The sequence below is a fragment of the Chiloscyllium plagiosum genome, unplaced genomic scaffold (assembly GCF_037043375.1).
Source record: "Chiloscyllium plagiosum isolate Xiang-an unplaced genomic scaffold, Cpla_swu_hap1 HiC_scaffold_33, whole genome shotgun sequence".
NCBI classification, from domain to species: Eukaryota; Metazoa; Chordata; class Chondrichthyes; order Orectolobiformes; family Hemiscylliidae; genus Chiloscyllium; species Chiloscyllium plagiosum.
In genome coordinates, this window is record NW_028270171.1 from 23816439 (window position 1) to 23888527 (window position 72089).

At 43.8% G+C, this 72089-nt stretch overlaps 1 protein-coding gene across 1 annotated transcript; it reads right to left on the minus strand.

Annotated features, from left to right (window-relative positions):
• Positions 1-6100: 6100 nt before the first annotated feature.
• gcat (glycine C-acetyltransferase) lies at positions 6101-37711 on the minus strand. The gene is made up of 9 exons (XM_043679921.2): positions 37481-37711; positions 32193-32323; positions 31483-31584; positions 27190-27336; positions 26134-26288; positions 25621-25703; positions 22484-22655; positions 9797-9918; positions 6101-8387 (listed from the first exon to the last, which is right to left on the minus strand). Exons 1-9 carry the CDS (start codon positions 37680-37682, stop codon positions 8236-8238), a joined length of 1266 nt encoding a protein of 421 aa, XP_043535856.1. The 5' UTR covers positions 37683-37711; the 3' UTR covers positions 6101-8235.
• Between the last annotated feature and the right edge of the window lie 34378 nt (positions 37712-72089).

A 72089-nucleotide genomic window follows, 5' to 3' on the forward strand; every position in this document is an offset into this window, starting at 1 on the left:
GACAGAGGGTGGTGGTAGAATGGTGTTTTTCAGAATGGAGACCAGTAACCAGTAGCGTTCCACAAAGATCAGTCTTAGGTCCTCTGTTGTTTGTATATAAATGATCTGGAGGAAAATGTGGGCGGTCTGATTAATAAGTTTGCAGATGACATGAATATTGGTGGAGTTGCTAATAGTGGCCAATGACTGTGAAAGGATACAACAGGTTATAGATAGATTGGCAACTTGGGCACAAAAATGGCAGATGGAGTTTAATTCAGAAAAATGCAAGGTGATGCATTTTGGAGGATCAAATTTAGGTGTGAATTATACTATAAGTGGCAGAACGCTAAGGAACATTAATATACAGACAGATCTGGGCGTGCAGGTCCACAGTTCCCTAAAAATGGCAACACAGGTGGCCAAGATGATTAAGAAGGTATATGGTATGCTTACCTTCATCACACAGGGCATGGAGTACAAGAGTTGGCAAACCATATTGCAGTTATATAAAACCTTTGTTAGGCTGCATTTGGAGTATTGTGTGTAGTTTTGGTCACCACATTACCAGAAGAATGTGGAAGCTTTGGACAGAGTGCAGAGGAAGTTCATCAGGATGTTGCCTGGTCTTGAGGGAATTGACTATGAAGAAGGGTTAAAAAGACTAGGATTGTTTTCATTGGAAAGATGGTGGCTGAGAGGAGACATGATAGAGGTCTACAAAATTATGAAAGGCATAGATAGGGTGGATAGTCAGAGGCTTTTTCCCAGGGTTGAAATTTCAATTACAAGGGGGCACAAGTTAAAGGTGAAAGGGGGAAGTTTAAGGCAGATGTGTGAGGGAAGGTTTTCACACAGAGAGTGGTAGGAGCCTGGATCGCACTGCCAGAAGAGGTGGAAGCAGGCACATGGGTGACATTTAAGAGGCATCTGGATGGTTACACGAGTAGGGAGAAATAGAGGAATATTGACCAAACAAGGTCAGAAGGTTTGTTTATTAGTTTAGTTAGGGCATGATGATTGGCGCAGGTTTGGAGGGCTGAAGGGCCTGTTCCTGTATTGTACTTCCCTTTCTCTCTCTTTGTTCTTTTGACTGATCTACAAGATGCACAATCAGTCCAACTCTTCTTTCCTGGTGCTTTGCACATTCTTCTTCTTGACAGTATGTATCCAATGCCTGTTTGAAAGGTAATAGTGAAATGCCTTGTATTGTCCTTTCAGGCACCAGATTATAACTCGCTGAGTGAAGAAATCATAATCTCACCCACTGGTTTTAGTACCAAATATTTTAAATCTACTCTGTAATTATAATTGAGTCATAGAGGTTTATAGCACAGAAAAAGGCCTTTGGGCACATTGAGTCTGCATTGGTCTAAAACAAACATTTATTCTAATCAAACCCCATTTTTTAGCAGTTGGCCCACAGCCTTGTATGCCTTGGCATTGCAAGTGCATATCTAAGTACTCCTTAAATGTTATGGAAATTTCTGCCTCTATCATCCTTACACACAGCGAGTTCCAGATTCCCAGCACCCATTATGTGAAAAATATCTTGCCTCACATCCTCTCTAATCTTCCTGCCCCTTACCTTCAATCTGTCCCCAGTCATTTGATCCCCCTACCAAGGGATAAAGTTCCTTCCTGGCTATCCTATGTTCTTAATAAACGTATACATCTCAATCATGTCTCCTCTCAATCTCCTCTGCTTTAAGGAAACAGCCCGACTGTCTTCATAAAGAAAATCTCTCTTCATAAAGAAAATTCTCTCCAGCTTAGGCAACATCCTGATAAATCTCCTCTGCACCCTATCCAGCACAATCACAGCTCTCCAATAATGTTGATTCCAGAACTGCACATAATATTTTAGCTGTGGCCTAACCAATGCTTTATACTGCATAATCTCCCTAAACCTGACATGGTGGCTCAGTGGTCAACCCTGCTGCCTGACAGCACCAGGGACTCGGGTTTGATTCTGGCCTCAGGCGCCTATCTTGTTGAGTTTGCACATTCTCCTGTGTCTACATGCGTTCCCTCCAGGTGTTCCAGTTTACTCCCACTGTCCAAAGATGTGCAAGTTAGGTGGATCATTCATGGGATGGGAGGTGAGAGCGGTGGGATGCTCTTCAGAGGAACAGTGTGGACTCAACTGCCTACCTCCAAGGGATTCGATGCCTTGACTAATAAAGGCAAGTATCCCATTTGCCTTCTTAAAACACTACCTACCTGTCCTGATACATTTAGGGACCAGTGTACATGCACACCAAGGTCCCACTGATCCTCAATACTACACAGGGTTCTATTTTCATCATATATTCTCTTGCCTTGTTTGTCCTACCAAGATACATCACCTCACACTTATTCAGATTGAATTCCATTTGCCACTGATCAATCCATTTGACTAGCCCATCTATATCTTCCTGTAATCCAAGGCTATCCTACTCACCATTTAACATCCCACCAATTTTCATATCATCGGCAAACTCACTGTTCAACCTTCCTCTGTTCAAGTCTACATCACTTACAATTAGCACAAATAGAAAAAAGCCCGAACACTGATCCCTTGTAACCCCATTACTCACAGGCTTCCAATCCAAAAATACCCCTCAAATAACACCCTCTGTTTTTTGCTACTCAGCCAATTCTGGATCCAATCCACCAAATTTTCTTGGATCCCATGGACTTAGTTATCAACTTCCCAAGTAGGACCTTTTCAAGTGCAGATTAATTCTGTTCCTCAGAATTGCATCAAATAGTTTCCCACCACTGAGGTCAGTATAACCTCAGTTTCTATATTTTATACAGTCTAGTTTCCTGGTTTATCCCTTGCTCCCTTCTTGAATAATAGTACCACATTGGCTGTCCTCCAGTCCTCTGGCACCTTTCCTGTGGCCAAAGAGGAATTGAAAATTATTGCCAACATCTCTGCTATTTCCTCCCTAGCTCACTCAACAGCTTGAGATAATTTTCATCCGGCCCTGAAGGTTTATCAACCTTTAAGCCTTCCAGACCACACAGAACCTCCTTACTGTCTATGTTAATTTCTTTTAATTATATCACAGGCCTCCTTCCTGTTTTCTATATCCACACTATTCCTTCCCACTCGTGAAGACTACACAAAATTTAATTTACACCCCTTCTACATTTACTTATTCAACACAAATTTACCACTGAGGTCCTTAAACAAGAACAAATTTCTAGATGAACTCAGCATTATGGAGAGAAAACAGAGTTAATGCTTAGAGACAAGTGACCCTTCTTCAGAACCTAAAATAGCTAGCAAAAGGTGTTTTTTATACAGTTGAAGGAGAGTGGAAGAGGGAAGTGATGGAGGACTGAGTGGATGGTGAAGGCAGGGCCAGGGAGTGGGAGAAAGTTTGACAGACAAAGAGACGATTGATAGTAAGGGAAGAAAAAAAGCATAATTATACAAAGAAAATAAGTTTGTTGTGCTGCAAGCAACCATATCATAGCAGGGCCTGGGGTTTAGGGCTGGATACAGGATACGGAAAGAGGTGTTCAGGCTCTAAAAGTATTGAATTCGATCAATTGCTGAAGGATACAGCGTGCCCAAGTGGAAAATGAGATGCTATTCTTCCAGCTTGGACTGGGGAATTGCAATAGGACCAAAACAGAAATGTTGGCCAGGAAACATGAGGATGTGTTGAAGTGGCAGTCAACTGAGAGCTCAGTGTTATTTTCACAAACAGAACATCTGTGTAATGACTCAGAAAACCCAACTTGAAAGGAACATTGTTTATATTGAACACTGAAGTAGAGCCACTACCATTCTGGGACAAACAATTCTGTAAACCCATCCTTGGGTCTGCTTTTTAAAAGGGCTAAGGTGATGAATTCCAGCTCGGCAATGATCTCCACAAGGAGATTAACGAGTGTTGTCCTTGGGCCTTGTAAAGGTGATCACAGTTCTGCAAAGTGGTCACCCAGTCTGCACATCATCTTGCCGACAGAGTGGACCACATTTTGAGCAGCAAATACAGTAGACCAGATTGAGTGAAGTGTAGGTAAGTTGCTGCTTCACCAGGAAGATGTGTTTGGAGCCTTGGATAGTGAGGGGGGAGTACGTCAGCAAGTGTTGCACCTTCTGCAATTGCAGGGGAAGGTGCCATGGAAAGGTGTTGGGAGTTAAGAAAGAGTGGACCAGATTGACCAGCTGGAACAGTCCCTTGGAAATGCTGACGGGGTGGGTGGTTGGGAAGTATCTAGTGGTGGAGGTAGGAGAAGCAGCAGTTTATGGTTCTTTGGATGTGGATGCTTGTGGCATAAAAAGTGAGGTCCAGAAGGGATCCTACTGGCGATGTGGGAGGAAAGAGAAGGGGGTGAGGGCAGAAGTGTGGGAAATGGATCAAACATGGCTTTGGCTCTGTGAACCAGTAGCAGGGAATCCTTGGTTAAAGAAAAAAAATGAACATTTCTGAGGCCCCCTGCAAAAGGTGGCATCATCAGAACAGCGGTCCGTAATGGGCCCTGGTCTTTGCCTAATTATCCAAGTTTTCTTCTTCCATATTCTTATTAAAACCTCTTGTCATTTTGAACACCTCTTACCCTTCTAGGGCTCAGTGGGCAGTGTCCCTATCTGAGCTAGAAGCTTTAGGTTCAAATCCCACCTCAGAACCTGTAAGCTAAGGAAGGTGTTTACAGCACTGTCAAACAGGTTGAGCATCACCCTGAAAATCCTTCTGATACACACCAAAGGCTGACAGCTAGAGGGTGAGGAGTTCCAGGTCAATCATGGGATCATAGAAACCCTATGGGTGGAAGCAGGCTATTCAGCCCATTGAGTTTTCACCAATTCTCCTAAGAGCACCGCCCCATCTCTGTAACCTTACATTTACCCTGGCTAATCCACTTAGCCTGCACATCCCTGGACACTGGGACAACTTACTATTGCCAAACCACCTAACCAGCACATCTTTGGACTGTGGGAGAAAACTGGAGCACCCAGAGGAAACCTATATAGACAAAGGAAGAATGTGCAATCTTCACACAGACAGTCACCCTCATGGATGGACTTGAACCCAGGCCCCTGACACTGAGGCAGCAGTACTAACTCCTGAGCCACTGTGCCACCCTACAGATGGAAACAATATTGGAGCCTCTCCCATCAATATGCATAAAGCCCAGCTACAGCATGCTTGCAAAAATGTATGTTACCACAACAAACTGGACTCCCAGTGTGAACTGTAACGTATCCATCACTACGTTATTTATCACAGAATCCCTATAGTGTGGAAACAGGCCCTTTGGCCCAAGAAGTCCACACTGACCCTTCAAAGAATATTCCCAACCAAATCCATTCCCCTACCCTATTATCCTATATTTACCACTGACTAATGCACCTAACCTACATATCCCTGAACATATGGGCAATTTAGCATGGCCAAGTCACCTGACCTGCACAGCTTTGGACTGTGGGAGGAAATCCACATAGACACGAGAAGAATGTGCAAACTCCACACAGACAGTCACCCGAGGGTGGAATCGAACCCAGGTCCCTGACACTGAGGCAGCAGTGCTAACCATTGAGCCACGTGCTCCCTGTCAAGTGTGTTTGAAAACTCATTTCTTTTTTAATCCAACACCAGTTCGCACATGCACATTTAGATACCAATTTATCAATGGAGATGCAGAGTTAGCAGTGAACGTAGGTATTTGAGAAGGCAATTTGTTATTTAAAGTATTATTTTTCAGACATACTTCATTTTACTAGAGCACATTTAACCTGAGGACAAAGTATTGCTCAAACACAGCTCCACCCTAACCTTGAGGGGATAGTGATGTTGCTTAATCCCAACAGTCGGTGCCTCAGTAAATCCCTCACTTTAAGGAGCGCCTGTGCAGAGAATGGAGATTCACTGAACACAATTCTCTGGGTTGGTAGCTCACCATGTCTTATCAGCAACCTGGAGATTCCAATACAAACAGTATGACTGAAAATATTGAGGTCAATTTAGAGTAATTTGGCAGCACAGTCACTTCTCCTGTACTAAGTAACCTGCTTGCCCTCAAATATTTCCTGCATTCCATACACACTGACTATTCGTCAACATGCTCAAGTTATTTTACTGGATTTCAAAACTGATACAAAGTGCACACACTGCAATTTCTTTCATAGCCTGTAACTGTTTATTCACCTGCAGAGAAAAATAAGCATCAAAACTCTTTCTTTCAAGAAGCCAGCAGAGATTACAGAGGATATAAAGCACAGAAACAGGCCATTCAGCCTAACCAGTCTATGATGGCTCTTATGCTCCATTCAACCCAGCTCCATCATAGCCCTCTACTATGTTCCCCCTCAATTTTCTTCAACCACTTGCTATGGTAGTTACTTCCACATTCTTTGGGCAAAGAAGCTTTTCAAACTTTTCAATTTGACGCCTTGTGACTATCGTATATTGATGGCCTGTAGTAAAGTTCATCCTCAAGAGGAAACATTCTTTCTGTATCCACTCAATCAAACTTCGTTTTTATGCGAGATTCCACACGCTACTTCAGATTATACAAAGAAAAACTTCATTTGATGTAAAACAAATATTTTGCTCCTAATGCTCTAATACTCCTAAGATTCAATACTCATATTTCACCTGATTATAAATTCAGCCATGATTTGACATTTCAGTGCTGAAAACACTCACATTGTATAGTAACATATAACAGAACACAAGAGGCAGGCCATTCAGCCTAACTAGTCATGCCAGCATTTACCCTCAACAAGCAGCATTCTTTTATTCATTCATGGAACTTGGGAATAAGTGGTAATGGATCATTTGTTCCCCATCCCTAACTGTCTTGGTGCTGACTAGTATGGTTTATGTCATTTCAAACATATTGTGTATACGTCTGGAATCACAACAGTCAGACTGGCTACAGTCAGAACTCCTTCCCCAAGGTCATTAGCGAACCAGATTACCTCATGCTAAAAAGAAAAGGAGGACAAAGATCTGAAAGGTAGTGGTAGGAGTTCCAATAATAACTTTCAAAAGGAAGGGGCAGTGGAAAAGGTTTTCAGATCTGTGCGGGAACAGCAGGTAAAAAAAAAAGGAGCTGAACTGGACAGTTCTTTGAAAGGATTGACAAGTATTGTGGTCTGTTTTTGTGCTTCTTCCCCATTGAGCTGAGTAATGTGGATCCATAACAAAATTTATCGGAATGGCTCCAGGGATGAAGAGGTTTTAGTGATACATTAGGTCAGAGAAGCTGGAGTCATTCTTCTTGCAGAAAAGGAGACTGGCAGGAAATCTAACAGGACAACAAGATTATGATAGATGTAAAATAAAGCTGCTCCCAATGGCTAAAGGCACAGGACTTTGGGAAACAGATTTAAGGTTTTGGGTAAGAGTTATATAGACAATGTGAGAAGCAGCATTTTTTTTTAGAAACAGAGTGAGTGTGACTTAGACCTTTCTGTTTACAAAGGTGGTGTACGTGGAGACAGTGAATATTTCAAAAGGAGACTGGTTGGGGACTAAATAAACAAACTTTCAGCTCGAGGAATATAGCAGGAGGGGAAATATGATTGACTGGACTGCTGTCCAGACAGCCAGCATGCACTAGACAGGTTGGATGACCTTAATTTAATGTGTCTGCCAATTTATAGAACCACCCTTCATACCAGCCAGTTCACTGACTGAACCATGACACTGCACACCCAGAGATAGAGCTATATCTATCTGTGAGAGATTAACAAACAACCTTACTCATTGATTCACCCAGAAGGATCAATATTTGGGAAGTTATGTCCACAGATGAAGTATGAGGCTTGTGTGGGCACAAACGTCGAAACAGATTGATTAGTAGCCTGTTTCCATGTTGTTAATTCAATGTAATACAGCAACAACAGGTCTCTGTCAAAGAAAAAACCTCCAACAGGCAGAGACATATCTGCACGGGACTAACCTCTCACACACGTTTCAGCTTAATACATATGTCATACAGAGGAATCCCAGATGCTCAATATGCTGAGATTTGTTTCAATGTAACATATTTGAATCGGAAGATCAAGTGGCCTCAGTATTTTGGTTTTAGAAATAAAAGATAGGCAATGATTTCATACAAGTCTGGTACATCTTTTAGAAAACAGGCACTCGTTAAATCAAACCTCCTCACAATCGTTGGTTAAGTATTCTATGCAGAATTTGTGTTTTTGAGAGAGATGGCAAGTCCAAATCATTAGCGACATCCTTAATGGTTCGTATAAGCTGGTTTGCAAAGTGTATGCTGCAAGACTTCAGATGTCTTTCAGGAAATCACGCCGTGCTTGCGCCCAACGTCCACGAAGGCCTCCACACATTGGTCAATATCCTGGTCACTATGGGCAGCAGAGATCTGCACCCGGATTCGTGCCTTGCCCTTGGGGACCACAGGGTAACTGAATCCAATCACATATATTCCTGAGTTAAAGAAAGAACACCGATCAGAAAAGAACTCCTGATGGATTAGAAATGCTTGAAAAAAAAATCTGCCAAGCAACTGAACTCAAGGTTCAAGTAAATGAGGAACTAATCTATTTAAAAGCATACCGATAGAATACATTACCAGTTCATAAGGTCCCAATGCTTAGCTAAACAATGTTATCCAGCACTTGATTATCCGGATTTTGATTAACCAGACGAAATACTCCATGCCTGGGTCATTCGGATAATTGAGGTTCCTCTGTATATTGAATTCCATCCCCACCCACCCTCACTGAGTGGCTGCTCAATTACCCAGCATAGGGGGGAACCTGCAGGTGGTGGTGTTTCTATACACCTGTTGTCCTAATTTTTCTCAACAGACATTGTCATGGATTTGGGAAGTGCTATCAGAGGAACCAGTAACTGTAGTGCAATAGTAACTGTAGTGCATTTTGTAGAGGGTACACACTGTTGTCAATGTGCGTTTGTGGTAGTGGCAGTGAACATTTGAGGATTAGATTACTTACAGATTAGATTAGATTAGATTACTTACAGTGTGGAAACAGGCCCTTCGGCCCAACAAGTCCACACCGACCCGCCGAAGCGTAACCCACCCATACCCCTACATTTACCCCTTTACCTAACACTACGGGCAATTTAGCATGGCCAATTCACCTGACTTGCACATCTTTGGACTGTGGGAGGAAACCGGAGCCCCCGGAGGAAACCCACGCAGACACGGGGAGAACGTGCAAACTCCACACAGTCAGTCGCCTGAGTCGGGAATTGAACCCGGGTCTCTGGCGCTGCGAGGCAGCAGTGCTAACCACTGTACCACCGTGCCGCCCACGATGTAGTGCCAATCAAGTACGCTCCTTTGTCCTGGATGGTGTCAAGCTTCTTGAGGGTTATAGAAGCTGAACTCATCCAGAAGGTGGCGAGTATTCCATCACATGCTTGGCTTGTGCCTTGTCAATGGTGTGGGGAATGCAAATGAGGAGTTACTCATTGCACAATTCCTAGCCCCTGACCAAGTCTTCTAGTCACAGTATTTAAACGGCTAGTGCAGTTCAGAGTGTGGTCAGTGGTAACCCCCTCCCCCCGGGATGTTGACAGTTAAGTGCTTAGCAATGGCAATGTCAAGGTTAGATTCTCTCTGGTTAGAGATGGTCATGTCACACAACTGCCAGGCAATGACAGAAAACAGCAGCAGATTAAGAGCAGTTACAATATGAACAGTCATAGGTTCCAAATAACTAAAACATATATAGGGAGGAAAGCTGTGGAGGTCCCATTCTTGTCCAGGAACAAAGTGAAGGGATTAACTGGCAAAACCCAACAAATCAGCATGAAGTGGCCTAAAAACCAGTTCATTCAAATACTGTAGGTCTTGGTCGATAGGTTACCTCTTTTCAGCATGTCCTCTGCCATGGATGATGCCAGTCGTGCATCTCCCAGCATCACTGGGCAAATGGGATGGTCCATTCCACCAATGGTGAATCCTGCAGCTGTCATCTGACTGCGGAACCTGCACAGAACAGCCAACTGGAGTCAACTCAAATCAGTCTGGAAACCGTTTAACAAGTGTTCAGTATCTGAGATCAATCCAATATTAACTTATATTCATATTGCCCACTTAACATGGCAAAACATTTCAAGGTTGCATCTCAAGTGCTGAACTAAACATGACACAAGGAAATATTCCATCAGGCACCCAAAAGCTTGGTCAAGGAGGAAGGTTAAAGAAGCATCTTAATGAAGACAATGGTGTTCAGGGATGTAACTTCAGAGTTTAAGGCCAAGCCAAGGGAAAGATTGATTGAGAGTGAGGGGTGGTGAACATAATGCTTGAGGATACAGCGGTGAACATAATGCTTGAGGATACAGCACAGACAGGAGGGATAAGAGTTATAGACAAAACGCATTTTGAATTCAATGGGAGTGTGGAATGATTGGTTGTTGACCAATGCAGTCTGGGACCTGAGCAAGAGGAAGACAATGCCTGGGCAACAGGAGTTTTGAGGCAAGTTGGAGGTTGGCGGATGGGCAGCCAGCAAGGAGTAATGAGAGCCCACCCAACCCTCCCAGAGGTAGCAAGAAGCTGGGTACAGGACTGAGCAAAGCAGGCTTGGGATGGGCCGTGCTAAGGTGAACTAGGTGAAACGGTGCAATATTGTGGAAGGATGATGAAAGCATGAAGCTGAGGCTCAAACAGGATGCACAGCCAAAAATTCCAATATCTGACTGCTATCACTGACTGATCCAGGGATACACATATGTGTAGATGTCTGGAGCTGGATGCACACCGATTCATTGAGAATTTATCATACAGGGCGAGCCCCGTACCCGCAGAATCATTTTCCATGGTCTCAGTTACCCGGGGTTTACCGTAGCCTGATCATATAACAGGGAACATTCTGGAACCAGGGACTGGGGGCTGCTGGGAAGGTAAATTTCCCATTGAAATGAATGGGTTCGCTCCTATCCGCGGTTTCGGGCTTCCGGGGTAAGTCCTGGAACATTTCCTTGCAGGTACGGGGGGGGGGGGGGGCTACTGTACTAACTGACCAGGTTGAAAGAAACAATGTTTAAGATCGAATAAGAAAAAGAAACAAACCAGCAAAAAAACTATTTTAAAAAATAGCTAATATTTCACAATGCCAGCCAAATAAAAGCTTGAATACTCCACGGTTATTCATCTTCAGAGACACATTCACTGGAAACATGGGATCAGGAGGCCATTCAGCCCCTTTGGGTTTTTTTCCAAACACCATTCAAGCAGGTAGTATTAAGAAACAGATCAAACAAAACCTACCCCCACCATAGAGTCAGAGATATACACCACAGAAACAGACCCTTCAGTCCAACTCGTCCATGCCGACCAGATATCCTCATCTAATCTAGTCCCATCTGCCAGCAATTGGCCCATTTCCCTCTAAACCCTTCCTGAAATGGGAGATGGCACAGGGCAGTGTAACACTAGGCACACGGACACACAAGATGGCTGCTAAGCCACAAATTGGCCACTTGACACACAAAGATGGCCACCGGACCACAATATGGAGAAAGATAGCTGAGCAAACAGATACTGCCTGGGGCCACCAGAATGCCAGCACAATGCACGCACAACCGAGTTGATTAGTTTAAGGCGGGTGGGGGAAGAGAATACGCATGAGTAACATATACTGCTTGCCGAAATCAGGGTCCAACACCTTTGATAGAAATGCTGTTTGATACAGACTCAATACAGATTGCTAATAGCCAGGGCTGCAGTAATCTTCCTTCTCAGAAAGAGCGATTAGCACCCACTATTACAGAAATGCACTTCTGCGCAGATGCTGAAATTGACAATGTCTGCAGTGAAACTGACAATGACCGCGCTGAAATTAACAAAGGCTGCGCTGGAACTGATTATGACTGCACTGAAACTATCAGCGATTCTGCAATGTTTACAATAAACAAACCACGTTACAGAGACTAACCTCATCACTGATCCATTATATCACAAAATGTATAAAAGTATCTTGACATGTGCTCCGAGTTGAGAGAAGAATTGCAGCTGACCACTGTGCTGTTGGTGTCGCTCTCTCCCCGGAGCTCTAGTATTTCCTTGTACAATAAACTCTGTTGTTGAACCCCGACTCTGACTGCGAGGCTAGTGATTTTCCCCACAACAATTGGCACTGCAAGTAGGGTTCTTATTACTGGTGCCCTGGTCAAAGGCCACGATCAGGAGACCGGGATAAGAATCGATTTGTACCTGCAAACAGCAAGAGTCAGACTGGGCCGAAGACACAGTTTAAAAGTATACTGATTATCATATCTAACTTGCTACAGTAAGGAGTCTGTGGAGAATATGTGTTAACTGTATTATCTGCTTTAAGAACCAGCTGCTCGTGCTGAAACAGCCAGAGGACAATGTAGTGCCTGTCTCAAAAACCCTGCCCCAAACCGGTTGTTAAGAGGGGTAGCCCCCCTATGCAAAGTTTGGACTTGAAGTGGGAATTGAGGCGCCGAGGGCACTAGGAGCTGTGAAGCACAAGTGGCAAAGTCAGGTAACATCGGACTCTGTTGGGGGCAAACAACGCAGAGTCCAGTTGGTGTTTAAATTAAAAGTTGGGTGCTGTTTGTACTTTTAATTTCCAATATGGTGAGGAAAGGAGCTGATCACTCTGACCAAGAGCTAAACCTCAGTGGAGCGCACATTACCAAGGTGGGGAGTGTGGGCACTGTGAGTAACCGTGACATCCTGTCAGTCCATAGTAGAATGACAGAGCTTGAATAGTGGCGGTGGCTGGGAGGGTACAAAGTCCCACCGGTAGAGAGCATACCAGCCTACAGGTAGGTTTCTGGGCCGAGATTGGGAAGCTTACAAGTCACCTTGAAACTAACAAATAACCTTGAAACTATTAAAGCGGCTACAGTCACCAGTAAGGACTGGTATCTCGAAAAGGTGAGGTGGGGGGGGGATTCGGAGCCATCTGCACCTCTGTCCCCACAGCACAGGCAGAAACGAAGTTAGACACAGGTCAGGTTAACATAGACCCCATAAGGGTATCCGGACCGGAGCATAAGCCCCACCGGCAATACCCAATAAAACCTAAAGCAGAAAAGCAGTTGTGGAGATAGTGAAAGGACAAGTGAAACAGGGAATCCTGAAAGCAACCACTAGTACAATAAATTCCCCAATGTGGCCAGTAATAAAGCCTGATGGGAGCTGACAGGCTCACCATTGATTATATAGGACTAAATAAGCTCACCCTCAAATTGCATCCCATTGTAGCAGACCCCTCCACCATTTTAAACGGCTTGGCCCCGGAACACAAGATGTTTACTGTTTTAGACATAGCCAATGGGTTCTGGTTTAGCCCATTACACCCCGAGTCCCAGAATAAATTCACTTTTACAGTAAGGGACAGGGAGTACACGTTGACTCACCTGCCACAAGGGTTCCACTATTTTTCACAGGGTGATGAGTGACATTCTGAAGAGAATAGATTTACCAGAGGGTAGCACCGCCCTCCAATATGTAGGTGATATCCTAACTGCCTCAGAGTCCGAGTCAGGACATCAGGAAGCTTTCGGGCTAGTATTACAGGAATTGGCAACCGCAGGGTTAAAAGTCAGCCTGACAAAGGCACAAATTGGCAAAACACGTCTTGTACCTGGGACACCTTATATCGCAGGGACTCAAAGGAATGCCCAATGACCGCAAGAAGGCAATCTAACAAATGCCACGGCCTGCCACTGTCAGGGGAGGGGGTCAGAAAGGTCATGGGGCTATTCAACTACAGTCGGAGCTTTACACCCAAATTCGCAAAACTGGCTGAACCAATCCAGAGGTTAATTAAAGGAGGCAAGCCCACCTTGGAACCTGTAAGCTGGGGACCAGAACAGGAGGAGGCATTCAGTCAGCTTAAACCTCAGCTCATATCGGTCCCCGGGCTAGGGCTGCCAGATCCCAGCAAGGATTTTCACATCCACTGTAATAATGAGGGAGGGTTTTACTCTGCAGTGGTCACTCAAGAACACGGTAGCAGGAGAAGGCCCATAGAGTACTACTCAACTACAGAAGGGCCAGTAGTCACCGGGTTGTCCAGTTGCATAGCAGCCTTAGACTGTGCTGCTTGGGCCATTAGTGTTAGCGAACCCATAGAAATGACAGGGAATGTCATCCTCCACAGTAAACAGACCCTAGCAGAGATGCTAAACATAGGGAAACTGAGGGCCGTCTCCAATATGAGAAGGGCAAAGTGGAAAGCAGTTCTGTTTACCCCCAGGTCAGTCCGTGGTAATAGGGATATGGGAGAAAACCCAGCTGTGGGAATTCTAGACCCAGGGGAACCCCCACAACTGTAGGGATATGATGGAGATGAAGGTGGGGGTAAGTAAAATAGTGCCCCCGCCCCAAACACAACTGAGGAGATCCTCTTCATGGACGAGTCATGAAAATATGTAGCAGTGTCACCCCAAACAGGATGGGCTGTGGCAAATGATAAGTTAAAAACAGTTGTGTGTGGAAGGATTGATGGAAATCAGTCCGCACAGGTAGCAGAACTAGTAGCACTCACCAAAGCACTGGAACTAGCAAAAGGAAAAATTGTGAATATATGGACAGTCAATGTGCCTTCGGTGAAGTCCATGGCTACATGGTGACAGGGGGTAGAAGAGGGTTCACCACTGCAGGGGGAACCCCTATCAGACACCAATTCAGAATTCAGGCACTAATGTGTGCCAGTGAACAGACAAAAGGGGCTGCAGTAATAAAAAAATAAAAGCCCATCAAAAGGAGCCAGCAAAAGAAATAAAAAGTCCAGGTTGGCTAAAATTCAAAGGAAACCAGGCATCAGACCAAGCAGCTCAGAAAGCCCTAGAACAAGAAGACATTGACGAGGCTGCAAAAGCCACTATTGAATTAGCAAAAGACACTATCCAAATTCAGCACCTCGCAGGAAGAGACAGAGAAGTGGGAACTGCAGGGGGCATTCAAAGGGGAGGATGGTGTATGGAGGCGAGCAGAGAAGGTGGTAGCACCAGCGTGTATACAGAACACATTGCTTGAACTGCACCACGGGCTCTCCCATTTAGGTAGAGAGGCCATGATATCAAGTCGAGGGAGAGAGTGGTGGTGGAAGCGAATGGGAAGATATGTGGCCAAATACTGCCGCAGCTGCATGGTTTGTGCACAACATAACCCAGGGAGACCCATAAACGTTAGTGTGGGACACCAGCCCAGACCAAGACCCTGGGAACACCTTCAGATAGATTTTACAAGGTCTCTACCACCTTCCCGTGGGATTGATATCATTGACCAATTCACCCGGTGGGTACAGGCATTCCCGACCAAAAGCTGCACTGTGACCACTGTAGCCAGAATATTAGCGGAGGAGGTAATCCCGAGGTGAGGGGTACCCCTCCAGATCAACTCCGACCAAGGGACGCATTTTATAGGCAAAGTCATGAAGACTGTCTGCTAATTACTCGGCATTAGACAAAAGTTTCACATGCTCTATCACCCCCAGAGCTCAGGGATGATAGATAGAATGAACAGAATGCTCAAAAATACTTTAGCTAAGGCTATGCAAACCTCAGGTAGAACATGGACTGAAGTACAGCCAGCCAGACTAATGAGATTAAGAGCCACCATGAATCAGTCAACCGGGCTAACACCAGATGAATTAATGACCGGGCAAACAATACAATTGCCAGACAATAATCCCAGGTGGCACTGACATGGGTCCACTAAGAGACAAAATTCAGTGATATGTGATAGAATTAAGCGCCCAATTGAAAAGGATGCAGAAATCTGTAATAGCAAACAGGACAAAAAAGACAAGGCAGGGAACTCAAAATCTTCCCTGAGGTCCAAGCAGCAGGAAGCCACTTGACAAACTAAGCTTTGCCCCAAAATGGAATGGGCCATATGATGTGGTAATGAGTGGGGACACCTGTGCCTGCCTAGACAGTAAAAGGAAAAGGAATATGGAAGCACTGGACCCAACTAAAACCATGTAAAGACTCCTGTGACCAAACTAATGTCATTGACCATTCCCCAGGTGCAGACAGTAGCGGCGGACAAGACGGTCATCCCGGCGGAAGCACCGACAACAGAACAAACCACACAGGTGCACGACTGCACCTCCTGACGAAAACAAAGACTTTGACTGATAACTTTATTTAACTGCAAAATGTATACACCTGTATGTATTTTACTGTGTTTAAGTGTCGCAACTGTTGGGAGCATGTCAGGATTTGAAGATAACCTCTTCTATAAAACCCACTTAAGTTTGCATGTGAACCGAACTGTCTGCTACCCACTGGCGCGATCAGTGGAATCCCTATTTGTGACCACCCCGGTGTGGACCCCTGCCGACCTGTAGACAGTAGACACCTCGGGAATGCCATATAAACAGCAGATAGGAAAAGACAAACGGGGATCCCAGGGTAGATATGTGCAGCTGGGCAGGACCACCAGCTCATGGGGCCGGGCCCCCCAATCTAGGGAAGAGAAGACCCATTTAAAACCCGGTAATTACCCACTCTGTTTCACAGGGCAGGGATGGGGATGTGTTTATGCCCTGGTTCCCCAAAATGACTCCTGCGTCCAGACACAGTGCACTTATTAGCACCGTACAGTCACCAGGGGACAGTTTACCTGCATCTGCAGTGAGCAGGTGTGCTTGAATGTGACCGCGGGCAGACAATTCATATGTGGTCAGTGCAATGGCACCCATGTCAGCTCTGCCTCGTGGGCATACCCATTCAACATTTACCAGCTGGGGGGAACACCAGGGGGAACGGGGGCGACATGGATGGACAGACAGACGGAAGGACAGGACATTGTTTGTTACAGAGCAACAAAGGGATTTGTTTATCTACTTAAGGGGACTTATACAACAGACACCCCAGACCTCCCAAACCTGTTTGCAGTAGGGACAACCCCTTACTATACCATGCCCCAGCGGGGGACATATCCAGAGAAGGTTAGTGTCGTGCTCCATCAGCCAGGAGTTCTGTGCTGACTGGCAGGTACCCACCACTTTGTGGTCATCATTGGAATACGGATTCTTGAGATCGCTATCTTTTGGTGGGGGGGGCAGCAGGGGTCATCAGCGCTAAAAACCAAAATTACCTTGTACGTGGCCTGACTATCTTGGGCAATAATACCTCAAAAGCTCTGGAAGAAATTATTACAGAGTTGGCTGAACTCAAGACTCGACACACAGCAGACACATTACACAGTGGATTAGCAATTAGCATAGCAAGTGAAAGTTTGTACAATTATTGGTGACAATTATATCGCCCATACCAAACTAGATAATTTTCCACAGGGAGCCACAATTACAGACAGCTGGCTAAATTAGTTGATAGGTAAATCCTGGGGACCCTATTTGGCACACGGGATAGTTCTCCTCATTGTACTCATGCTGGTATTCTGTGTGGGCCTCGGGTGTTCAAAGCTCTGCTGTAAGGTACTGCTTATCGAGAACTGTACCAGCAGCGAGTGTCACCACAGAAGAGCTCCCAAAGAAATTGGCACTCCATGATACCCCTTGGGGGGAGGAGCGCCTAGAGATGACCTACCTCTCCATGTAAATTCGGTGGTCTGCAGGAGATCTCCGAAGTCGTCTCCTTGACCACAAAGGAGGAGTAAACTGGAAAATAGGACGGGGCAGGGTAACACTAGGCACATGGACACACAAGATGGCATCTGAGCCACAAGTTGGCCACTTGACACACAAGATGGCTGCTGGACCACAATATGGAGAGAGACAGCAGAGCAAACACAGATACTGCCTGGGGCCATCAGAATGCCAGCATAATGCATTCTCAACCTAGTTGATTAATTTAAGGCGGGTGGGGGAGGGAGTACACATGAGTAACGTACACTGCCCGCCAAAGTGTCTGGGTCCAGCCAACACCTTTGATACAAACTCAATACAGAGTGATAATAGCCAGGGCTGCAGTAATCGTCCTTCTCAGGAAGAGCGATTAGCGCCCATTACTACAGCAATGCACTTCTGCACAGAAGCTGAAATTGACAATGTCTGCACTGAAGCTGACAATGATCACACTGAAATTAACAAAGGCTGAACTGGAACTGAATGACTGCACCAAAACTATAACCGATTCTGCAATGTTTACAATTAACAAACCATGTTACAGAGACTAACCTCATCACTGAGCTATTATATCACAAAATGTATAACAGTATCTTGACATGTGCTCCAGGTTGAGAGAAGAATCACAGCTGACCACTGTGCTGTTGGTGTCGCTCTCTCCCCGGAGCTCTAGTATTTCCTTGTACAATAAACTCTGTCGCTGAACCCCGACTCTGACTCAGAGGCTGATGAGTTTCCTCACAACCCTTCCTTTTCATACACCCATCCAGATGCCTTTTAAATGCTGCAGTTATACCAGCCTCCACCACTTCCTCTGGCAGCTCATTCCATACATGCACCACCTTCTGTGTGAAAAAAATTGCCCCTTAGGTTCCTTTCGTATCTTTCCCCTCTCACCCTAAACCTATGCTCTCTAGTTCTGGACTCCCCCACCCCAAGGAAGAGACTTTGTCTATTTAACCTATCCATGTCCCTTGTGATGTTATAAACCTCTATAAGGTCACCCCATAGCCTCCGACGTTCCAGGGAAAACAGCCCCAGCCTATTCAGCCTCTCCCTACAGCTCAAACCCTGGCAACATCCTTGCAAATCTTTTCTGAACCCTTTCAATTTTAACAACATCCTTCCAATAGGAAGACGACCAGAATTGCACGCGATATTCCAAAAGTGGCCTAACCAATGTCCTGTACAGCCACAATATGACCTCCCAACTCCTATACTCAGTAATCTGGTATGCTTTCCTTTATTGGTCAAACGCCTTCTTCACTATCCTATCTACCTGCAACTCTACTTTCAAGGAACTATGAACCTGCTTTCCAAGGTCTCTTTGTTCAGCAACATTCCCCAGCATCTTACCATTCAGTGTATAAGTTCTGCTCTGATTTGCTTTTCCAAAATGCAGCACCTCACATTTATCTAAATTAAACTCCATCTGCCACTTCTCAGCCCATTGGCCCATCTGATCAAGATCCTGTTATAATAGGAGGTAACTTTCTTCGCTGTCCACTACACCTCCAATTTTGGTGTCATCTGCAAACATACTAATTGTACCTCTTATGCTCACATCCAAATCATTTATGTAACTTCATTTGTGAGCCACAGATCTCACATTTATCGGTAGGGTCTTTCTTTCTCAATAGAATATAACTTTGTTGATTTATGAAAGATCTTCTAAAATGTTAGCCACTGTCGTCACTGCCAGGTTATGTTTTGACTTATTTTTCCAATCCAAGTTGGTCGATTCTGTCTTCACACACTTTTAATTGCCTGTATTTAGACTGAAGACACTATTACTAGATCCTGTTCCAAAGGTATGTCAGAACAGGTTAATTAAAAATATGTGGAATGTACTGTTCCAAAAAAATATTGTGCACTTCACTGGTAGTGCCAGTCCTCATCAATTGGGTAATTTTAAAAAACTTTGTCTAACTTCGACTGACACAAGGAAACACCCCTCCCCCCTACCTACATCAACATTTTGAGAGAAATAGTTCCTCTCCCATCTCCCCAACCAAATCCTTAGTTCTTAGGCCAAAGATATTAACAGTTACAAATCAAGTAAATCTCTAAAAAAAAACTGGCTCCAGGGATAATCCGTAGATTCTTGGAAAACCTGGAAACAAGGAGCCAGGATAGCTAACACTGGTCATTGGGAAAATTGTGGAAGTCATTTTCAGGAAGCAATAGCAAGACATTTAGAAAATTGAAATACAATTAAGTAGATTCAGTAAGGTTTTATAGAAGAGAGAAAAATATTTTTAAATTTTGAAGATGAGACAGACAGGGCAGATAAAAGGGAATCCAGTGGATTTAGTAATATTTGAATTTCCATTGTGCAGTTGAAAAGATGGTAATAAGAACTCATGATTTTGGGAGTGATAATATCAGCATGGACAGAGGATTAACTAACTGATGGAATGCAATATTGAGAACCAAGTTAGTTTAAGGTTGACAAGTCATAATGATATAGTAAAGGAATTAGCTCTGGGACCTCAAATTATTGACAATCCATATGAATGATTTGGATTAGGGCCCAAGCATATCGTAGCCAAATTTGCTGATGATACACAGATAGCTAGAAAAGAAAATTGTGAGGATACAGAGGAACACATAGATTGAGTGAATGGGGAAAATCAATTAGCAGATGTGAGTACAGTATGAGAAATAGGAGGTTGGCTACTTTGGCAAGAAAAACAGAAAAGCAAAATTTCAGTTTATTTAAATGGAGCGAGACTACAGAATGCTGAGATACACAATGATCTGCTGGTCCACATATACGAAACACCACTCATTATTATGCAGGTATGGGAAATGTTGCTACAATTGTATAGACTGTTGACACCTTGAGACTGCTCACAGTTTTGGTCTCCTTATTTGGGGAAGTGTATGTTTACATTGCAAGCAGTTCAGATTCAGTTGATTGGTTCCCGTGATGAAAGAATGAGAAACATTTTAGCAGGTAGGCCCTAGAGTTTTTGGAGTTGAGAAGATAGAGGTAATCTCAATGAAACACACAAGGTATTGAGGGAGCTCGAAAGAGTGCATGCTGAGTGGATTTTCTGTTTGTAGGGTACTTAGATTTAGGGGTCAGTTTCAGAATAAAGGTTCTCTCATTTAAGAAGGGATGAGGAGGGCATTTCTTGTTCTCGTGGATCAAGAATTTTGAATTTTTAAAAAAATATTTGTTCACACATTGTGGATGTCACTGGCTAGGTCAGAATTTAAGAGCAGTTAAGAGACAACCACATTGGTGTGGATCTGGATCTACATGTAGGTCATACAAGGTAAGGATGGCAGTTTTCTTTCCTTAAAAAAAAAGGACATTCGTGAACCAGATTGGTTTTTATGACAACCGACAGTATTTACATGCCATTGAACTACCATATTTACTTGAGTAATAGTCAAATTTTTTTGACTACTTTTCAAGGATAAATTTATGGTGTTGACTATTACATGGATACTACTTTTGAGGGGCTGAAATTCTTACTGTATCATTAGCAGAAGCCTAATTTATCGCTAAGCGAATAAAGGGAAAAAAATGAATTACGGCTAATTCTGAAAACCTGGAGTGGAATACAACAACCAGTGGACTGGAAGACCAGGAGCAGAGTAGAACAACCGGCAGACTGAAAAGTTGGAGTGGGAGGTGATGGCCGGCACACTGACTCAAACATTGATCTGTTATCTGTGAAGAATTAGGGTCGAACTTTACCTGGAAAATTACAGGTTATTTGGCCAGAAATAGAGGGTCAACTTTTATATGAGATCAACTATTACTGGAGTATATATGTTAGCTTTTTATTCACCATCTGCTATGATGGGATTACAACCCACGTCTCCAACACATTAAAAATGGGCTTCTGGATTCCCAGTCCAGTAACATTACTACTATGTCAACACCTCCCCTTAACCTCTTCCCCAAGGGTCTGTCGATCATCGATTATATTCAAAATTGGCCAGTGGATATATGTGGGGAAAATGTGAAGTTGTTCATTTCAGAGAAAAACTGCAGAAAGCTGCAACACAAGGGACTTGGGGGTTCTAGTGCATGAAACACAGAAAGCTAGCACATGAGCTAAGTAGGAAGGCTACTGGAACGCTGGCCCTTATTTCAAGGGAGTTGGAGTGTAAGAGTAGGGAAGGTTGCAGAGGTCTGGACAAGGTGAGGTTGGTGAGACCACATGTGGAGTACGGTGAGCAGTTTTGGTTCCCTTATTTCAGGGAGGATATTATTTAACGAGGGGCAGTTCAGAGAAGGTTTCCTGGAATGATGCCTGCAATGGAGGGATTATCTTATGAGCAAAGGATGACCAGATTGGTCAGATTGATCAGACTCTACTCATTGCAGTTTAGAAGACTGAGGAGTTTCAATTTCACTGAAACATAAGATCCTTAAAGGGCTTGGTCTGGTGAACGCTGAGATGATGTTTCTCCTCATGGGTGAGTCTAGGACCGGAGGGCATAATCTAAGAATAAAGGAATGCAAATTTAAGACTGACAAAAAGGAATTTCTTCGCTCAGGGGGTTGAGTATCTCTGGAATTCTGTGCCACTGAGATAATCTAGCAGCTTAAGGCTGAGATAGACAAATAGATTAGAGATCATTCAGAGAATCAAGGGTTATGGAGTAAACATAGGAAGGTAGGTGTGAGGCACATCAGATTAGCCATGATCCTATTAAATGGCAGAGCAGGTTCGAGGGATGACCAGCTTACTCCCATTCTTATGTGTTACGGTCTAAAGGTTGAGTTAGACAATTCTATTAAACTGTAGCGAAGTCGAGGGTTACGGAGGACAGGCAAGAAAAAGGAGTTGAGGCTATAACTTTCTGATTGAATTGTGAATCAGATTTGAGGGGCTATATGACCTTCTCCTAGTTCTTGGTTCTTGTATCTGTTTCAACTATTTGACAATTTAATAAGTTAGTTCTGTTAAACACCGAGTGTGGCAAAGAGAGTCACTGATTACTCACCGTTTAGTTTTTGATGCCATGGTCTGGGCAATCGTGTTGCTGTCCATCAGGAGGTCAAGGGCTTTAGAGGCACATCCAACAACAGGAGGGGGAAGGGTGTTGGAGAAGAGATAGGGTCTGGAGCGCTGACGCAGGAGGTCAACTAGAGCCTTTGGCCCTGCAGTGTATCCACCTTGAAGAGAAGACATGAAAGTTTAAATTTTTTATAACATGAGAGAACATTACAACAAATGCAGTGGCCATTTGATCCAATAAGCCAGAGCTAGAAATTTTGAAAGAACTATCCAATTAGACTCACATCTCAGCTATTTGATGGTTTCTATACTTGGTGTTTGTTTTAAAGCATTTATTGCAACCTATTTAAAAGCTACTCCACCCTTCGAGACATTGCATTCCAGATCAAATAACTCAATGACATAAAAAAGAACTGTGCCATCCTTCTGGTACTTTTGCCAATTAATCTTGAATCTGCAGCCTCTGGTGCATGTAGTAGCAAGTACCACATTCTAACCACATTCTGAATTTTTCTTTTTCTTTCAAGGGATGTGGGTGCCATTAGCAAGACCAGCAATTGTTGCCCATCTATATTTAACTTTGAAATTAGTGCTTTGCTGGACCATTTTCTCAGTCAAACACATTGCTGAAAGTCTGAAATCACAGTAAAGTCAAATCAGGTAAAGAGATTTCCTTCCCTAAAGGCATTAATGAACCAGATGGGCTTTTACAAAAAAAATGATGGTTGGTTCATGGTTACCATTACTGAGAATAGTTTTCCATCAAAGATAACTTAATTAAATAGCTCAATTACTTGAATTTAAATTCTATCCACTACCAGTGTTTTATTTGAACTCAAAGCATTAGCATTCTGGATTACTAGTCCAGTGTCATTCGCACTACACTGCATCTCAAGTAAACAGGTTTCTCTTGAACCTTCTATTGGAATTATCAATGATTATCTTATTTTATTTCTGGTCCTGATCTCCCACCAGCAGAAGCACAGACTTAAAACCCCTACATAATTGTTCCATATTCTTTCACAGGATTGGAGCATCACTGATAAAGCCAATACCTTGTCCATTCCTAATGTCCTGGGGAACGGGATATTACACTTGACTTCTTAAACTGCTACAGTCCATCAGTGTGATTACCTACAAGGAGGGAGTTCTAATATTTTGATCTAGCATCACCAAAGCGATGACGAGAGTTTCAAGAGAGAACGGTGAATAACTTGGAGGGGATCTTGCAGATGGTGCTCCCATGCATCTACTACCCTTGTCCTTCTAGCTGGTGGAGGTTCCAGGTTTGGAAGGAGCTGCCAACGGTGTGGTTATATCTTGTGGAATGTTGACCACTTGAGTTTCTAAGGAGTTGTGAACTTTATCAAACTTTGTGAAATCATCAGATATGGCACAAATCAAAGATCAGAGGCAGAGGTGTTTAAGATGGAAATTCAACTGAAACAGAACTGTTAATGGACAGCAATTAAAATCGAAGAAGCTCAAGAGACTTGGATTGGAAAAGCAGACAGATCCTGGAAAGCTGGAGGAGATCGCTGAGAAGGTAACTGGTGGATTTGGAAACAACAATCAATTTTAAAAATTCAGAGTGGAAGCCAGTGGTGGTCACTGAGCACAGGGGTGACAGGGGAGACAGGGGAATAGGACGGGAGTACCCGAAAAGTTTATGGAAGCTTTTAAATGGGAGGCTAACCACAAGTATGTTGGAATTGTGCGATCCAGAAGAAATGGAGGAATACTTCAACAGCAAATGAACAGAGGCAGGGCAGAGGCAGAAAATTTAATGGAGATGAAAATAGGCAGTCCCCATGACAGTGTGGATACACAGTTTGACGTTTGTTGCAGAGTCAAACAGGACAGCAAGACTGAACAGTTCTGGGTGGCAAAAATAACAACTCAATTTTCATCAGTAATATTTGAGGGGTTCACATAAGTGCTGGATTTTAGCTGACAACACTTTGTCTATAGATTGACTAGCTAGATGAGTCTACTGATTGGCCAACTGCTAGGATAGATACATTCTGATGGGTTCTGGTCTGTTGCAGTCAAATAGGTTACATGATTTAGTCCCCTGTTCTGGGACAAAGAGGCAGGTTGCTTGGATACAATTCTGAGGTGCACCCTACTGCTACCCTCTTACCTTCCCCCCCCCCACAGCAAAGTCTTGATTAGCCTGGTGAAGAAGAATAGCTGTGACGCACAGAGAAGCCAAAGCCAAAAGATTCAACATTCACTGAGGGAAACGAGGGTGGTGCTGATGGTGATTGTTGTGGGAGTGAGTGAGTTGATGTCACTGAGTTACTAACCAAAAGGCTAATGCTCCAGGGATGACTTCAAATACCACCATGGTGATTTAAACTCAATTACTAAATCTTCAATAAGGAGAGGTCACGCTTTCAAGGTGAGAGGTGATAAGTCTGAAGGGGATATTCACAGTAAGTACTTTACACTGAGGGTGGTGGGTGTCTGGAATGTCTTGCCAACAGAGGTGGTATAGGCAGGCACAGTAGATTAATTTAACGTGCGTCTGGACAGATGCATGAGTAGGTGGGGAGCAGAGGGATACAGATGCTTAGAAACTGGGCGACAGGTTTAGACAATAGATTTGGATCAGCTCAGGCCTTGAGGGCCGAAGGGCCTGTTCCTGGGCTGTAAATTTTCCTTGTTCTTTGTATCTGCCATTAAACGTCAGTATGAAAATATATCTGGTTCACTAATGCCCTTCAGGCAAGGAAATCTGTAGTTCTTACCAAGTTTGGCCCAGATTAGTCCAGAGACACAGCAAAAGTCACAGCTGACTCTTAAATGCTTTCTGAAATGGTTGAGCAAGCCAATCAATTCAAGGACAGTTAAGGATGGGCAACAATTGCAGGTTACACCCATTTTAAAAAAAACAAAAGAAAAGAGAAGAATACAAAAAAGATCTTAACCAGAAGTTAACTCGTAGTCAGGCTAAAATGGATCCAGAATTCAAACCATAAAGCAGTGGCAGAGATGTGATTGAAGGAAGATGAGTACAGGGCTGCAGTGGTTAGCCAAAATGAAGCCTGCACCGCTTTATCATGATTTCTCTGCTCTACAATACAAGCTCTCCACCCCTAGGGCTTTGTGCACACTCACCCGCTGCTCCACCCAGTGCCTTTCCAAGGGTGGAGTTTACAATATGAACCCGGTCCATTACTCCCAGCAACTCATCAGTTCCCCTGTCCAAGAGACAGAACGAAAACAGAACTGCAATTTAACAGTTATAATTTTAGATTAGATTCCCTACAGTATGGAAACAGGCCTTTTGGCCGAACATGTCCACACCAACCCTCTGAAGAGTAACCCACCCAGACCCATTCCCCTACCCTATATTTACCCCTGACTAATGCACCTAATACTGTGGGCAATTTAGCATGGCCAATTCACCTGACCTACACATCTTTGGATTGAGAGTTAACTTCTGTTAACTCTTGCTATTGATAGCACAGGGATGGGCCAGGATTGGGGAAGGTAAATAACACTTCACATTGTTGGGGAAATCAAGGAGTCAGGCTGAAATTAAACCATACATTAACAGCAAGTCAACAAGTCTCTCTTTCCCTCAAACCCTCTCAATTCGACACCGTGCACATGCCCATGGCTCCCTACCGTCCATTGGGTCCTAAAAACCCAGTAGCATGACATTCATCAATGAAGACCAGGGCGTTGTATTTATCCGAAAGGTCACAAATCTCTTTCAGTGGTGCCACATCACCATCCATGGAGAAAACGCCATCCGTAACAATTAGACGCATTCGGTGTTTCTGGAAGAAAATACACAGAATTGACACGTTCTGGCTAACTATTGGAAGGATGTTGTTAAAATTGAAAGGGTTCAGAAATGATTTACAAAGATGTTGCCAGGCTTGGAGGGTTTGAGCTATAGGGAGAGGCTGAATAGGCTGGGGCTGCTTTCCCTGGAGTGTCAGAGGCTGTGGGGTGACCATATAGAGGTTTATAAAATCATGAGAGGCATAGATAGGATAGACAGACAAGGTCTTTAACCTGGGATGGGGGAGTCCAGAACTCGAGGGCATAGGTTCATGGTGAGAGGGAAGAGGTATAACAAGGACCTAAGGAGCAACTTTTTCACGCAGAGGATGGAATGAGCTGCCAGAGGAAGTGGTGGATGCTGCTACAATTATAGCATTTAAAAAGCATCTGGACGGGTATATGAATAAGAAGGGTTTAGAGGGATATGGACCAAGTGCTGGCAAGTGGTACTAGATTAGGTTAGGATATCAGGTCAGCATGGACGAATTGAAATGAAGGATCTGTTTCTATGTATTTAATACTCCAACCTTTTCCTCAGTAACTATACTAATTTATTTCATCAGAACTATCTGAAATCTCCAATATAAATGGACACTTTTGGAGGGTTAAAAACTGAGAGGAATACACAGTGAAAATTCAATTTCAATTGCTCTGATGGGATTTCTGCAGGATCCCCAGACATTCCTCTGCGCTCGAATTACTACTGTCTGGCCAATGGAAAAATCCAGGCCCATGATTACAGGTTGTCCATTAAAGGTCGAAGGAAAATGATTTCAGTGATACAGAAATTGAAGGGACCCAACTGTCATCTGCCCCAGGTTAGGTAAGCATTTTAATAATGATAATAATGAGCCGATGTGAAGGCATTGAAACAAGAGTAGTCAAATATACCTGGGCTTCCTTCAACTTGGCCTCCAGATCACGGAGGTCCAGGTGTTTGTATCGGTATTTGTTGGCCTTGCAAAGTCGGACTCCATCGATGATCGATGCATGGTTGAGTTCATCTGAGATAATGGCATCTTCAGGGGTTAATAGGACCTGAGAGAAGCACAGCCGAATGAGAGATTAATCAGCCTGGAACTGCGGAATCCACTGATTCTACAAGAATATGAATGTCACGCTTAGGGTGTTTCAGTGCCCTGATTATACAATGCCGCAAAGTTGGGGGGGTGCAAATCTACCTTTTGATTCTCAGTAGAGATCAGTCAATGGAAAGGAAATCCTTGACTGAGCCTTGGGGGAGGGGTCTTACCAATGACAGGAGATTATACTGGGGGAAAAACAAACACACTACTTTTCAGATTATGCACAGGTACAGCAAATTATCAGGAAAGCTAATAAAATGTTTTGTTTTATTGCTAGAGAAAGTGATTGCAAGCATAGGGAGATAATATTTATGTTTTACAGGGCATCGGCAAGACTCAATTGTAATATACAAGATCCTGAGAGCACTTGACTTGTTGGATGTGGATAGGATCATAGAATCTCTGCATAGAATCTCTACAGGCCATTTGGTCCATCGGGTCCACACTAACCCTCCGAACAGCATCCCACCTAGACCCATCCCCCCACCCTATCCCTGTAACCCAGCATTCCTCAAGGCTAATTCCCAAACCTACACATCCCTATGGACAATTTAGCATGACCAATTTACCTAACCTACACGTCTTTGGACAGTGGGAGGAAAACAGAGCACCTAGAGGAAACCCATGCAGACACGGGGAGATGGTACAAACTTCACAGAGACAGTCTCCCGAGGCTGGAATCGAACCCAGATCCCTGGCACTGAGGCAGCAGTGCTAACCACTGAGCCACTGTGCTATACTATATTTTCTCATGAGAGAATCAAGAAACAGGGGGTCACAGTTTAAAAATAAGCGGTTGCCTATTTAAGACAGAGATAAGGAAACTGTTCTTCTTTCAGAGGGTTGTTTCGTTTTGGAATTTGTTTCCACATAAAGCAGTGGTTGCAGAGATCTCAAATATTTTTAAGGCAGAGGTATTTAGATTCTTGATTACCAAGGGGATGAAAGATTATCAAGGATACGCAGGAATCGAGAGCTGAGATCAAAATCAGATCAGCCATGATCTTAGTGGGCGGCACAGTGGTTAACACTGCTGCCTCACAGCGCCAGAGACCCGGGTTCAATTCCCGCCTCAGGCGACCGACTGTGTGGAGTTTGCGTGGGTTTCCTCCGGGTGCTCCGGTTTCCTCCCACAGTCCAAAGATGTGCAGGTCAGGTGAATTGGCCATGCTAAATTGCCCGTAGTGTTAGGTAAGGGGTACATGTAGGGGTATGGGTGGGTTGCGCTTTGGTGGGGCGGTGTGGACTTGTTGGACCGAAGGGCCTGTTTCCACACTGTAAGTAATCTAATCTAATCTAATCTAATCTAATCTAATCTAATCTAGTGACTGGCAAAGCAGACTTGAAAGGCCGAGTGCACTACCCTTGTTCCTGGTTTGCATTATCCCACCAAGTTGTCAATCAACTTGTTGTGATGCAGTAGGAGTTCAGATCTAAAGGAAGTTCAGATAGCATGTGTGCACATGAACATTGGTTTAGGGAGAACCACTAGGACCCCTGAAAAGTTAGGTGACATTTTTCCCACAGACCTGTGCAACATCCCTTTAAAAACAGTTAATCCAATGCCCCTGTTATAATTATAAGTGAATCTGCTTCCATCCACTGCCAGGCAGTGCATTGGAGATCATAGCTCAGTTCCAAAGAACTCCAAATCACCTGCTGCCCCACCTGAAATCCCAAGAGGGCTTTCACTCAGTTGACATCAGGTTTGGAGGGACTGTCTTATGGAGAAAGGTTGAATAGATAGGGGCTGAAAAAATCCACCTTATTGGAGAGACATACAAAATTCTTAGGGAAATACAGGGTCGATGTGGAGAGGTTGTTTCACTTGCGGGAGTCTAGGACCAGAGGATATAATCTCAGAATAAAGGGTTGCACATTTTAAGACAGAGATGAGGAGGAATTTCTTCTCTTAGGAGGTTGTGAATCTGTGGAATTATTTACAGAGGGTTGTTAAGGTGGGTTATTAAGTATGTCCAAGGCTGAGATAGACTTTTAGTCAGTAAGGGAATGGAGAGTTGTTGGGGGCAAAGCAGGAAAGTGGAGGTGAGAATTATCAAATCAGCCGTGATCTCACTGAATTACGGAGCAGACTCTATGGGCTGAAAAACCTCCTTCTGCTCCTATGTCTTATGCTCTTTTGGTTACTTTTCAACTCCTCTAGTATTGAATGAGAATGAAGAACGTCAGGAAATATTCCACCCATTGATAATGCCTCGGACTCTCAATTATCAAGTAATATCAAGCCAAGAACTGCGTGGCAGTGAGCTGCTTTCTTCTGGATGAATACCCAACACTAGATGGCTCCTCCGAATGGGGAAATGTCAAGGGTCACTAAGCAGTGAATGTTTATTGTGCAATACCAGATTTAAATTAAAACATCTTTGTTCCAGATATAAGATTTGTGACTGCCAATGCTTTCTTGACACTTGCCTCAGTAAGGGGCCAGAAAAGACCACTCCCTCCGTGACTCTCTCATCAGGTTCACACCTCCCACCAACCCAACCTCCACTCCCGACACCTTCCCCTGCAACCGCAAGAAATGCAAAGCTTGCGCCCACATCTCCCCCCTTACTTCCCTCCAAGGCCTTAAGGGATACTTTCATATCCACCACAAATTCACCTGCACCTCCACACACATCATTTACTACATCCGCTGCATCCGATATGGCCTCCTCTATATTGGGGAGACAGGTCGTCTACTTGCGGAACGTTTCAGAGAACACTTCTGGGATACCCGGACCAACCAACCCAACCAGCCCGTGGTTCAACACTTCAACTCCCCCTCCCACTCCACCAAGGACATGCAGGTCCTTGGACTCCTCCATCGCCAGACCATAGCAACACGACGGCTGGAGGAAGAGCGCCTCATCTTCCGCCTGGGAACCCTCCAACCACAAGGGATGAACTCAGACTTCTCCAGTTTCCTCATTTCCCCTCCCCCCACCTTGTCTCAGTCCCAACCCTTTAACTCAGCAACACCTTCCTAGCCTGCAATCTTCTTCCTGATCTCTCCGCCCCCCCCACCCCCACTCCGGCCTATCACCCTCACCTTAACCTCCTTCAACCTATCACATTTCCAACGCCCCTCCCCCAGGTCACTCCTCCCTACCTTTTATCTTAGCCCGCTTGGCACATTTTCCTCATTCCTGAAGAAGAGCTCATGCCCGAAACGTCAATTCTCCTGCTCCTTGAATGCTGCCTGACCTGCTGCGCTTTTCCAGCAATATATTTTCAGCTCAGTAAGGGGCCAGATGACATCAGTAAGATTGCAGAATACAGTATCTCTCGGGAACAAGTTGTACCACTGCAAGACAGCATCACCCCTTATGACCATACATGTCTGAAAACGCCTGATCTCAGAAGCTAAGCAGACTCAGGCCTGGTTAGTACTTGGATGAGAGACTGCCTGGGAACACCAGCAGCAGTAAGCTTTTTGGGCCTTCTTGCAGCACAATGGTAGTGTCCCTATCCCTGGACCCAGAATGCCAGGCCCAGAGGTGTGTAATAACATCTCTGAACAGGTTAATTAGAAAATTAGGTTAATTATTTTTTAAAAAATTCACCTCTTAAAATTTACCTAATGCAGTTCATTGGAATAACCATATGGCTACTTTCAAAGATGCCAAGATGAAAGGAAAATGGGTCAATAATATTTTGTACACATAGATTGACTAACTGTGCAGCTGTTGAGTACGTTCAGAACAGAGATCCATAAATTTCTAGACATTTAAAGACATCAAGGGGTAAAGAATAGTGCAGGAAAGTTGCACGGAGGTAAAAGAAACTATGATCTAGTTGAATGACATTGCGGCCCTGAGGAGCCAAATGTCCTACTCCTGTTCCTATTTCCAATGATCCTAGACCCAACAGATTTTCCTCATTTTAGCTCAAAATGGTGTCCTTGCAAATTCCACATCTGAACGAAAATCCAGTGTTGAAATGGAATCAATAATCTGTCTCACTTAGTGACCACCAATCTCTCTCCTCCTATCAAGCTCTTGACAGTTCTGGGCTGTGGAACCATAGAACTTCCTCTGGGAAGGATTCTATACCACCAAGTTTATGGATAAAGGCCTGAGGTTCTTGTTTAATTCACCTCAAAAATTCCAGCATTGGCATCAAAACAGCTAGCATAGAGAATGGCATCCTCCCTCTGGTGGAATTTTGCAATCTTGGCCTCTAGGCTCTTGTGCAGATTCTAGGGAAAAAAGAAGAAAAAATTGAGGTTAGATCAGCAATACTGCTCACATCAACCAAACTAATCCTGCCAGGAAATCACAAGATACTTTCCCAATCAGTAAACAAGGAGCCTTTCCATTCATGGAGGATTGTTGCTGAGATCTGTTGTGTTTAAAAAGTCACATCAATTAGTGCTCCTAGTAGCAGTGAAAGAATTTGGGACGTTTGTAAGAAAATGTAGCTTATGACTTTGCATTGGGAGCAGTTCCGAAAGGTTCACTCAACTGTTAAGCAAATTTGGGTTTAGAGGAGAGAGAGGTGATTTTATTAAAACATGGGTGCATGCTGGGAGAATGCTTCCTTTCACTGGGGAACCCAGAAATCGTGGGGCACAGTTTTAAGATGAGGGGTCTCTGAATTAAGGTGGAGATGAAGAGGATTTCCTTCTCTCAGAGGGTTTTTAGTGTTTGAAATTCTCATCCTCAATAAGCAGTCGGTTCCCACTTCTCTGCTCAGTGTTAAGGGATAAACAGAAAGAGGACGCTGCATTAGGCCAATTGTGAAAATAGAAGAAAGCAGTTGGGTCCAACAACCTTTGTCTGGTCTAAGAAACCCTGGTGAACTGACCTGGGTGCCGCAAATGAAACGGACAGAGCTGAGTCCTGCTCCATATTGATTCAGAGCGTCGATTCCTGACTGTATCACTGCGGGGTCACTCGAGAGGCCCAGGTAGTTGTTTGCGCAGAAATTCACAATGGCTGAATGGAGAACAGGGAGGGAGAGAAAGTATATCAGAGAGAATGGACACCAGTAAATTGTTCCCTAGATATTCAATTACCCAGCTAACAGCAATCACGTTGGAATAATTCAAAACAAAGTATAATGCAAAGGGACGAGAGATGCCCTGCCATCTCAATGAGTAGTAGTATCATGCAAACACTGGAAGCTTTACTGACAACACAAGCAGGCCACTAGCTAAAGTTACTGACCAGTCCCGAAATCTCCCACCCAGCCAATCACCGTTGTTACTAACGGTTCCCATCTGGCTGGTGTTCTGCATGCTGCGATATCTGAATTTTACAACATCCTGGAGCCCACAGCAGAGCTTTAGGCAATTACAAAATATTAATCTAAGACAGTGAAGAAAAAAAGCAACTAAAACAAGTTCATTGCTATGATCAAACTAAACAAGCCTCCAAAAGTGAGCAAAGAAAGTAAATACTGCAGCACGAAGTGCACACTGAAATGAAACCCCCTGACTGAGGGGGACTGGAAGTTCTCATGACAGTGCAACCACTATTGTACTTGGTAAGGGTCGGGGATTAGGAATGTCATTGGTGAATAAGTGAGTCCCAAGGCATCCCTACCCTCAGCTCAGTGGTCTGACGCAGCCCCACCCTACATACGGTTTACAGAATACAGCTGGAGCCAGTGTCCACAGAATCTGCGACACCTGAGTATTTTCAGAGCACTCCACATTTGTTACAGTTGGAATCAGTATTAGGAATGGAAAATGGATCAAGAAGCAGGATTAAATCTCCTGATCGCCCTGTTTGGACAGGAGGTTAAAGCTGCGTTGCCCAACACAGTTAAAACATTTGCTAACAATATCGACTTTGTACAAGTTTGGTCACTTTCACGGGGAACCACAACGTTGCCACCTGTGGGACATGGTTGGAACAACAGCACCTTCAGGAACTAATACAGCTGAGGATTTCATGAACCCAAATGTCTCAGCAAAACAGTTTTGACCATGAGAAATGACAGGAATAAACTATTGTAAACTAGTCATTCAGACAATGAGCGACATGAAGGGAGACTCAGTACTGAACAATCAGTGTGCAGGCTAGGGCTCCACATGAACACAATGGTACAGTCTGAGAACCTGCATTGATCATCCTAAAGTATCTGAGGTTGCTGAATACTTTGAATCAATGTCACTTGATGTGTAAACATGACCAATTCTATTCAGGTTTCTCTCAGCTCAGGGTCTCATAAACCCAATAGCAGGATAGGCTTCAAGATTAGTTCAAGAAATATTCAGGATCTTGCATGGTGTAACAAGAGACAGTGTATCAAGGCAAAGAAAATATGAAGAACTTCAATAAAACACTGGTTTCAGCGACAATTGGAGTATTGTGTCCAATTCAGAATATTACACTTCAGAATGAAGGTGAAGGCTTAGGGAGAATACAGAAACAATTTATGAGAATAGTTCCAGGGACAAGAAACTTCAGTTGAATTGATTGGAGTAGATGAGGTATTTCATCTTTGGAAAGAGAAAGTCAAGAAGAGATTTGATACAGGGATTCAAAATCATGAAGGATCATTATAAGGTGGACAGGGGAAAAACCTGGAGGAATGGGAACCAAAAGGAACAGATTAATGTGATCGGAAAAGGAAGCAAAAGTGCCTTTGAAAATCTTATTATGCAGCAAGAGGTCAAGATTTGGAATGCACTGCCCAAGTGTGTGATGGGACAAATCCAGCTGTAAAATTCAAAAGGGAATTGGAAAAGGCATCTGGAGAGACAGATTTGTCGAGTTACCCAAACTAACGTTGCAAAGACACAATGGGCAGAACAGTCTTCTTCAGAGCTGTAAAACATTTTGTGCTTCTGACACAGCTCGTGTGGAGCTTACCCCTTTACCATATTTCCTGAGAGAGAGAGCGAGCAAGAGAGCAAGCGAGCCTTTATTAGGAGGATTGTGGATTGGAAATTTGCTGATGCAACAGCTGAACCAGTCAGACGTCTTTCAGTCGGCAGTTAAACTAAGAGAAAGGAGAGTTATGGTCAGTGTACACACTGGCTGTTTATCTGAGCAACCAGAGAACCAGCCTGACTCTGGAGTTCACAGTCAGATATTCAGTCTGCCAGCTGGCCATTCCATACAGCAAGTGTGAATCCAGTGCAGGCAATCAGAAAATCTCAAATTGTCAAATACCATATCAGTTAGCTGCTGAATATGTGCCACAACCCAATACAGTAACATATAGACCACTGTATATCAATTAGCTAATAAAGGCCTTTCACAATTTGTAAATATTTGAACAAAAGTACACAAAGGATGTGCTTCCACGAGTGGGGGAGAGAAAGATTAGAATCCATGTGTACAACAGTCAACAAGAATTTGAACATATGAACAAGGAACAAGAATAGGCTACTCAACCCTTCAAGCCTGATCCCCCATTCAATAAGATTATGACTGACCTGATTTTAAACTCAACTTTACATTCCTGCATATTCCTGGTAATCTTTCATCTGCTTTGTCATCAAGAATCTAACTTGACATTGAAAATATTTAAAGCTGCTACATTCACTTCCTTTTCAGGAAAAAATGTTTCCTCAAAAAACGTTGGTTGGCATGGTGGCTCAATGGTTAGCACTGCTGCCTCACAGCGTCAGGGATCCAGGTTTGATTCCCACCTTGGGCAACTGTCTGTGTGGAGTTTGCACGTTCTCCCAGTATCTGCATGGGTTTCCTGCAGTACTCGGTTTCCCCTCACAATCCAAAGATGTGCAGGTTAGGGTGGATTGGCCGTGCTAAACTGCCCATAGTGTTAGGTGCACTCGTCAGGGGTAAATATAAGATAGGGGAATGGGTCTGGATGGGTTAATCTTCGGAGGGTCGGTGTGGACTTGTTGGGCCGAAGGGCCTGTTTCCACAATGTAGGGAATCTAATCTCAGTTTGAACCTAAGGGGGCACCCATTTAAAATAATTTAAATTAGGGAACTTAGAGGAAAATTCCTAACTTTCAGACTACTTTCCCTCCGATTTGTCCAGCTGCTGCGCAGACCTCCAAGGTCTGCGTAAAGGGAACACTGGTGGTGAGAACGTGGAACCCTTTCCCACAGGAGTGATTGAAGGGAATTACGTCAGTGGATCTAAGCAGAAGCTGTACAAAGGAGGTAGAAGCAAATCTCCTGGCTTTTGCTGATAGACCACGAGTTAAAATGCTTGGTAAACATAGAAGTTGAGGGAGGAGCAGCAGACCATTTGGTCCATCGAATTGCTCTGCCATTCAGCACTATCATGGCCGATCCTTTATCTCCACACCATACTCCCACTCTATCCCGCGACATCTAGAAATCTTATACCTTCTGAAATATATTAGTGTCCCAACGGCCTTATTTCGTAGAAAATTCCACAGGTTCACCACCCTCCAAATGAAGAAATTCCTCATCCTTAGGCAAGCTATTCAGTCAAACGTTTACAGTGTATGCTGCATATACTATCTCGTCATTCTTCAGTTACATCGGACTCTGTAACCTCACACTCCCTCACAGAACCTGCTGCTGAAAGTCAGAACTGGGCTTTCATTACACCCCCCCAAGACTCAATTATCCAATTCTCTCCTGGTCAGCTTCCCATGCTCTACCGTTGAGCCTGTCCAAAATTGTGCAGCCATATCCAACAGAAAATCATGTACAAATCTTTCCACTGCCTTTTCCCTCCATTTCACTGTAATCGCAAACCTGATAAGTCTCAGATCTCTTGAGTTCCTAATGGGTGTGTGGAAATCTCTTCCCCAGAAAGTGAACACAGGATCATTAAATATCCTTACAGCTGAGTTAGATAGATTCTTGATTAACAAGGAAGTCAAAGTCAGGGGTTGGTATGAAAGCGAGACTAAGACGCCTATGTCCTAAACTCTGGAATTCCCTCCACAAATCTTCATATCTCTGTTCCCAGATACCAAGCTTTTGATCATTTACCGTAATAGTTCCACATCACTTCTGTCTCCTGTGAAAAGGCTTGAAATGTTTTGCAATGTTAAAGGGTCTATTATGGCAGGAGTTCTACATAATTAGCATATTTGGACTATAGCTGATAGCACATCATTATAAGTTTTAAAACAGGGGTTATGTGGCATTGGATTGCTCACCAATATATTACTCCTACAACAAGAACGCTACCTAGAAGCACAAAAAATAAGTAGGCCATTTGGCCCTTCAAGCCTGCCCAGCATTCAATATGATCATGGCAGATCCTCCAACTTTGTGGTCACCATCTCTCCATACTCTTATGATCTCTTTAGACCCAAGAACTATACCTAATTTGTTCTTAAAAACACTCAATGTTTTGTGGTGGTTCTGTTCGCCGAGCTGGGAATTTGTGTTGCAGACGTTTCGTCCCCTGTCTAGGTGACATCCTCAGTGCTTGGGAGCCTCCTGTGAAGCGCTTCTGTGATGTTTCCTCCGGCATTTATAGTGATCACGAGCACCCGAGCTACAAATCTTCTCACAAACATTGAATTCAATCTTTTGGCCTCAACCACTTTGTGTGGCAGAGAATTCCAGAGGATCACCACATTCAGGGTGAAGAAACTTCATTACCATTAGAGGTCACAGAGATAGGGAGGGGACAGACATGGAGGGATTGTTCTTTAGGTGACTCAGGCATGGAGTGAACTCACATTGCAACTGAGGTTGAGGCTGGGATCAGTTCACCTTTTTGTTTAATTGCGAAATGAATGTGACAGCTACTCCTGACAACATCAAGCTTAAAAATAAAATAATGTCAACTGTGGAGATAATGCAGGATTTTCACCAAATGACTCCTCCCGGAGTCTGGCAGAAGAGATAACTCTCCCAAAAATAAGTCAATAAAAGAAGAACACCCAAGGATTTGGGAAAGTGCAGACCCCACACCGTGAGCAGAAGGATCCGAACCCCAGCCCCAGAACCAGCCTGGCAATGTCAGGGGCCAATGGGGAGCACATGGGCAAAGAAACAGACTTTTTCAGCTAAAAATAACGGCCCAGATGAAGCTCAGGACCTCTCCATGTGCTAGTCCCTAACAGGGGCTGTTGTCTCCATTGAGGCAGTAACTCACAGCCGCCTGTAGTCCCCATGTGGGATATCAACAAGGCCACTCGGCCTCTCAGCGCGGGGCGATCCCTCTGATCCTACCTCCGGAGCTGCCCTCCACCCTGATGTGTGGTCCCTGCTTGGAGGTGATGATCCGCTCGTTTTTCCAGGTGCCAGCCCCCCGGATGCCCTCCAGCTCGGCCTCCACTACCGTGTTGAGCTGGGCCAGGGCGCTCCGAGCCCGGGTGATACCCCGACTCCAAGCGGGACATCGTACCACAGCGAACAACCCGGTGTAGAACATGGCGACAGTACGTCACCGCGGGGGGCGGGGTCAGCGGTGTTGCGTCACCGGGACGGGCGGGGTTGTCGTCGGCACGTCGTCGGGGGGGTGGGCGGAGAATTCCGTCACCGAGGTGGGCGGGACGGTCATCAGTATTATTACGTCATATCATAGGCGGGGCCTGTAGTGTGGGCAGGTCCCTCCAGTGTGCGGGGGCGGGGTAAAAGCGGTAAAATGAAGGGTGGAGCCAGTGATGTAAGGTGAAGGGCGGGGGTGTGACCCAATCACATGACCTACGACCCCCCACAACAACAACTTGGAATTATGTAGCACCTTGAGTATACGAATACTCTCACAGGGACTTCACAGGAGTGTTATAGACCAACATATCACACTGAGTACATAAAGAGATGTTACATTGGGTGGAGAAAGGTTTGCTCAAAAAAGGAGGTTTAAAGGTGCGTCTTCCAGGACGAGAAAGTAGCAGAGAGGTGAATGGGGGAATTTCAGCACATATGGCTCAGGCAACTAAAGGCAATGTTGAGGTCCTCTAGCCTTGTGGAGCTCTATAGTTGAAAAATACCAGGCACTGGCTTCTCAAAAGAACTCCAAAACAATGAAGAAGATTGTGATGTTGGAAAAGCACAGCCGATCAGGCAGGATCTGAGGAGCAGGAGAGACGATGTTTCAGACATAAGTCCTTCATCAGGAATGAGGTTTGTGGGCCAAGGGGGCTGAGAGATAAATGGGATGTGGGTGGGGCTGGGGGAAGGTAGTTGGGAATGTGATATGTAGATGAAGGTGGGGGGTTAAAGTGATAGGTTGGAGAGGAGGGTGGAGTAGTTAGGTGGGAAGGAAGATGGGCTGTTCAAGAGGGCAGTGCAGAGTTGGAAGGTTGGAATGGGGATAAGGTGGGGGAGGGAAAATGAGGAACCTGGTGAAGTCCACATTCATCCCATGTGGTTGGACGGTCCCAGGGGAAGATGAGGTGTTCTTCCTCCAGGTGTTGGGTAGTTAGGGTTTGGTCATGCAGGGGGCCCAGGATCTGCATGTCCTTGGGGGAGGGGGAGTCTGGAATACATTTGGAAACATAAAGGTAAATTATAACAAAATGACTGTTTTCTGGCATACTCACTGTAAATTAATCTTGTGATGATGCTGTCACTTTAACAAGATTACTTTGTCCTTGGTTCTTTTTTTAAGAAAGGTTGTAAAGCTAGAGGCACCAAAATGTCTCAGAAAGAGCCTATTTTAACAATGGCAGGGGAGTGGCCAGTTATCCCAGTTCAGGTTTCTTGTAATTTGGTTTAGATGTAGCAGAGGAACTGCTGGTAGCAGATTGTTAAAAACTGCAGAGGAGAAAAGGTTCCATGCTTCAGCAGATGATCCGTGCCTGATTTTTCTCCCTGAAATCTCTCCTGCCTGTAAGAACCTGTGTTTGAATTTGCCTTTAGCTAAGGGATTTTTATGGAATGTTGCAGGAATTGGCACAGCTCCTTAGTTAAGTTGCTATAAGGAGTCAGTTGGGTTTTCAAATAGTTAAGTTATTCTAAATTCTGTTTTCCTTTGTTGGTGTTTCAACTGTAGTGTTTAAATAAATTCTGTTTCGCTTAAAGCCAAATAGTTTTACCAGCTGCATCACACCTGGAATACTCACTCCACATCTGCTATTAAAATAAAAAAAAATTAGGATCTAGGCTACCTTAAAATATTTCAGGGTAGGTCTAGCCTGATCCATAACCGATTAGGGCTCTTGTTGGGATTGATTCGGTCATTCCAGTTTGGGTTTAGGGTTGCTGGACTCAAAGGTAGTGAGTGGTAGATGGTAGTGTCTTTTCCTGTCGGGTGTTGAATTCGGTTGGTTTAAACAGTGTTTGGTGTAGTAATGGCTCTTTCAGTCACTCAGAGTTTTCTAGGGGTGGAAGAAGTGACATTGGGGGCTTTATAAAAGGTGACCAAGGCAAAGCTGGTGGAATTGGCAGACAAGCTGGAAGTGGAGTTTTGACTTCATCTGTGAGAAAAAGAGTGATAATTACAGCCACAGCTTGGCATTTAAATTTGCTGGAAAGGCTATTAGATTCTTTGGAAATGGCTAAAATTTAATTGAAAATGAAGCAGCCTGAGTTAGAGCCAAGAGAAAAAAGAGAGAATCCCTACAGTGTGGAAACAGGCCCTTCAGCCCAATAAGTAACAAAGAGGATTGATGAGGGCAGAGCAGTAGATCTGATCTATATGGACTTCAGTAAGGCGTTCGACAAGGTTCCCCATGGGAGACTGATTAGCAAGGTTAGATCTCATGGAATACAGGGAGAACTAGCCATTTGGATACAGAACTGGCTCAAAGGTAGAAGACAGAGGGTGGTAGTGGAGGGTTGTTTTTCAGACTGGAGGCCTGTGACCAATGGAGTGCCACAAGGATCGGTGCTGGGTCCTCTACTTTTTGTCATTTACATAAATAATTTGAATGTGAGCATAAGAGGTACAGTTAGTAAGTTTGCAGATGACACCAAAATTGGAAGTGTAGTGGACAAAGAAGAAGGTTACCTCAGATTACAACAGGATCTTGATCAGAAGGGCCATGGGCCGAGAAGAGGCTGATAGAGTTTAATTCAAATAAATGTGAGGTGCTGCATTTTGGGAAAGCAAATCTTAGCAGGACTTATACACTTAATGATAAGGTCCCAGGGAGTGTTACTGAACAAAGAGACCTTGGAGTGCAGGTTCATAGCTCCTTGAATGTGTAGTCGCAGGTAGATAGGATAGTGAAGAAGGCGCTTGGTATGCTTTCTTTTATTGGTCAGAGTATTGAGTACAGGACTTGGGAGGTCATGTTGCGGCTGTACAGGACATTGGTTAGGCCACTGTTGGAATATTGCATGCTTTTCTGGTCTCCTTCCTATTGGAAAGATGTTGTGAAACTTGAAAGGGTTCAGAAAAGATTTAAAAGGATGTTGCCAGGGTTGGAGGATTTGAGCTTTAGGGAGAGGCTGAACAGGCTGGGCTGTTTTCCCTGGAGATTCGGAGGCTGAGGGGTGACCTTATAGAGATTTACAAAATTATGTGGGACTAGATTGGGTTGGGATATCTCGTCAGCATGGACGGGTTGGAATGAAGGGTCTGTTTCCATGCTGTACATCTCTATGACTCTATGATTCTTAAGACCACACCAGCCTTCCAAAGAGTAACCTACTGAGACCCATTCCCCTACATTTAACCCCTGACTAATACATCTCTGAACACCGTGGACAATTTAACACAGCCAATTCACCTGACCTGCACATCTTTGGATTGTGGGGGGATTCCGGAGCACCTGGACGACACCCACACTGACGTGGGGAGAATGTGCACACTCCATACAGACAGTCACCCGAGTCTGGAATTGAACTCTGATCCCATGAGGCAGCAGTGCTAACCACTGAGCCACCATGCCACCCTGAGAGAAAAGGAAATGAAACAGTTTGAATTACAGTTAAAAGCAGAGGAAAAAGAAAAATAACAAATCAGTTTAGCAGTACAAAAATAGAAAGAGAAAAAGTTTGAATTTCATAAATTGACACTTAGATATAGAAGCCGGCTTAAAAGGATGGAAATGAGGGTAGAAGGTAGGCTTAGTGAGGAAGATAGTGAGGATGAGCAAACCCAAAGTAACCAAAGGCTTGGTGGGGATCTGTTTAAATATATCCAAGCATTGCCTAAATTTGAGAAAGATGTAGAAGCCTTTTTCATTTCATTTGGGAAGGTGGCTAATCAAATGAATTGGTCAGTGACTATGTGAGTTTTGTTCCAAACAGAACTGGTAGGTAGAGTAAGTGACGTATTTGCAACACTTTCAGAAGACGTAACTGAGGAGTATGGGGAGATGAAGAAAGCCATCTTAAGTGTACACGAACTTCTGCCAGAAGCCTATAGACAACGTTTCAGGAATCTAAGGAGGGACCTTGGTCAAAAATACATTGAGTTTGAAAGGATCAAACAAAGTAATTTTGATAGGTGGATAAGGGTATTAAAAACTAAATCAAACATATGACACTCTTAGGGAGACGATTATTTTGGAGGAGTTCAAAAATTCATTTCCTGAAGTAGTCATAGTCATAGAGTCATAGAGATGTACAGCATGGAAACAGACCCTTCAGTCCAACCCGTCCATGCCGACCAAATAGCCCAACCCAATCTAGTCCCACCTGCCAACACCCAGCCCATATCCCTCCAAACCCTTCCTATTCGTATACCCATCCAAATGCCTCTTAAATGTTGCAATTGTACTAGCCTCCACCACTTCTTCTGGCAGCTCATTCCATATCCGTACCACCCTCTGTGAAAATGTTGCCCTGAAAGTCTCTTTTATATCTTTCCCTTTTCACCCTAAGCCCTATGCCCACTAGTTCTGGACTCCCTGACCCCAGGGAAAAGACTTTGTCTATTTATCCTATCTATGCCCCTCATAATTTTGTAAACCTCTATAAGGTCACCCATCAGCCTCCAAAGCTCTAGAGAAAACAGCCCCAGCCTGTTCAGCCTCTCCCTTTCGCTCAAATCCTCCAACCCTGGCAACATCCTTGTAAATCTTTTCTGAAGCCTTTCAAGTTTCACAACATCTTTCCAATAGGAAGGAGACCAGAATTGCATGCAATATTCCAACAGTGGATTAACCAATGTCATGTACAGCCGCAACATGATCTCCCAACTCCTGTACTCAATACTCTGACCAATAAAAGAAAGCATACCAAACGCCTTCTTCAATATCCTATCTACCTGCGACTCCACTTTCAAGGAGCATGAACCCTGCATTCCACGGTCTCTTTGTTCAGCAACACTCCTTGGGACCTTATCATTAAGTGTATAGTCCTGCTAAGATTTGCTTTCCCAAAATGCAGCACCTCGCATTTATCTGAATTAAACTCCATCTGCCACTTCTCAGCCCATTGGTCCATCTGATCAAGAACCCGTTGTAATCTGAGGTAACCTTCTTCGCTGTCTACTACACCTCCAATTTTGGTGTCATCTGCAAACTTACTAACTGTACCTCTTATGCTCGCATCCAAATCATTTATGTAAATGACAAAAAGTAGAGGACCCAGCACCAATCCTTGTGGCACTCCACTGGTCACAGGCCTCCAGTCTGAAAAACAACCCTCCACCTCCACCATCTGTCTCCTACCTTTGAGCCAGATCTGTATCCAAATGGCTAGTTCACCCTGTATTCCATGAGATCTAACCTTGCTAATCAGTCTCCCATGGGAAACCTTGTTGAACGCCTTACTGAAGTCCATATAGATCACATCTACTGCTCTGCCCTCATGAATCTTCTTTGTTACTTCAAAAAACCCAATGAAGTTTGTGAGACATGATTTCCCATGCACAAAGCCATGTTGACTATCCCTAATCAGTCCTTGCCTTTCCAAATACATGTACACCTTGTCCCTCAGGATTCCCCCCAGCAACTTGCACACCACCAACCTCAGGCTCACTGGGCTATAGTTCCCTGGCTTGTCCTTACCACCCTTCTTAAACAGTGGCACCACGTTTGCCAACCTCCACTTTTCTGGCACCTCACCTGTCACTAACGGTGATACAAATATCTCAGCAAGAGGCCCAGCAATCACTTCTATAGCTTCCCACAGAGTTCTAGGGTGCACCGCTCAGGTCCTGGGGATTTATCCATGTGTTTCAGGACACCTAGCACTTCCTCCTCTGTAATATGGACATTTTTCAAGATGTCACCATCTATTTCCCCACATTCTATAACTTCCATGTCCTTTTCCACAGTAAACACTGATGCAAAATACTCGTTTACTATCTCTCCCATCTCCTGCGGTCCACACAAAAGCCTCCTCACTGATATTTGAGGGGCCATATTCTGTCCCTAGTTAGCCTTTTGTCCTTAATGTATTTGTAAAAACCCTTTGGGATTCTCCTTAACCCAATTTGCCAAAGCTATCGCATGTCCCCTTTTTGCCCTCCTGATCTCCCCCTTGCGTATGCTCCTGCTGTCTTTAAAACCATCTAAGGATTAGTGAGAACTCATGTGGAAGAGCAAAATTAAAATAGCAAGATTAGCAGCTGAAGTGGCTGATGGTTATGAGTTGCTTCATAATTCAAAGTTTGGCTTCAAAAATCAATTTCAATCCATGAGGGATAGAAATTGGTGAGAAGAGAAATCTTCACATGGAAAGGGAAAAGTAGATCGCGATGAAGATTACAAAGGCAACTTACCACAGGGTAAAAAGGAAACCCATGAAGTGGAAACAGAAGTTAAAAAGCTCTGGTGTTTTCACTGCAACAAAGTAGGCCATGTGAAATCACGGTGTTGGTGGGTTAGAAAAAGCACTGGGAAAATGGATGCAAGAAAACAGGATAAGCCAGTGAATTTTGTTGAAGTGGTAAAAGAAAGCACAGTGGAGGGTAAAAAGCCGCACGAGAATGTGCACCTGCGTGAAGGTTGGTTAAGGAGGAAGTGCCAGATCTTCTTAAAACATCTACTTGCAAAGGTAAGGTTGACTCACATAGGCTAGGAGCAGCAGGTTAACAGGTTCCAGTATTCAGAGATACGGGGTCATGTCAATCTTGGATGTTGAAAAATGTCAGAAGGACGACTACCAGGAAATGTGTTATTATGTGGAATTCATGGTGAGACAAGAAGTGCTCCATTTTGTAAAGTGAGATTAGACTGCCCAGTGAAAAGTGGAGAAGGGATGGTAGCTGTAATGGCAGAACTCTCAGCTCCAGGAATACAATTTATCCTTACCAACGATATAGATGGGTCACAGGTAGGAGACGCATCTACTTTGCTTTGGTTGAAAAACCAGTAGAAAATCAGGCAACTGAGGTAGTACAGGAAGCATATCCTGGAATTTTTCCTGACTGTGCGTCATCAAGGTCACAAATTCACCGGTTGAAACAGGAGGAGAAATCAAAGACTACAGATAAGAAAGTTGAAGTAGAATTATCAGAGACCATGTTTGATTAAGTGGCTGAGACAAAACCCGTGCAGGTGGAGGACAACTTGAATATTTTTAGCTCAGAGAAATTAAATGAGTTACAACAGAAAGATGAAAAATTATATCAAAAAGCGTACATGGAAGAAGAATCTGAGTGTATACCTGAACGCTTGTATCTTAAAAATGATGTCTTGATGAGGAAATGAAGACAATCATTGGATTATAGAAAGGAGGTGTTGTAGGTAGTGCATGAACTACCAGTAGGAGGTCATTTAGGGGTAAGAAAAATTCAAGGTAAAATACAGAAACATTTTTACTGGCCTGGAGTGCATAAGGATGTAGTTGAATTTTGCCAGATATATCATACATGTCAGGTAATTGAAAACTGCAGGCAGTAATAAAACTTGTACCTTGAATACCCATTCCTGCATTTGAGGAACCTTTTACAAGGGTCTTAATTGATTGTGTAGGACTCTATCTAAAACAAAAGTGGGAATCGGTATTTAATAACAATGATGGACTAGATTTCCAGAGGCCATTCCATTATGGAATATCACAGCTAAAAGGATTGTAGAAAAGTAACTCAAATATTTCACTTGATACGGATTCCCCACTGAGATACAATCAGATCAAGGGTCAAATTTTACATCAAAATGATTCAAGAAGGTTATAGACAATTTAGGAATAACAATTCAAATCCACTACATACCATCCAGAATTGCAGGGATCACTAGAAAGGTGGCATCAGATATTAAAGACCACGTTAAGGACTTACAGTGAAGAATATCTAGATGATTGGAATAAAGGAATTACATTTGTACTGTTTGCCATTTGAGATGCACCAAATGAATTGACCAAACTCAGTGCCAATTGAATTAGTGTTTGGGCATGAAGTGAGCAGACTACTAAAATTGATTAAGGAGAAATTGGTAAGACAGAATTCAGAGACCACATGTTTGCACGATGTGTCAAATTTCAGGGAACGGTTAAGTGTAGAGGGGGAGTTGCCTAGACAGCATTTAAAATATCACAGTACAGGGGAACCTCGATTATCCAAATGAGATGTGCGGGCATTATTTCGTGCGGATAATCGATTATTCGGTTAATAAATTGAATGCCTTTCCTTTGGGGCTCGGAGATTTTAAAGTCTGCTCCCCGTTCAGGAGACTGCAGCAGCACACAGTGCTTGAGACCCCGTCCCCCCAACCCTGCCCCCCCCAAACCCTTTCCAACCTGCCCCCCAACCCAGTCCAACACTGCCCCCCCATCCCCAAGCACAAATGGCACGAGCCTCTGCCCCCAATACCACCCCCTGTCCCCCCCAACCCCGCCCCCCCACTCTGCCCAACACCGTGCCCCCATACCACCCAAAACCACCCCCAACTCCATCCAACACGGCCACCCGCCCCCCAGCCCTCCCAGCACTGGAGATTGAGTGAGGTGAACATAGAACATAGAACATTACAGCGCAGTACAGGCCCTTCGGCCCTCGATGTTGCGCCGCCCTGTCATACTAATCTGAAGCCCATACCATCTACACTATTCCATGTGTGTCATTTGCCTGTCCAATGATGACTTAAATGTACTTAAACTTGGCGAATCTACTACCGATGCAGGCAAAGCATTCCATACCCTTACTACTCTCTGCGTAAAGAAACTACCTCTGACATCTGTCTTATACCTATCTCCCCTCAGTTGAACTAAGGACTCTAAACAGAAATAAATCTCAGAATATCATGTGAACATACTAAAAGGGTATTTTGATAGGGAAGGAAAGTAAAAGTAGACTGTTACTGGTTACAACACAGAGTGAAGAACCAAATTCAGAGGATTCTGAACTGGACATTCTTCCAATTAAATTGGACAATGAGCAAGTTGTCAAAAATTGGGATAAATTATTGAGTTACTTTCCAGAGAAAAATCAAAATGACCTGAAAGAGTTATTGCTATCGCATAGGGAGATATGTGGAAATAAGCTGCGAAGTACTAATCTAATTATACGTGATGTACATATAGGAAATGCTGTTCCAATTAAGCAATATCCTTATAGACTTAACCCTCTAAAATTGGCACAGGTTCAAATGAGATTAAACACATTCTTCATGATAACATACTCGCAGTGAGTTGCAGTGACTGGAGCTCATTCATGGTAATGGTGCCAAAACCAGATGGAACCCAACATTTATGTATAGACTAGCGCAAAGCCAATGCAGTTACTAAGTCTGATTCATATCTGATTCCGTGGTTGGAAGATTGTATTGAGAAAATGGGACAAGCAAAGTATATTTCTGAGTTGGCCCCCCACTTTAAGGATACTGGCAGGTTCCAATATCTGAAAGAGCAAAGACAATTTTGGCTTTCATAACACCAAACGGACTGTATCAATTTAAAATCATGCCATTTGGTATGACAAATGCACCAGCCACATTTCAAAGACTAACCAATAAAGTAATTTCTGGATTACCTAATTGTGTGGTATACATCAGCGACCTGGTGATTTTTAGCCATATGTGGAAGGAACATTTGCAGCATTTATCAGACTTATTCGATCGACTTGCCACTGTTGGAATATTATGTGCAATTCTGGTCTCCTTCCTATTGGAAAGATGTTGTGGAACTTGAAAGGGTTCAGAAAAGATTTAAAAGGATGTTACCAGGATTGGAGGATTTGAACTATAGGGAGAGGCTGAAAAGGCTGGGGCTGTTTTCCCTGGAGTATCGGAAGCTGAGGGGTGACCTTATAGAGGTTCACAAAATTATGAGGGGCATGGATAGGTTGAATAGGCAAAGTCTTTTCCCTGGAGTCGGGGAATCCAGAACTAGAGGGCATAGGTTTAGGGTGAGAGGGGAAAGATATAAAAGAGACCTAAGGGGCAATGTTTTCACAGAGAGGGTGGTACGGGTATGGAATGAGCTGCCAGAGGAAGTGGTGGAGGCTGATACAATTGCAACATTTAAGAGGCATTTGGATGGCTATATGAATAGGAAGGGTTTGAAGGGATATGGGCCGGATGTGACAGGTGGGACTAGATTGGGTTGGGATATCTGGTCGGCATGGACGGGTTGGACCAATGAGTTGGTCCATGCTGTACATCTCTATGAGTCTATGACTTCATGAGGTGATAAATCTGGCGAAGAGTGAATTCGTCAAAATCCAAGTCACGTTTCTGGGCCATGTTATCAGATATGGACAGATGGCCCCACATAATGTGAAAACAAAGGTTATTGGGGAGTTTCCCATACCATCAACGAAGACAGCAGTACTATGATTCCTGGGATTGAATGGGTTTTATCAGAAATTCGTACTGAATTTTAGAAGTGTGACTGTTCCTCTCACTGAATTACTGAAGAAATGCAGGAAATTTCAGTGGATGGCAGACTGTCAGAAGGCATTTGACAGCCTGAAAGCTGTGTTAATCTCTGCCCCAGTATTAGCCACACCTAATTACACAAAACCATTCAAGATGGTATCAATGTGAGTGATGTGGGTGTTAGTGCTGTACTCTTGCAAGAAGACGATGAGAAGATAAAAAGACCTATTGGATATTTCTCCAGGAAATTAAGCATTCATCAACAGAAATATTTGACAATTCAGAAGGAGACTGTGAGCTTGGTTTTGGCGTTATAACATTTCAACATTTATGTTTCCAGTAATGTGTCTGAGATAATGATATGTACTAATTATAACCTGTTAAAGCTTTTGGAGAAATTTAAGGACAAAAATTTCAGACTATTGAGATAGAGCTTATTATTACAGCCATTCAATTTGAAACTTATACATGTGGCAGGACGAGAAAACATAATTACCGACGCTTTGTCAAGACTTGGATGAAAAATGGAGATGTTTGGTAGAGGAGTAAACGTACTGAAGTAGAATGTGGTAGTGCATGTTTGCATGGTTATAATCAATGTAATGTATATGTATTGTAGTGTATTAACAAAATAAGACTAAGGGGTTTTAAAATGTAGCCATCTTTGTATTTTGTTGGTTCCTTTTTTGGGGGGGAGGGGTGAAGCTGTGACAATGCTGTCACTTTAACCAGGTTATTTTGTCCTTTCATATATTTTTTAGAGAGAGGTTGTAAAGGTAGAGATACCAAAATGTCTCAGAAAGAGCCCAGTTTAACAATGGCAGGGGAATAGCCAGTTCTTACAGTTCAGGTTTTTTCTAGTTTAGTTTATTTGTTACAGAGAAACTGCTGGTAGCTGACAGTCAGAAGCTGCAGTGGAGAAAGGGTCCCATGCTTCAGCAGATGGTCCCTACCTGCAATCTCTCCAGCCTATAAGAACCTGTGTTTGAATTTACGTTTTGCTAAGGGGTATGTTTATGGGATGTTGCAGGAATTGGAACAGATCCTTAGTTAAGTTGCTATATTGAGTCAGTGGGTTTTCAAATAGTTAAGTTATTCTAAATTCTGTTTCTTTTGCTCGTGTTTCAACTGTAGTGCTTAAATAAATTCTGTTTTGCTTAAAACCAAGTGGTTTGACCAGCTGCATCATTACTAGAATATTCACTTCACAACTGCCTTTAAAATAAGAAAATGTTAGGGCCTCGGCTCCCTTCTTAAAATATTTTGAGAGGGTCTGGCCTGGTCCATAACAATCTTAAAGGGCTAATACTGAGGAGCCATAAGCAACACCTACTATGATGATATCATATGGACTTGTGGGTGTGGGTGAGATGTTCTTTGGAGGGTCAGTGTGGACTACTTCCATACCGTAGAGATTGTATGATCATAGGAGAGTCCTTCATGGTGACCTCAGTTAATGGGAATTCAATCCAAGATAATAGCATCACACTGCATCACAAACCAACACTCATCATATGGACAAGTGTTGCAGTATAGCCTAGGAATGAAAACTAATATTTGATTCTCCTCAAGGTGTCAATAACAATATCCATCAGACCAATGTTAAGTAATTTGCTATAACAGTCCCAAGTCCACATTTTTTGGATTTCACCAACACTTTAACATGCCATTTTCTATGTTTAGTGACTGTTTTATAATACATAGAATAGCACACTAGAATGGTTGTTATTGAATACAGAATGGGCAAGTTGGCTGCTTCTCAAAACTTCTAGGAATTACCATGACAAAACATAACTCTTCATCACTCCAGAATGTCACACTTCCCATTTGTATGAACTTTGCAGTCAAGCCAATGGAAAAGAATGTTAAATGAAATGTTTGCCTCAGCCTGTTTTGAACAAAAGAAACTATTGAAACATGTTATGCATGAGATGGTACCAATGACTTAATAATTATAAATAACACAACAGGTTTTGAACAGGACATTAAAACCTACCTCAAACCTACCTCAAACAATGTGGCTAAGTGTTCCTGTAGTTTTGACCTCACTCAAAAGTCTGATTTTTGGATAGATTCCTATATTTCACCTGGAAAGTGATCTAATCCCCAGTTTACAACTGCTGCACCTTTAACTGCATTTCAACTACATTTGAACTCATGAAAAAGGGACTTCCATGCACAGACAATAGAAAGGACCACAAATGGACATGGACTTTAATTCACACAGAGTAATAGAGATGTACAGCATGGAAACAGACCCTTCCATCCAACTTGTCCATGCCAACCAGATATCCCAACCCAATCTAGTCCCACTTGCCAGCACCCGGCCCATATCCTTCCTACTCATATACCTATCCAGATGCCTTTTAAATGTTTCAGTTGTACTATCCTCCACCACTTCCTCTGGCAACTTATTCTAACCACATACCACCCTCTGCATAAAAAAAGTTGTCCCTTAGGTCTCTTTTATATCTTTCCCCTCCCACCCTAAATCTATGACCTCTTGTTCTGGACCCCCCCCCCCCCCCCCCCGATAACAGACCTTGTCTATTTATCCCATCCATATGAATTAATACTAATTTTTTATTGATTGCATAATTTGTAATTTTAACATTTTTTCCCTCTTTCTCTTCATTGTATTCCAGTGTATGTTGTTAAATTATCCCCCTCACTCCACCAGAGTTGAATGCTTGAATAAACCATCTTTTGTATTGTAAAGCTAAAGAGAGCTTGTTGCAAGTCATTCAGAAATTGGCCTTCACGGATAGTATTTGAGGAAACATATGCCCTTAGTTTTAAAAGGGAAAAGAAATTTATGAAAAGAACATAAGCTTATCTAGCCTTTCTTCATAGCTACTATGCTCCATCTCAGGCAACATCCTGGTGAATCTCCTCTGCACCCCCTCAGTGCAGTCACAACTTCTGCAGAGATCAGAACTGCATGCAGTACCCCAGCTGAGGCTGAAACAAAAATCTGTATAGCTCAAATGTTATCCCTGCTCTTACTATCTGGCCTGGACTATATATGACTCTGGACCCACAGAAATATGATTGACTCTTAAATGCGCTCTGGGACGGGCCTAGTCAGTGACTCCATCATTCCGTGAATGATTTTTTAAAAAAACTATGGACAAAACAAACAAATAGAAAAAAAGTTACTTCTTCCTTTTGTGTGTGACAAAGCCAAACAATGAAACATTTGGGCTTTTTTCAGAAAAAAACAAGGTAGAAATAACTCCACAAAGGCTAGTACCCTGTCATCAAAACACCCTTCATTTACATGCAGAAAGCCCTTGACACTGACTTAGTTTTCTCAGAGCCAGCTCCTCGAGTGAACGGGAAAACTGACACTCACATTTATATCTGTCAGCCAGGGCTCCCTATTGGTCAAAATTGACAGCCCCAAACAGGGAACTATGAGGTCCATCTGGTTGACCTCATGACAATCACTTCAGAGGTCAGAAGGTCATTTGGAACAGTGAACTAAAGGCATAATTTCCAAGGAGGCATGTGATCCAGTCAAGTGCCTAGTAGGATACCTGTGAGATTAATGGATGAAATGTCTACGCTGCTGAGTTTACAGCACACAGAGAGAAAAACAAATAGATTAGTGATCATGAGGTCAGTTTTTACTTCAGTTCAAAAGAATGACGTTTTCGGTTCAGAAGGAAATTTCATTCTCGTAGAAGGGATTTGGTTCAGGAAGCCTGCAAGCTATGTCAGTTTGTGTAAAGGTTTTCATGTTGTCAGAAGTAAATGGAGGTTCAGATCAGCGGAGCCCATCAGTGGGGTCTACAAAGCTTCTCAACTTTTTATTGGGCTCATTCCTGGACATTTCATCATATGAACTCCAATCAGCCCACCTGGTCAAGCAGCCTCAGTTTCTCTGCATTTCCAATATTTTTTATCAACAGGACATCAAAGGTAATGAAATAATTTTTCTCAGGGGATGTGGGTATGTACCTACATTTGAGACAGAAGCCCTGGGTTCAGGTCCAGTCCCAGGGCTTGCCAGCTGAGAAAGGTACTTCCATTACACAGTCTGGAGTATCAACTTGTAAATTCTTTCAACACACAGCAATGGCAGGTGAGGAGAATGGGAGAGATTCCTGGTCAGCCACATTGGAATCTCTACCAATACTATCTGCTGCTCCAGACCCCAAGTTCAGTTTTTTATTTATGTATTTAACATGAACTTTTCACACTGCATCTGTAACAGTCTTAATCATGATTGTGATTTTTGATTTATTTATTGTCATTTGTATTTTGTTAAAAAATACAATAAAAAGTGCTGCCTTGTGCGGCAACTCTGCGACTCCCACTTAAAACGCCATAAAAGGAACCAAAGTATAGGATATAAGGGCAGAAAAATAAAGATATAAAATTCAACTTTACAGTCCTTCTGTCACTGGAGTCACCATATCCGGTGCCATCTCACCTCCACTGATGGTGCTGCCACCATGAATCTTCACTGGATCTTGCCAATGCAACCACCCCAGGCCCAGAATTGACTCAATGCTGCCACCAGGAGTCCACTCTGGGCCAATCCTGCCAATGCAGCTGCCACCGATGACACTGGGTCTTATACAGGGCCCCGACGTGCCTCTTTCACCATCTCCATGAGCCTACACTGAATGCAGACCCTGCAGGGAACAAACTAATGGGACTGAAGGTAGACAAGTCACTGGAACCTGAGGGCCTGCATCCAAGGTTTTTAAAGGATGCGACTGCAGAGATAGTGAAGGCATTGGTCAAAATATTCCAGAACTCACAGGCGAGTTCCCGTGAACTGGAAAATTGCCAATGTAACCCCTCTGTTCAAGAAGGGAGGCAGATAAAAACCAGGAAACTGTATGACAGTTAGTGTAACCTCTGTCACTGGAAAATTGTTAGAGTCCATCACTGAGGGAGAAATAGCAGGACTGAAATAACCCCACAGCAGCCAGTATCCCATCACCAGATCACCATTTATTTACATGGGCCCAGTACATTAACTCTGACTAGCCAGGTCAGAGTAATGTTGGAAAAGCACAGCAGGTCAGGCAGCATCCGAGGAGCAGGAGAATCGACGTTCCAGGTAAAAGTCCTTCATCAGGAATGGAGGCAAGGAGCCTCCAGGGTGGAGAGATAAATGGGGGGGGGGGGGGATGAAAGTAGCATAGAGTACAATAAGTGAATGGGGGTGGGGATGGAGGTGATAGGTCAGAGAGGAGGGTGGGGGAAGGTAGCAAAGAGTACAATGGGTGGTTGGAGGTTGGGACGAAGATGATAGGTCAGAGAGGAGGGTGGAGCAGATAGGTGGGAAGGAAGATTGGCAGGTAGGACAGGTCATGAGGATGGTGCTGAGCTGGAAGTTTGGAACTGGAGTAAGGTGGGGGGAAGGGAAATGAGAAAACTGGTGAAGTCCACATCGATGCCCTGGGGTTGAAGTGTTCCAAGGTGGAAAATGAGGCGTTCTTCCTTCAGGCGTCAGGGAGTGGCAGCGGAGGAGGCCCAGGACCTGCATGTCCTTGGCAATCCCAACCTCACCATCAAGCCAGGGGATAAAGGGGGTGCAGTGGTAGTTTGGCACACTGACCTCTACACCGCTCTAGCCAGACGCCAACTCAAAGACACTGCCTCCTACCGCCTCCTCGACCATGACCCCACCCCTCATCACCAAACTCATCACCTCAGGAGATCTGCCACCCCCACAGCTTCCAACCTCATAGTTCGGGAATTCTACATCGCCCTATTCTACCTCCTTCCCAAGATCCACAAGCCTGACCACCCCGGTTAACCCATTGTCTCAGCATGTTCCTGCCCCACTGAACTCATCTCCACCGACCTTGAAACTGTCCTATCCCCTCTAGTCCAGGAACTCCCCACATATATTTGAGACACCACCCACACCCTCCACCTCCTCCAAGACTTCCGTTTCCCCGGCCCCCAACACCTCTTCTTCACCATGGACATCCAATCCCTCTACACCTCGATCCGCCATGACCAGGGCCTCCAAGCCCTCCGTTTCTGCCTCTCGCGATGTCCCCAACAGTACCCTTCCACTGACACTCTCATTTGTTTGGCTGAACTGGTTGTCACCCTTAACAATTTCTCCTTCGAATCCTCCCACTTCCTCCAGATCAAAGGGGTAGTCATGGGCACCTGTATGGACCCCAGCTATTCCTGTCTCTTTGTTAGCTACGTAGAACAGTCGATCTTCCGTAATTACACCGGCACCACTCCCCACCTCTTCCTCCGCTACATTGAAGACTGCATCGGTGCCACCTCATGCTCCCGCGAGGAGGTTGAGCAATTCATCAACTTCACCAACACATTCCACCCTGACCTTAAATTTACCTGGACCATCTCTGACACCTCCCTCCCCTTCCTGGACCTCTCCATCACCATTAATGACGACCGACTTGACACTGACATTTTTTACAAACCCACCGACTCCCACAGCTGCCTGGATTACACCTCTTCCCACTCTACCTCCTGCAAAAATGCCATCCCCTATTCCCAATTCCTCCGCCTCCGCCGTATCTGCTCCCAGGAGGACCATTTCCACCACAGAACACACCAGGTGGCCTCCTTCTTTAGAGACGGCAATTTCCCTTCCCACGTGGTTGAAGATGCCCTCCAGCGCATCTCATCCACATCCCGCACCTCCGCCCTCAGACCCAACCCCTCCAACCGCAACAAGGACAGAACGCCTCTGGTGCTCACCTTCCACCCTACCAACCTTCGCATAAACCACATCATCCGCTGACATTTACGCCACCTCCAAAAGGACCCCCCCACCAGAGATATATTTCCCTCCCCACCCCTTTCCGCTTTCCGCAAAGACAGTTCCCTCCGTGACTACCTGGTCAGGTCCACGCACCCCTACAACCCACCCTCCCCTCCAGGCACCTTCCCCTGCCACTGCAGGAATTGCAAAACCTGCGCCCACACCTCCTCCCTCACCTCCATCCAAGGCCCCAAAAGAGCCTTCCACATCCATCAAAGTTTCACCTGTACATCCACCCCATTGCTCCCAATGCGGTCTCCTCTACATTGGGGAGACTGGAAGCCTCCTCACAGAGTGCTTTAGGGAACATTCCGGTACACCCACACCAATCAATCCCACCGCTCTGTGGCCCAACATTTCAACTCCCCCTTCCACTCTGCCGTGGACATGAGGTCCTGGGCCTCCTCCACCGCCACTCCCTCACTACCCAATGCCTGGAGGAAGACCGCCTCATTTTCCACCTTGGAACACTTCAACCTCAGGGCATCAATGTGGACTTCACCAGTTTCCTCATTTCCCCTACCCCCACCTTACCTCAGTTCCAAAGTTCCAGCTCAGCACCATCCTCATGACCTGTCCTACCTGCCAATCTTCCTTCCCATCTATCCACTCCACCCTCCTCTCTGAACTATCACCTTCATCCCAACCCCTATCAATCCATTGTACTCTTTGCTACCTTCCCCCACCCTCCTCTCTGACCTATCACCTCCCTCCCCACCCCCCCATTCACCTATTGTACTCTTTGCTACCTTCTCCCCAGCCCAACCAACCCTCACTTATCTCTCCACCCTGGAGGCTCCCTAACTCCATTCCTGATGAAGGGCTTTTGCCCGAAACGTCAATTTTCCTGCTCCTTGGATGCTACCTCACCTGCTGTGCTTTTCCAGCATCACTCTAATCTAGACTCTGGTTTCCAGCATCTGCAGTCCTCACTTTTGTCTAGCCAGTTCCGAGCCAGTCTCTAGAGTGAGAAGAATCCCTGAGACTCCTGTTTATATCTGTCAGCCACGACTCCCCAGATTTGCCCAGGTTAACAGCCCAGTAATGGAACTCATACTCAATGAGATCAACCTGGATAACCTCATTCCAATCACTACAAGGACGTATAGATAAATCTAACACAATCAATTCCCGCCTCAGGCGACTGACTGTGTGGAGTTTGCACGTTCTCCCCGTGTCTGCGTGGGTTTCCTCCGGGTGCTCCGGTTTCCTCCCACAGTCCAAAAAATGTGCAGGTCAGGTGAATTGGCCATGCTAAATTGCCCATAGTGTTAGGTAGGGGGTAAATGTAGGGGTATGGGTGGGTTTCGCTTCGGCGGGTCGGTGTGGACTTGTTGGGCCGAAGGGCCTGTTTCCACACTGTAAGTAATCTAATCTAATCTAATCTAATCTAATCTAATCAAACAGCATTGTTTTTTTGAAAGGCAACTCATGTTTGACAAATTTGCAAGAGTTCTTTGAAGATAGTCACAGGTGAGGTGCTGGAAGACTAGAGGTTGGCTAACGTGGTGCCACTGTTTAAGAAGGGTGGTAAGGGCAAGCCAGGGAACTATAGACCAGTGAGCCTGACGCCAGTGGTAGGCAGGTTGTTGGAGGGAATCCTGAGGGACAGGATGTACATGTAGTTGGAATGGCAAGGACTGGTTAGGGATAGTCAACATGGCTTTGTGCATGGGAAATCATGTCTCACAAACTTGACTGAGTTTTTTGAAGAAGTAACAAAGAGGATTGATGAGGGCAGAGTGGTAGATGTGATCTATATGGACTTCAGTAAGGCGTTCGACAAGGGTCCCCATGGGAGACTGATTAGCAAGATTAGATCTCATGGAATGCAGGGAGAACTAACCATTTGGGTACAGAACTGGCTCAAAGGTAGAAGTCAGACAGTGGTGGTGGAGGGTTGTTTTTCAGACTGGAGGCCTGTGACCAGTGGAGTGCCACAAGGATCGGTGCTGGGTCCTCTACTTTTTGTCATTTACATAAATAATTTGGATGCGAACATAAGAGGTACAGTTAGTAAGTTTGCAGATGACACCAAAATTGGAGGTGTAGTGGACAGCGAAGAGGGTTACCTCAGATTACAACAGGATCTTGACCAGATGGGCCAACGGGCTGAGAAGTGGCAGATAGAGTTTAATGCAGATAAATGTGAGGTGCTGCATTTTGGGAAAGCAAATCTTAGCAGGACTTATACACTTAATGGTAAGGTCCTAGGGAGTGTTGCTGAACAAAGAGACTTTGGAGTGCAGGTTCATAGCTCCTTGAAAATGGAGTTGCAGGTAGCTAGGATAGTGAAGAAGGCGTTTGGTATGCTTTCTTTTATTGGTTAGAGTATTGAGTATAGGAGTTGGGAGGTCATGTTACAACTGTACAGGACATTGGTTAGGCCACAGTTGGAATATTGCATGCAATTTTGGTCTCCTTCCTATCGGAAAGATGTTGTAAAACTTGAAAGGGTTCAGAAAAGATTTACAAGGATGTTGCCAGGGTTGGAGGATTTGAGCTTTAGGGAGAGGCTGAACAGGCTGGGGCTGTTTTCCCTGGAGCTTCAGAGGCTGAGGGGTGACTTTATAGAGGTTTATAAAATTATGAGGGGCATGGATACGGTAAATAGGCAAAGTTTTTTCCCCGGGGTCAGGGAGTTCAGAGCTAGAGGGCATAGGTATAGGGTGAGAGGGGAAAGATACAAAAGAGACCTAAGGGGCAACTTTTTCACCCAGAGGGTGGTACTTGAATGGAATGAGCTGCCAGAGGAAGTGGTGGAGGCTAGTACAATTGCAACATTTAAGAGGCATTTGGATGGGTATATGAATAGGAAGGGTTTGGAGGGATATGGGCTTGATGCTGGCAGGTGGGACTAGATTGGGTTGAGATATCTAGTCAGCATGGACGGGTTGGACCGAAGGGTCTGTTTCCATGCTGTACATCTCTATGACTCTTTGGCTCTATATCTTGAGCTGGGTTGATAAAGGGAAACCAAAAAATGTGGTGTATTTGAATTTCTAGAAGGCCTTCAGGAAGGTGCCAGGTAGAAGGATATTGCACAAGATAAGAGTTCATGGTATTTGACTAATATATTGGCATAGATTGAGAAATGAAAAACCCTAAGAACTGTGGATGCTGGAAATCAGAAACAAAATCTGAAATGGCTGGAAAAATTCAGCAGGTCTGGCAGCATCTGTGGAGAGAAAGCAGAGTTAATGTTTCAGGTCCTGTGGTCCTTTCTCAGAATGTATCGATTGATGATTAGTTAACACACGGAAAACAGCAAGTTACAATTAATGGATCTTTATCAAAATGGAAAGATGTGACCTGTGGATCAATCCTAGGGCCTCAATTGTCTATTATGATTATTTGAAGGAGGTGAGAGTGTAATGTATCAAAGTTTTCTGATGATACAAAATTAGTGGGAGAGCTTGTTGTGATGGGTCATAAGGAGTCTGAAAGGGTTATAGGTTAGGTAAGTGTGCAATAACTTGGCAGCTGGAGTTTAATGCAGAAAAGTATGAAGTCACGCACTTTGGTAAGAAGAATCAAAAAGCAGATTAGTTAAATAGGGAGAGGCTCCAAAGTAATACAGCGCAAAAGGATTTGGGTGTTCCTGCGAGTGAAACACAGAAAGTAAGCATGCAGGTGCAACAAGTACTTAAAAAAGCAAATGAAATTTTGACCTTCATCAGTAGAGGGTTGGAATTTAAAAACAGGAAAACCTTGTTACAGTTGTACAGAGTGTTCGTGAGGCCACATCTGGAGTCTTGTGTTACTGTTTTGGCATTTACAAAAGAATATACTAGTATTGGAGGCTTTTCAAAAGAGATTCACTGTGCCGAGTTCCTAGAATGAAAAGGTATATTTATCACGAATGGCTAAACTGGTTCTGCCTTCATTCAGTTTAGAAGAATGTGGGGTGATCTCATTGAAACATACAGGATTCTGAAAGTCTTGATAGGGTAGATATTCTTATGCTCTATCCTCCCACAAATCTTTGATTTTACTCAATACCAGAATTGTTGGGGGGGTGGTGCAATGTAGGAGCATCACACAAAGTCTTCTCCTAGTGATGTAATAATAAAAATGCATCATCAATATGCAACTGCCTTCATCCAACTGTTAATAATTGATACCTTATCGGACTAAATTTGTTTTTAAAAGAATAAAATCTGGACTAAAATGGCTGCTGTGATCACTTGATCAGGTTGAGTCAAGCTCATGAAACCATCAGTAAAAAGTAATTGGACTAAGCCCAATCAAGCAAAGTTATAAAAGAATACTAAAATACAGAGCTAAATCTTCTACAAAGTTACATATTAGGATAAAAGTCATGTCCAGATCATCTAGTTTGAAGAAAAACAATGGAATCAGACACAGGAATATACACTGAGCTATATTTCACTGCTGCATCTGAGTAGCGAGGCAGAGACAAGGAAAAATGGATATGCAAACGGGAATTGGAAGACACTCTCTTTCTCTCTGCTTATCTCTCTCAACCTTTAAAGCCCAGTGAAAAATCACAATTTTCCAAAAATTCAAGATTTATAAACTTCACCACTGTTCCAAAATAAAAGTCAACAATTAAACAATTGGTCACAGGCTTTAAAACAAACTCTTCAAGGACCTCAAAAACTTTAAACTGCAACTGTCGATATCTTCCTGTCCATCGAGATACCCTCCTCCATCTTTTTAAATGAAATACCTCAAAATTTACAGATGACACAAAGCTGGGTGGAAGGCGAGCTGTCAGGATGCTGCAGAGATGCTGCAGTGTGATTTGGACTGGCTAAATGGGCAAATATATGGCAGATCCAGTATCATGTGGATAAATGTGAGGTTATCCACTTTGGTCACAAAAATAGGAAGGCAGATTATTATCTAAATGGCTGTAAATTGAGAGAAGGTAGTGTTCAATGGGACCTGGGTGTTCTCAGACACCAGCTGCTGAAAGTGAGTGCATAAGTGCAGCAGACAGTAAAGAAGGTAAACTGCATATTGGCCTTCATCGCGAGAGGATTCAAGCAAAGGAACAATGATGCGAATACACAGGGTATTGGTGAGGCCACACCTGGAATGTTAAGCGCAGTTTTGGTCTCCTTATCTGAGGAAGGATGCTCTTACTATAGAGAGAGTGTGGCAAATATTTACTAAATTGATTCCTGGGATTCCAGGATTAACATTTGGGGAGAGATTGAGTGGGTTAGGATTGTATTCACTGGAGTTTAGTAGAATCAGGAAGGGAGGACACCTCATAGAAAGCTATAAAGTTAGAACAGGACTAGACAGGCTAGATGCAGCAAGAATGTTCCGATGGTAGGGGAGTCCAGTACCAGAGGTAATAGTTTCAGGATAAGGGATAAATCTTTTACGACTGCGGCAAAGAGAAATGTCTTCACCAAGAGAAGGATAAGCCTGTGGAAGCCACTCCCACAGAAAGTGGTTGAGGCCAAAATATATTTTTTCAAGAGGAGGTATGTATAGATCTTGTGGCTACAGGGATCAAGGGAAATGGGGGGAGGGTGGGATTTAGGGTATTGAGCTCGATGATCAGCCATGATAATTTTGAATGGCAGACTTGGGTCGAAGGGTTGTGTGGCCTATTCCTGCTCCTACCCACTGTACTTCAATGTTTCAACGTTTAAGCTTATTACCCATGAATGTGTGTGTTTATGATGTTGCAGTTTTATTCTTTTCTCGGTATTAGTAGATCACAGAAATCCACTTTCTTTCATTCAGGAAACCTCGCAATTTGGTTCCTTCATTTTGATCCAGTTAATTATACTTGAGCTGAACTGTTATCACAACATGGGAAAGAAAATTGTTACAACTGACTGAGAAGATTTTAAAAAGAGGTGGGCTGAATGCCATTCTTCATCTGGTCACTACATATTTAAAAGATAATGTTCAATGAAAGAAATGTGTTACTAATAACTGGACTCTGACAGGTTCTTTCAACCCGGATCCTGAATAGAATGAAATGACAGTCATAGATGGTGTTCACAGAATGGACACAGAGGCTGAGCAACTCAGACTGACTGACTCTATGCACGCAGACACTGCTCAGGAGGCCAGGATAAATGCTCCCAAGGAGCCAAGTGGAAGCAACGCTGATTCGGCAGTTCCAGAGAGATCGGTTTCATCTTTGGGAGGGAATCAATATCCTGGTCAGATTCTGTGTCACTGAAGGAAACAGGGTCAGTGCAACATTAATTATTGAAAGGTATTGATAGAGTTACACAAACTCCTATCATTCAGTGTTGTTCGTAATTAATATTTGCCTTTTTAACATGTTTGCAGTTTGTCAACTACACCACAGGCTGCCAGGTTTTACTGCTTTCTCTAAGTCAGAGCTTTTACAGCCTGGAAAGAGACCCTTTGGCCCATTCTTTCTGCACTGGTTAGTCAAGGGCTCATTATATCCAGAAGTAATTGCAGCAACAAGTGGTACTGATCAACAATAGCTTGCATTTATGTACTGTTTTTAACACAATGAAACATCTCAAGGCTTCATAGGCATGGTCATCAGGCAGAATTTGATACTGGTATCCCCAAAAGAAGGCATTAGGACAGATAAAACTAAAACAAAAATAGTTGGAGAAACTCAGCAAGTCTGGTAGCACCTGTGCAGAGAGAAATGGAGTTAATGCTTCGAGTCTAGTCATCATTTATCATAACTGAAGTTTTAGTTCTGAAGAAAGGTGACTGGACGAGCAACATTAACTTGGCTTCTTTCTCCACAGATGCTCCAGACCTGCTGAGTTTCTCCAACATTTTCTGTTTTGGTTTCAGATTTCCAGCATTGCAGTTCTTTGTTTTATACAGGGACAGATGAACCTGTTTAAAGAAGGAAGTTCTAAGAAGCATTTTAATCAAGGAGAGAGCACGGCAGAGTGTTTCATTGAAGGGGAACACCAGAATTTAGGGCCCAGACCGCTGATAGCACCACTACCATTGGTGTAGCAATTATAATTTTGAGAGGTTCAAAGTTTCAGAATTGAAGATTTGCAGGGCTGAAGGAGTTCACTGGGATTGTGAACAGATCTTGGAGATGTTTCCAAGACCTTGGAGAGATTAAAACATGGATACAAATGAACTAGTCCTGATTCTGGTGACATTTGTTAGCATTAATAAACTGGTATTGTGCAGATTTAAGATAAGACATCCCCCTGAAGAATATCTGGGAATATTTTGATTTCTGTTGCATTCAGTCTAACAGGGAAGCACTTTGCTTTATTTAAAGTGACTTATCCAGCCTATTCACCGCTCCAGTTCCACATCAAACTCTGCTCTATCAATCAGGCTGCTCCCAGCTTTATTCTTCCTCTCTGTTGAACCAACTAATCCCATCCAGAATAGAAATCAGGATTCTAAAGTTGACTTCATCGACCCCAAGGATCAGGCTCTCAAAGTGACAACCAACTCCTGAGAGCTAGACTGTGACCTGTTTGAATGTACACGGCAGATGAGGGCAAGAGTCAGCCTGTCTGCCTCGAGAATCCTTATTAAATAAGGGTCACTGGAGAGTTGCTTGGACTGAAAAGGACGTGATGACCACAAGTTAAATAAAGATGCAGCATAGAATGAGACCATCCAGCCCGATCTGTCTCTACGAATAATCTGAAAGAGCTAACCAGTTAGCCTCACTCCTCTGTCCCCCTCTACAAGATTTCCTTTGTAACTATTTATCAAGTTAATTTTTGGAAGCTTTTTAGATCTATTTTCATCGCCCTTTCACACAGTATAATTTTGAATGCAACTGGCTAGATAAAAAGTGTTGAGTCATAGAGTCATACAGCACGGAAACAGACCCTTCGACCCAACATGTCCATGCTGACCAGATTTCCTGAAATGAACTAGTCCTATTTGCCTACATTTGGTGCATATCCCTCTAAACATTTTCTATCCATGTACCTGTCCAAATCTCTTTTAAATGTTGTAATTGCAATTCACTTTCTCCTGCAGCTTGTTCCTCATCTCTGTCTTGGTTACTGACCCCCCTGCAGCTGGGAACAGTTTCTTTATCTTTACTCTAGCAAAATCTCTCATCAGTTTTAACTCCTCTCTCCTAAAATCTTGAAAGCTCTTCAAAACATTCTCAACGATAGGGAGAACCACCCAGTTTCTGTGATTCTGAACTCCCTCAGCTCTAATTCCATTAATTCCCTCTGCACTACCTTTCAGAGCTATAGGAGATGATAGCATTGTGGTAGTGTTATTCTGTTAGTAACTCTGAAGATTAAAGCATACAGCTGGGAGTGATGGGTTCAAATCCCAGCATAACCAAACAGTTGTTGCCATTTAAATTCAGTTTTTAAAAACAATGTGGATTCTTTTTCCCATTGAATATCAAGTTTCAGCAATGATGACTATGAAACAATCAATTATTGCTTGTTTTGAGTCCAACTGTTCACTGATGCCCCTTTAGGGAATCAAAGTGCTAGGGACCTGGGTTTGATTCCACCCTCGACCGACTGTCTGTGTGGAGTTTGCACGTTCTCCCCGTGTCTGCATAGGTTTCCACCCAGTGCTCCAGTTTCCTCCCACAGCCCAAAGATGCGCAGGTCAGGTGGATAGCCATGGGAAATGCAGGGTTACAGGGAAAGGATTAGAGGCTTGTCTGAATGGGATGATCTTTGGAGGGTTGGTGTGGGCTCAATGGGCCAAATGGCCTGCTTCACACTGTAGGGAATTCTATGATTCCAAGCTTCCCTTCTTATTTGGTCTGCCCTATGTATGCCTCCAAGCCTACAGCAATGTGGTTGACTCTTAACTGCCCTCTGAAATAGTCACGACAGCACCTCTCTTGCTTTTCTCTAACTCGGCTCAGTTATTGATGGCTTACATGGTGGGTGTGTTTCAACATCTCTTTGTCATTCTCCTAGGGGATATTGACTTTTGTTTCGTACAAGGTGCCATCATGGGCTATTATCTTTGTGTGCCAAATACTCTCTTTTGGCAATAAGTGTGTCACAGAATCACAGAATTCTTACAGTGCAGAAGGAGGACCTTCAGCCTATCATTTCTGCACCTACTCGCTGAATGAGCATTATGACTTAGTGCCCATCCCACTCATATGTATCCCGTGTCTGTCTCCTCAGGTGGTCATTATGGTATCTCACTGTGGCAAGTTGGAATGGGCGATCGATGAGTTGGGCATCATACCCTGTTCTTATGAGGGCGTCCTTCAGCATCTTCAGGTGTCTGTCGTGTTCCTCCTCATCTAAACAGATCCTTTGTATGGGTAAGGTTTGTCTGTAGGGGATGGCTGTTTTAATACGTTTAGGGTGGAAGCTAGAGAAGTGCAGCATCGTGAGGTTATCCATGAGCTTGGGGTAGTGAGGTACTGAGGTGCCTGTCCTTAATGGAGATGTGTGTGTCCAAGGATGAGACTGATTCTAAAGAATAGTCCATTGTAGGTCAGATGTTGGGATGAAACTTGTTGATATCACGTGTAATTGTTTCAGTGACTCCTCGCCATGGGTCCAGCGGAAGAAAATGTTGCCAACATATCTGGTGTATAGTGTTGGTTGGAGGTCCTGTGCAACAAAGAAGTATTGTTTGAACTTGTGGATGAAAATGTTGGCATATTGGGGTGCAGATTTGGTCCCCATGGTTGTTCTGTGTGTCCGGATGAAGAACTGATTGTCAAAGGTGAAGACGTAGTGGTCGAGGATAAAATGGATGGTTTGTAGAGTGGAGCCTGGATTTTGGCAATTATTGGAGTTGAGTACTTAGGCTGTTGCAGTGATGCCGTCATCATGGGGAATGTTGGTGTAGAGTGCCAAAATGTCCATGGTGATGAGGAATGTTCCTGGTTCGACTGGTCTTTGGGTACTGGGTTTCTGTAAGAAATCTGTAGTGTTGCGACAGACGCTTGGGGTCCCCTGTATAGTGGATTTCAAGATGCCCTCGACCTAACCAGAGAGGTTCTCACACAGGGTCCCATTACCTGATACAATGAGACGTCAAGAGTGTTGGCTTTGTGTATCTTTGGAAGGCAGTAGAAGTTCCCAGCACAAGAAGTACACAGGATGAGAGTCTCTAGGATACTCTGAAGGACTGGATCAAAAGTCTCAATCAATCTGTTTCGTTCACAGGTGTTCTTTGGTCCATCCGGCTAGTAGTGATCTTGGTTGTTCAGTTGTCGGTACACTTTCTTGAAGTAGTCCGTTCTATTCTATATGATGATGGCTCCTCCTTTGTCTGCTGGTTTGAAGACAATGTTGCAATTGGTCTTGAGAGCATGGATGGTGTTGGGTTGTGATCAGGTGACATATTGCTCTACATTGTGAGTGTGGCTAATGAATCTGGCATTCACACATTTCCTAATGGTTGAGCATACATCTCAATCCCAGGGCAATGGCCCTCTGGAAGGGTCCAAATCGACTCCTTTGGCTGCTCCACCATGGATCTCTCTGCCCACTGTTCTGGTTCATCAATTGTCTCATTGGGCTCGCTGCTGACGTCTTGGAAGAATTCCCGGAGTCTCATTCATCTGATGAATTCCTCTGTGTCTGCTGCAAGACCAGTGGGGTTAATTTTGGTGATGAGGCAAAAATTGAGCCCTCGGCTGAGAGCTTCAATCTTGTCTGGTTTAAGGGTATGGTTAGATAGGTTGACAATCGATTTCCCCATGGTAGTGCCGTTTTCAACTGTGGTGCCAGGGAAGGCTCGGCTACTGCTGGTGGTGAGTGCCAAGTTTCTCCAGTTTCTTGTTCTTGGTCTGCATGTAGGTGATGTAGTTCCGTCACTTTGCCTGCTTGGCAGGGTCTCGTAACTGTCCTCACTTTCTACTAGTGTCTCGCACCTGTACTGCCATATCTTGAGCCCAAGCTGACAATATGGATTCTTTCTCGCTTTTAAGGTTATGACACCTGCTGGTGTACGAGGTAATTGAGGAGTTTGCGAGATGTGTGACAACGAAGTCTCTCACCGTAGTCTGTGTTGTACGTTGACTTGAATGGGTTTGTGATCCATAGTCCTTTTGGGATCTTTCCTGCTTTCTTAAGTTGTCTCAAGGCTGTGACTTGAAAGAAATTAATCAAAACCTGCATCCCCATTCTAAATGATTAAAGACTTAACAGCAATGTAGGTTTGTCTAATACACTACATAAGTTGTATGATACTTTGATCTTCTACTTATAAATTCCTGTCCTATGTAACTGCTCCACTAGCTACCTGATGAAGGAACAGTGTTCTGACAGCTAGTCCTTTTGAGGATATTGTCTTTTGTATTGTCTCTTCATATTCTTTCTGTCAAAATTAATCACTTCACATTTCTCCACATTAAACGGGATTAGATTAGATTAGATTAGATTAGATTAGATTACTTCGGCCCAACAAGTCCACACCGCCCCGCCGAAGTGCAACCCACCCATACATTTACCCCTTACCTAACACTACGGGCAATTTAGCATGGCCAATTCACCTGACCTGCACATCTTTGGATTGTGGGAGGAAACCGGAGCACCCGGGGATCTTCCACCTATTTGCTCATTTCTCCAACTTTTTAATGTCCTTTTGAGTTCTATACTCTCCTCTTCACAGCTTCCAATACTTCTAAGTTTCGTATCATCCACAAACTTTGAAGTTGTCCTCTGCACACAAAGATCTAGATCATTAATATAAATCAGAAAAAGCAAGAGTCTCAAGACCGACCTACAACTTTTCTCCAACCTGAAAAATATCCATGAATTATTACTCTCTGTTTCCTATTATGCAACTAAATTTATATCCATATTGCGATTGTTCATTACATTCCATGAGCTGTAACTTTGTCCAAAGGTCTGTTTTATGATACTTATTGAAGATTTTTTTTGGAAGTCCACTTATGCAACATCATTGCATTACCCTCATCAATTCTTCACGTTACCTCCCCAATGTCCTGGATGTCTGCGGGCCATCTTTTCATCGCTGCTTCCTGCAACACTTGGAGAGTTGCATCCTGTTGCATTGCTTGCTTGATTTGAACAAGACTTTCAGATTCAAAGAGACTGCTGTCTTGATATCTCCCAGTGCATTTTGAGATGTTGCTGCTGCTTCTTATTGAACTTGGAAGATTTCACATTCTGTCTTAGCCTCAACTGTTGTTATAGGGAGTGCTGCTCTCAACGGCATGTAGGTAATGTGCATCTTTTTTCATCTTTTTTCCTTGCCTGTATGTCCATTCAGATATAGCTGTGCAAATTAAGTAAGATGCTTTGAAGTGGCTTCACTATCACTTTGTTTTCCCAAAACAGTGTAAGGGATTACATATTTTCTTTTTTGGGTAAATAAAACTGAAGTGGAAGTTGGACAACTTTAACTGAAATATCATGAGAGATTAGCAATTTAAAAATCAAGTACTGATGTGACACAATGGCTCAGTGGTTAGCACAGCTGTCTCACAGTGTTAGAGACCCAGGTTTGATTCCACCCTCGGGCAACTGTCCATGTGGAGATTACACTTTCTCCCCCTGTCCGTGTCTGTATCTTACACAGTCCAAAGATGTGCAATTTAGGTGGATTGACCATGCTAAATTGCTCATAATGCCCACAGGCTAGATGAATTACTCTTGGGAAATGCAGAGATAGGAAAATGGGGTGGGTCTGGGTGAAATGCTCTTCAGACGGTCTTTGTGGACTTGATGGGCTGAATGGCCTACTTCCACACTGTAGGCATTCTAGGGTACTGAATATTTTTTGAGATGATGAAAGGGAACCTGATAGAGTATAGGGGCATGGATAGCATGGATAGAAAGGCACTTATTTCCATTACAAGGGTCGCAAGATTAATAGAAGAGTTGAAGAAAAGGTCTTTCACTCAAAGATTTGTGGGGGTCTGGCATACACTGCCTGAAAGGATGGTTGAGTTAGAAACACTTGTAAAATTTAATCAGTATTTAGATTTTCACTTGTATTGCCAGCCTCCAAAATTCAGAAAATTGAATTTGTGTAGTTAGGTCTTTGTTGATAGCCACTGACACAGATAGAGACAAAAAAACCTGCAAATGCTAGAACCCAAAGTATACAAGCAGGAGGCTGGAACAACACAGCAAGCCAGACAGCATCAGGAGGTGGAGAAGTCAACGTTTAGGGTGTAACACTTCTTCAGAACTGGGGGTGGGTGTAGGGGGAGTTGCAGATAAGGGAGGGGAGGGGGCGGGTTATGGGTGGGGAGAGGGGCAGGGTAGGAATAGGTGAACACAGGTAGTAGTACGACCTCATTGGTTGGTGGGAGGAATGAATCCGATTGGTAGTTTGAAGATAGAGTCGGTCAGTGTAATAGAAGGGAGGGGAAGGGGATGGAAAGGAAGGTTATTTGAAATTGGATAACTCAATGTTGAATCCTCCAAGCTGTAGGCTGTCCAGGCAGAGGATGAGGTGTTGTTCCTCCAATTTGTAGTCTGATTCGCTGTGGCAATGGAGGAGGCCACGGATGGTCATGTCAGAGAGGGAATGGGAAGAAGAATTAAAATGGGCAGTGACTGGGAGGTCAGTTTGGCCCTTGTGGGCCTGACTGAGATGCTCAGTGAAGCGTGCCCTGAGTTTACGTTTTGTCTCGCTGATATAGGGAAGACCACATCGGGAGCACTAGGATGCAGTAAACTAGGTTGGAGGAGAGGCTGGTGAACCTCTGTCTCACCTGGAAGGTCTGTTTGGGACTCTGGATGAAGGTGACGGGGTGGTATGCTGACAGGTTTTGCATCTTTTATGGTTGCAGGGGAAGGTACCTGGGGGTTTCGGGGGGGGTGGGGGGGAGGGGGGGTTGGTGGGGAGACTGGTGCAAACCAAGGACTGGTGAAGGGAATAGTCCTTGTGGAAGGCAGAGGGAGTGGGGTTTACAGCAGTGGAACGGGGAATGGAGGAGGTGTGGTGGAGGGCTATCTACAGACAGAGAGGGGGAAAGCACGTTGATGTGTCAAATAGCACCCTTCTGTGCTGTAAACATCTATGAGTCTTTAAGAGACTGCAGACAGAAAACACCTATATCTAACTACACACTCTCCACATTGGAAAGATACAGAAACATTTTAAAAACTTAAAGTAAGTAATTCTAAACCAAGAAAAGATGTAGGTCCACTGAATTGAAGAATAGCCATCAATATTGTCATTGTTAAAATCATAAAGATGTGAGAAAGTAACCTTCCACCTTGTAGTATGGGCTTTTGTGCTTTGGAAACTTATTTATTCCTGAAGAAGGGCTTATGCCCGAAACGTCGATTCTCCTGCTCCTCGGATGCTGCCTGGCCTGCTGTGTTTTTCCAGCACCACATTTTTCAACTCTGGTATTCCAGCATCTGCAGTCCTCACTTTCTCCAAATTTATTTAACCTGTCTATAACGTTCTTCAGATCATGATTGTGTGTGGAGTTTGGGGTTTTGGAGGGGAATAGTTCATATTTCATCGTTGTGGAATAGAAATCCTTTCTTTTTACTGCTCCTATTAAAATTAAGAGTCTTACCATAAATAGGGTTATGAATTGCTTTTATCTGGAGTAATGGCCAATCAGGCAAGTTGGTCGTTTTTGCGGTCTCGTTTGGATTTCACACATTTGATGACAGCTTGTGGAGAAGTAGGGTATAATTATTGGGCATGCTGTTCCCAGTTACATCATGACAACAGGAATTGATTAAAATACTTACAAAGCAAAGAGTGCCAGGCACTCTTTCTCAATGTGAGCACATTGTCATTCAATTTGTTCTTATACCTGGTTGTCCCTCTCTGTATATGGGTTTTTCCAAGTCCTCTCTCAGCGGAATCACATTGCAAAGTGACTTCATTATTAGTATCTAGTTGAGTAATATCTTTACGTGATCAGGTTTACATATGACTCCAGAGCTGATTGACCCTTAATTGTCCTCCGTGCATTTAAAGATGGGCAATAAATGGTGTCCACATCCAGCAAATCTGTAAAGAAAAGAAATGTTTGTTCTTTCCACTGCATTGAGCTCTCAGCTTAATTTATCCTCTTGCCTCATCTATTGTTTCATTGTGTAGCTTCAACACTCCAGAGGGCATCATTTTCAGGTCACCCTGTTAAGCTGCTTTGCATTGGTGTTGTAATCAATAACAGTTTGATTCTAGTGAAAGCTGTTTCTTATTCTGTTCCCAAATACCATCCTTACCAGTGAGCTTGTGTAGACATTCACACTCTGATGGAAAATTAGGCCAATAAATTATTGTAATGCTATTACATCTGTTAGTCCCTGTGTCTCTGTTGCATCTCTCACCTTGACAGGGTCTTTTACTCTCAGTGTTGGATCGATGTACTTGACGTTCAGGCATCTTCAATTGCATCTTTTATTCCTGTTCTACTTTAGGTTCAGCTGGTATGCTCTGTAGATGTTGAACCAGATTCCGGTTGTGGTCTGTGATGGCTCCTTCCATTGTGTCTCCACATTCATAGACCAGAAGATTGTCCGTAATAACTTGCACTCTGGGAAGATCACTATTGCATGCTGTCTACGTTGATATTCTTCTGTAGCAGGGGCTATAGAAAACAGCATGCACAACCATCTGTATCTCTGACATTTATGTCAGAATATAGTTTAAAACAACTGTTACCTTCCATCCAGCTTCACTTGCCAGTAACCATCATTTACATCAAGGATATTAAAGATCTTTACCTTGGCAAGTTGTGGCAAATTTTTCTTACATATTTGGCACAGGACAGTGAGATCTCTTCAAAGCTCTTTTGAGCTTTTTGGATTCATGTAAACTTTTCAGTTTTCCAGGTTTTTCAGGGCTGCCGTGCAGCTAATCCAATCTTTTGAGGATTCTCTTCTTTTCCAGCTTTTCTATGTAGTCTTTCAAGTTAGACTTTAGGGCATCTGGATCTCATTTTGGCAGATGCTGTGCTACTCTCACCCTCATCAACTTCAAGATGATATTCACTGGGAAAATATCCAGGACTGGTAAAAACATCTTTGTAATCGCCCAGGATTTGTTCAGCACTTAAGGTTTATTGACTGCAACATGCTGTAGGCCTCTTCTGGCCTGTTTCGGGTTATTCCTCCAAACGTTAGACTTGCTTCAGCTGAAATAAGTGGATGTTCCTCAATATCTATTATCTGGAACTCCAGATAATGTAACTGAACTAGTAATCCTGACCCTAGATTAACATTTTGTAGGCGCGGGTTCAAATCCCACCATAGCAAATGGTAAAATGTCAATTCACTAAATATCTGAAATGAAAATGTTGCCTAATGGTGATGATGTAACCACTGTTAATTATCATAAAAACCCACCTGTCTCAGTAATATCTTTATCTAGTTCGGTCTACATATGATTCCAGACCCACAGCAACCCTTAACTATCCTCTGGGCAATAAATACTTCCTTTGATGATCACATTCAATGAATGCATAAAGGAAAGAAAATGTTAATTTTCACTGCATTGGGTTCTCAGCTTAACTTGTCCTCTTGCCATACGTATCATTCCATTGCATCACTTCAGTGCTCCTTTAGAGGACCTCCTGTTTGTGTTATTATCATGAGCCATTTTGCACAGGTTGGTGAAATTCATAACATGGCACAAAGCACCAGTTCCTTACCTGGCACTTCATGTTCAGTTGACGGTCTCCTTCTGCAGTCATCATTTTAACAAGTACAGTCTATCTCTAAACTTTCGACTCAATAGTGTGGTCTCAGCACTGATGAGAACAGTACACTGGAAATCAAGCCACACCAATCTCAAATTGTCACAAACATATAACTTATCAATTTAATCATGGCAATTAATTTGCCTGACTTTGACCACTACCTAAGATAAATAAAAGAGACTCGCACCAAGTTTAATTAATAAACAAGGAAACAAAAACTGTTTTTATTATAGAAAACTCATCCTTGACAAGAGGAGTGGCAGATGGAGTTTAGTTTAGATAAATGCGAGGTGCTACATTTTGGAAAGATAAATCAGGGTAGAACTTATACATTTAATGGTAAGGTCCTAGGGAGTGTTGCTGAACAAAGAGACCTTGGAGTGCATTGTTCCTTGAAAGTGGAGTCGCAGATAGATAGGATAGTGAAGAAGGCATTTGGTATGCTTGCTTTTATTGGTCAGTGAATTGAGTATAGGAGTTAGGAAGGAAAAGGTGAGAACTGCAGATGCTGGAGATGAGAGTCAAGAGTGTGGTGCTGGAAAAGCACAGCAGGTCAGGCACATCCGAGGAGCAGGAGAGTCGGTGTTTCGGGCATTAGCTCTTCAACGATCTGCAAGAAGGCATCCTGTCTCCCTTCTACATCATTTCAGAGAACATCTCTGGGAGATCTGCACCCACTGCCCTGTAGCTGAACACTTCAACTCCCCCTCTCACTCCATCCACATGTAGGTCCTGGGCCTCCTCCACTGTCAAACTGTTACCACCTGGCACCTGGAGGAGGAACGCCTCTTATTCCACCTTGGACGCTGCAACCACACAGGATAAATGTAGATT

What these genes read in the sequence shown, in the direction of transcription:
- gcat (XM_043679921.2), bottom strand. Translation starts at nt 37,682, where the DNA reads ATGTTCTACACCGGGTTGTTCGCTGTGGTACGATGTCCCGCTTGGAGT. An exon ending in TTTTTAGGACCCAATGGACG is followed by an intron (nt 25,704 to 26,133) that starts GTAGGGAGCCAT and finishes TCTCTTGGACAG; the next exon opens with GGGAACTGATGAGTTGCTGG. An exon ending in AGAGGACATGCTGAAAAGAG is followed by an intron (nt 8,388 to 9,796) that starts GTAACCTATCGA and finishes TCTTTAACTCAG; the next exon opens with GAATATATGTGATTGGATTC.